Raw genomic sequence first — 70,533 nt, forward strand, 5'->3', positions numbered from 1 at the left:
CCTCCTGCCAAAAGCCTCACAAGCGGGCCATGTTTGAAGTGGGCCCTTCTGTCGAGTCAGGCCTTCAGCTGACTGCAGTACTGGCTGACGATTTGACTGACACCTCAGAGGAGACCCTGAGTCAAAGCCACCCAGCTAAGCTGGATTTACCATGGTGGTCACTTCGTTAGGTATATAAATGTTGAACAACTATGGTGTACCCCTGAAACGAATAAAGAGGGGTGCCAAAAAAACGTATACACATTTTAAGACAGGATAAAACTGTATTAAAATTGAATTACAATGAATGACGCTAGAATTCATTTGATTAACGCCATCTTTTGAGCGAACGTCATAGAACGCATTGCTACTGTAATTCAATTCAACTTTGAAAAGTAATACACAGATAACATCTCTTAAAATGTGTACATTTTGGGGGCACCCCCAGAAATATTGCATGTTAGCTATATTTTTAATAAGAATCTTTAAAAAAAAAACCCAAAAAACAAAAACCACCTGGCTAAGCTGCTCCCATATTCCTGACCTTCGGAAGTGGAGACAATTAAGATTTGTTTTAAGCTGCTAAGTCTGGGGGTAATTTGTAATACAGTAATAGATAACTAATACATGCAATTTATTTTTCTCTGGAGGTAATTGTACTGTCCTGGTGTCTAGTTATTTCAGCGCTGAGCTCGTATTCCCCTGATGTGAGCAGCTGTGATGGCTGGTAAAATGTACTGAGGGAAGCTGAAGGCCACTTCACTGCTCAATCACCTGGACTTCTAGGGATCTGGGGGTATGTGGGGAGATGAGCCGGAGGCTTGACAGTCCCAGGCACCACAAAAGCAGAGCTCTCACTCCCATCTGCTACCACAGCACCTCACAATTCCTCTGGCAGGGGTTTCACCTTTAAACCCTCAGAGGAAGCCATCTCCCTAAGTGTCACCACCAGCCCTGGTGTCTGGAGGAAGAGGTGGAGGAGTGGCTGCCTCTGAGTACACATTTCCTCTCCTCAGCAGGGTGCTTGGTGACCTGAGGCTAGCCCCCCAGACACCTGTCCCAGTGGTTGGGATGATTTCTGCAAGTGATGGGACAGACAAGGGTCTTCCCGGGGCAACATGGGGGAGAGGTAAGAGCCGGAACTTAAATCTCTAACCTGTCCTGTATTTGCTGCCACCAGCCATCCTCCACTCAAAACACTGGCCAGTTAAAGATTCCATTTCCCCATAGGTCTTCTTAGCTGTGCTGCAGTTTCTGGAACTTATGTTTCCCTCTGTGGTTTCTCCAGGGTTCCTTTTAGGCAAGGGAATTGGTGGCTTGTGCTGTTTGCCATCTTGGCAGGAACACGAAGCCCCAGCCAAGCACCCGCGGGGACTAATACAGGTTTCTGCCTTCCAGGGTATCTCAGCCTCCTAGTCACAGGAAGGACCCCTCTATCCCTCAGACACCCCAAGCCACCAATCACAGAATTGGCTCGTCTGGCCCCTCAACTATATGAGCTCATAATCACAGAATGTGCCCAGAGGGCACATTACATAAGCATGTTACCAGAGTTGGCAACTGACAAAGTGGGTACATATCAGGCCCTCAGAGGACCATATACCCCCATATGTTGGGTGGCTCTTGGTGTGGGCAATGCCTGAGCCCCTTATGCATAATTATTAGACCCACAGTCTTGAGGTACCCCTGACACAGAGTGGTCTTGTCCTGTTCTTCCTGTGACTGAGCCTTCCTCTGAGGAATGGTCAGCTTTCCCAATACTGGGGGTGATGGGAGCCTTTTAAGGGTTCTATCCAGTTTTATATGGCAGTCCCGGGGGAGACAGATGAAAGGATGGCTGCCCTGGTGCCCCCCACGTCTGTCAGCATTGCCTCATGTAGCAACTTCAGGCCAGAGGCTGGCATGGTGAGGCAACGACCTGTAGGACCCGTGCGACTTCACCCATTGTCTGCCACGTCCTGGTGGCAGGGCAGCACCTGGCCTGTGAGAGCATCTGCTTTCTGAGAACCTAAGTGGGAAAGGGACTTTCTTTTGATCATTAACCTCCAAATAAATAGGGGACTTCTTTGAGGGCCTGAGCTTTATCACGGTTTGATTGGTTTGTTCACAGTAGTGGGAGGGAGACGGCAAATAAAAGGTGTCTACTGGGAAAATGGTTAAGACAGGGACCCACGAGCTAGAAACCCAGTTTACAGCTTAGAGCCCTTGGCATGGCAAGGCCATAGTCCCTCAAGCCGGCCCCAAAGCCAGTGACAAGAATAGGAGCCTCAGGCCCCTGCCCAGGACTGCCCGCATTCGTGCAGAAGACTCACAGGGAAGGGTCTGGGTCCCAGAACGGGTGACACGTGGAAGGCTAGAGGTGGGTGGCCCAGTGGCCCATCCTTCCCAATCTTTGTAATGAATCTTGCCCTTTTTGAGTCAGGAACTCTCCCTCATCCCTTAGTCAGGGGCCTGTCCTGGAGACATACATTCCCAGCCATACTCGAAACCCTCAGAGGCAGACCGACCACACAACGGCCTCAGGCCTTCCTCAAGCAGTCCTGGAGCTGCGCTCACCTTCCACAACCAATTCTCAGCATCCAATCTCTGGCCACTGGGGAAGCAGGAGCCACCCTACACCAAGAGAAGGAGTTCAGCTCTGTCAGGGAAAGAGCCCCCGGGGGACTCTATCTACAACAAAAACCAGGAAGAGGGCAGAGAAATGAACAGATCACAGTGACCTTCATGTGTGCAAAGTACAGTTGTTAAAAACAAAGCGACCAAAACAGAAAAGAGGCCATGGCCTCCAAGAGACAGTGCCGAAGCAGAGCCCCGTACTCTCAGACCGGCAGAGAGAGGGCCCCACGCTCCGACAGGGCGAGGGCTGGCAGGCAGGGACGTAGGGTCTCACGTGGAGGCCCTCGTGAAGAAGGGAGATCCGGAGGGGCGGAGGGTGGGCTGCAGAGCGCCTGATTAAGAGGGGGCTGTGGCCTCGGCCCCCTCCTCTGAATCCCACACCTCTGACTGCAGGTAATCAGCAAAGAGAGCCTTGGCCCGGCGCAGGACGCGGCCCAGGTGATGTTTTCGCACGAGGCGGTCAAAGTGCATGGCCAGCTCGTTGTAATCCAGCCCATTGCGCATGATGTGGTCGCGGTGCTCCAGCAGGATGGCAAGGCAGAGGAAGAGCATGAATGGGTTTCCCCGGCCAAACTCCTGGGGCGGGGGCAGGCCCAGTGGGTGTGGGGGCGGCAGGGACTTCCCGGGGTCTTTCCGGGAGCCCACCTCTGGCATCAAGAGGGATCCTGCAGCCACGTCACCAGCCAGAGAGGCCTCCTGGGAGGAGGGCGGGGAGGAGGAGGATGGGGAATCTGGGTGGGAAGAGGAGGAGAGCAGGGTGTCTGAGGAGGTGAGCAAGGGCTCGGAGAGGGATTTGGAGCTGATGAGGGCAGCTGGATGGTGCACCTGGACCAGAGGGTCCCTCCTGGGGCCAATGTTATCCCTGAGTTGCTGGAGTTCATCCAGACTGGCTTGTCTCAGGAGACGTCCCCCGCCACCAGGCCCCTGGCTGGTCATAGCCAAGTGGTCAACCGTGTCTTCCAAAGCACTGCTTCCCCCACCTGCAGGCCTCAACATGTGCCTCTGGCGCATGGGCCGCCCTCTGTGACCACCGAAGCCAGTGTCTGCCACTTGGCTAGGGGGTCCGACGAGCTCTACCTCATGTTCTGGAGGATCGGGGGGCAGTGAACTCCAGGTGACCTCCAGCATGCGGAGGGCGTCGTCAAAGGCGAACTCGCGCTTGAGCTCGAGCAGCAGCCAGCGGTAACAGAAGAAGAGATCATCCGCCCCGGCTTCTTGCAGGTATTGGTAGAAGTCAGGGTCAGCGTGTCGCAGCAGCAGCTTGAGGTGGGCGAACTTGGTGGCCATGGCACAGCCATCAGGATGGAAGTTCGCAGCCAGGCGCTTCATGATGCCACAAAAGCAGACGAAGGCATGGCCTTCGTGGTCCATCACGGCGAGGATGGGCGAGGCAAGGTCACTCATGCCCTGGCAGTAGGACACCTGCGGGTGGGTCACGGCATAGGTGGTGAGCAGGTCGTGCAGTGCGCGCAGGTGTGGGCCGTCCTCAGGCCCCGCGTAGTAGGGGTGGGCCCGGTCGGTACGCAGCACGTCCTTGAGGACCGTGCTGCGAATGAATTCCAGGTCCTCGGGACTCGCTCGCTGGGCCCACTCGCTCTTGAGCTGCTCATACTCACGACTCTTGCGTTTCATGTAGTCCATCCGCTCACAGCCTGTCAACCCGTCAGGGTACACATTCAGCAGGTACCGCCACACCACCTGGCCGGGGCAAAGCAGAGGAGGCTGAGGCTCCACAGGTGAGCCGCCCTGCCCCAGGGCGTAGCCATCACCACCCACCCACCTGCCTGGGGCCTCGGTCCTCCTTCCGAATGTCTGCCTTCCCACTTTTGACTCCTAGCCCCTCATGAAGGAGAGCCCGCTGCCCTGGATCGTCTCCACGCCACCCCACGCCAGTGGGGTCTGCGGCACGTGTCTCACGAGCTATTCACGACAGCAGGAGCGACGGATCCAAGGAAGGGCTGAGGAGGCTCACCTTTCGCAGGGAGGGCTCGACGCCACCGTGATAGATTCGCAGGCGCAACTCCTCAGGCCGGGAGAGCTGGCCTTCGTGGTTCAGATACGTGTGGAACTCGGCATCGCTCAGGGGGGGCTTGAAGGGCTTGACATCCTCCCCATAGGACCAGCTCAGCACCTGCTGGACCTTAGACAAGGTGCGGCCCACCTGTGAAGGAAGGAAGGAGGGGGGCCACCGGTCAGTGGGGAGGCTCGGGGCAGGTGCCAAGCAGCATGCTCAGAATTGGGGGAACCAGGTAGGCCCTGCCTTCCAACCACAGCTGGGCTGCAGGGTCCCTGAAACCACCTGAGAGAGGATGGACTGTGTGAAGGGCAGGGCAGCTGTTGTCAGCGATGACCGTTTCTCAGCCAGCAGCACGTCAGAGCCAATGACATCCTTGGGGCTGATGATGTCCCAGTCTTCCAGCAGCGGGCCTGGGCAAACAGAGTGAAGTGACATGAGCGCGGGGATGAGAACCCCAGACCTCAGGGCCAGCTTCCTCTCCTGTCAAAGCCAGGCCACCAAAGGGCAATGAGCGACTCCCGCTCTCTCTTCTCATGTCATCCTAGTCATGCAAAGCACAGAGCCATGAATAAGTCCTTTCTATTAGAATAACTGTCTTTTATGTTTGGTAACTGTCTCACAAAATGCCTGGGCAGGCTCTCATAGCAATATTTTAATGACATAAAGTGGTATTTATTGAGCACTTACTATGTGCCAGGCACTGTGACAAGGGCTTAACTTTAAGAAAAGTAATAAGAACTTGAGACAACATTTCCCTAGTGTGAAGTGCCAGGAAGTGTTCTGAGCCCTTTGCAAATATTAGCTCATTTACTATTCACATCCATTCTATACGGGAGGCACTATTATTAATGCCACTCTTTCTATGAGGAAACAGGCACATTCAGGATAAGATAGTTGCCCAAGGCCCCAACAGCTAGTGAGCGAAAGAACCAAAATCTTAAGTCCAGGCCCAAAGCTGGAGAGCCCAAACTCTCAATCTTATATTCATATAACACGAGTTCTCCTCCCACAATCAGTACCGATGACCATGATCGTTCTCATTTTACCGATGATGAAAAGGTTGGCACAATTCGTAAGTGGCCAAGATTCTACAGCTAGGAAATGGCAGGGCTGGCATCTTAACCTCCTTTGCCTCACTCCAGAGTCCAGATAGGTTTAGAGAAAGTATGTGTAGAATAGGTATGTCAGGTGTGTTAGACAGAGGCAACAATGCTGTGCTTGACTCTCTCCAGTTCTGGCCCTGGGAACATCAGCAGAAGTCTGTCCCTCCTCTGGTCTTCTTCACAGCCCCTCACATTCGTTCTTCCTGCCTCAAATGTGATGTGCTGGCTGAAGTAGCAGTGGCCACCTGAAGGTAAGTTGGAGAGATTTAGGAGATGTCAGCCCTGGCGCCAAAGAGCTGCTAAGTTGACAACAGCAATGTCCAGGGGTTTTCAAACTCAATTATATGAAACAAATCAACTTCAAGTCGTTTAAGCCATTGTCATCTGCAGGCAAGTACTGTCCCTCAGCGGAACTGCCATGGAGTTCATTGTCCTTTACCCCACAGAGCTGAGGGGGAAGCAAACCCCAGGCTGCGTGTGGATGTCACGGCCTCTCCTTGGATGTGTCACAGGGCACAGCAAACCTCAGAGGCCCCAAAGGGGAGCCTGAGAGCCACTGGAGACACGACCTCCTCAGGTGCTTCAGCCAGAAACCTGAGAGACGTCCTTGCCGCCTCCCACTCTCTCAGCTCCCAGGGCCAAACTGTGGCTAAGCCCCATGGCTGCTGCCTGCAGAATGTACTTCAATGCCACCTCTTCTCTCATCTCCACCTTGTCACCCTGTCTGAGCCACCACGTTTCTCACCTGAAACGGCCTCCTAACCAGTCCCTGCTTCCTTTCTGTCACTCTCCACTCTCACCCAACAGCTGCCACAGTGGTCCTTCTAAAACATTAATCAGAGCATTAAAACACGTAGCAGGTAAAATGGAGAAGGTCAAAGTAATAGTCTAAAAGACCAAAGAGAAGAATACTTTCCAGGCACAGAGCTAAAGCTTGATCATTTGAGTGAAAAAGTATAGAGATCGGGAAGGCAAGTCCAGGAGACCTAATATGCAAATACTAGGAAATGTGGGGGGAGAAAAGGGATCAGGTGGAGACAGTATAATCACACAGACACGAAGGAGAACGTCCCTGAGATGAAATGGCTCACCAAGTCTTAGATAGAATTACTTAACAAACAGTAGATACGACAGCCTTCCCCCGACTCTATTTAGATTCTGGTGAAATATCCAAATTTCAAGAAGGAAGCAAAACTCCTGCCAGCTTCCAAAGACAAGGGACAGACTGCTTACAACAGAAAGAAGGTCAGAATGGTGATGGACTTCTGTTCTACAACTCTGGAAGCAAGAAGACAGTGGCTTGTGGCACCTATGGAGCACTGAGAAAGACCTAAGATTCAAGGGCTTCACATCCAGCCAAGACAGTACATATCTACAGCGGCCCAAGGAAGACGTTTTTGGTTATTAGAGTACATGCAACCCACACCCCTATTGGAGATGAACAAATAAGTTCTCTAAGCAAATAACTACTGAATAAAGGTGAGGATAGCAAAGGAAGGGTAAATGGTGATGGGCCACAGATTTCCAATATATAAAGTTAAACATAAAATGAAAAAGATACTGTGATTGAGAGTTTGTAATCTTAAGGCTTGCTTTAGGATTCCTGAAACATAAGTGACTTACTATCAAGAAAAGATGATACTCTGGAATTTAAAAAGAAACGAAAATTACCATCTCAGGAAAACCCAGAAGTTAAGAGTTAGGGATCAAAGGAAGAATAAGAATTAGAAGTGTTCCAAAGCTTCCATTTCAAGGGCCGGGGAGTCTGGGAGAGACTGGAGGGGAAAAGTGGTCTAAAGATTTCACTGTTAATTGAGTAAAAAAGCATAAATCCAGCAGCGGGATTTTTATAACACATACCTAAAACTAGGTAACAAAGAAAAGATGAAAATTAAAGACACCTAAAGGTATGCTTAGCAAACACAAACAGAAAGCAAGAGCAGTGATGTGAATGTCAGGGAAAGCACTGCTCAAGGCCAAAAACATTACAAGAATAAAGAGACATTCTATATTGAGTTTAAAAAGAAAAAAACCCATTAATGAAACGGGTAAAGGATTTCTACAAGCACAAACTCAGCTAGTGGCAAAACCTGATCTGAACTGACATGAGACCATATGTAGTCTTTATATAACCCACTAAGTGTGAATATGCACACATTTCCCTGAAGAAACACCCAAGTGTTCCATTATGGGGTGCTGTCCCAAGCCCTGCTTGTGATATTACATAATATATGCTACACATACTACATTTCCTCATCATAAAATTTATCAAAATTCCCAAACCCTAAATTAACATATAAATGCTGTGCAATGCCAATCAGAAATCTAATGGGGCTTTTCCTGGAACTAGAAAATTGTTGTAAGATTCATATGAAAGAATTCACATTTAAGAATAGTTAAGAAAAAAAGCCAAGAAAAATAAATAGTGGGAAAATGATAATGCTTGCCTTATTAAAATTTACCACAAAACCACTGTGATGAAAATATGGTGTTAACATAGCAATAGACAAATAGAGCCAATTGATGGAATGCAATAGGAAGCCCAGAAATAAATCCAAGTACACCTGGGAACACAGTATATGACAAAAGTGGCATTTCTAATCAGTGTAGAGAAGGCAGTTATTTAAAAAAATGATGCTGGTGTAATTGACTACTTATCTGGAATTTTTTTAAAAAAAGCTAGGTCTACTTATCACAATGTTGACAGAGTAGATATTTATATATAGAAAGAAAATAATAAGCATATTAGAAGAGAATGTAGAATACTTGTATAAGCTTGTAGATGGAAAAATGTTCCAGAGTAAGAGGAGAAACTCAGAAATCATAAAGGAAAAGACAGATATATGTGTAAGACTGTATACAAATTTTTATTTTTAATAGGACAAAAAAGACACCATAAACAAAGCCATAAAAAAAAAGGTAAGTACAACATAGGGAATAGAGTCAATGGAATTGTAATAGCTATTATAGATATGATGTCAGAGGGGTAGTAGATTGGGGAAGGGGGGTTATCCCTTTGTGAGGGGTGTCAATGTCTAACTATTATATGGTTTTGCACACCTGAAACTAATAAAAAAGGTAAGCTGGGAAAAAATATTTGCAATACATCTGATAGAAAGAGGATTCATATCACAAATATATACAAATTGGTCAAAGGTCTAGGCTTGGTAATCTGATCGTAGAGGTGACAGAAACTGACTTCTTCCCAGAAAGAGGGACTGGGCCATCCAAGTGGTCACAACATGCCTGTTGCTTTCACAGTCATGAACACAATTACAAGAATGCCATTACTAATATTTATAGTAACAGCTCCATCTATTGGGCACTTATTAAGTATAGTATGATCCATTTATGTTAAATACATACCATTTGTGTATATATACAAATATGAATATACTTATGTATCCCTATATGTGGATAACTTTGTGTGTATTTGTGTGCGCGCGTGCACGTGTATAGAGGATCTGCAAAGTTACCTACTACACCGATCAAAGTGGTTCCTGCAGGGCAAAAGGGTAGGAGACTGAGATTAGGCATAGTGGTTCCAGGAGACTTCAGCATTTTTTGAAATGCCTTCATTTTTAATAAGGAGAATGTGTTTACTGGGTAATTAAAATTTTGTTTCTTTAAAAAATGCAACTCCAATCAAATTTCCCATCAGGATTTTAATGAAAAGATAAGCTAATTCTATTAAATGAAAAGAACAGTAAGTGAACAAGAATATTCAATAATTTTTTCTAAAATAAATTTTATTGGGGAATATTAGGAAACACTGTGTTTCTCCAGGGCCCATCAACTCCAAGTAGTTGTCCTTCAATCTAGTTGTGGAGGGCACAGCTCACTGGCCCATGTGGGAATCGAACCAGCAAACCCATTGTTAAGAGCTTGCGCTCTAACCAACTGAGCCATCTGGCAGCCCAATAAAATTTTTAAAGAGGAAAACATTAAAACATATCATAAAGCTATGTGATTAAAAGAACAAGGAACTGACTAAGCATTTAACAAAGATCAATGTTAAACACTTGTAGATGCAGGAATTCAGTAAGACAACAGGAAGAAAAGAAAGGGCTCCTTAATAACTGGAAAGTTGATTCTCTTTAAAAAGATAACTTTTAAATATCTTTCTGCCAAACTGATGGGTGTCTGTCTCCCTGCTTTATTTGCCTGTCTCTCAGTTCTTATGCAATTGGGGTTTTCTCCATATGTTTATTAGCTGAGCAGTTTTGATTTCTTTACTGAAATAGCACTACTGTGTCTGTTTTACAGGTGAGGAAAGCGAGGCTTGGGGAATTAGTTAAGTGACTGGCTTAAGCACATAGGGCTACTCAGTGGCAGCGGTTCCTGTGTCTCTTGCTACCTGTCTTTTTCCATTTGTTTCTCTGCCCATCTGTCACCATTTTTCTCTCTAACTCTTGTTTCTCTCTCTCTACAATTACCATATCCAGGAAATTTAACACTGATACGATACTATTATGTAATACAATGTATAGTAATATATATAGTATATATAATATACATTATAATATAATAGTATAGTAATACTATTATAATATAATGTATGGTCCATAATCAAATTTTTGGGACCATGCCTTCCTTAATTTATCTGTGTGCTCCGAGGGACCAGCACAGGCAAGAGTGGGGTAACAAATATGAGAAGAGAGAAAGTAGCTGAGAGATCAAGAGAACACATGAACAAGTGAGCAAAAGTGCAAACAAATGAGTATGAGTGCAGGAAGAGTGAATTAATAAATACAACTACCATTATTATCATCAGCATTGGTATATCCCATATTATTATAATTGAAACGTACAATACTATAGCTCTATTTTTATATTACATTATATAATTATATACTACTAGATTATATACTATAATAGCAAATTTAACATGATAATTATTGTTATTACAGCTAGTACTTTTTGAGCATTCACTGCAACCATGCACCATTTCAGGCATTTTCCATGAATTTTCCTGTTTAATCCTCCCGAGAGCCCTAAGATACCATTATCTCTACAGGTGAATAACTGACGCCTAGTGGGCAAGCCGGGATTGAACTTAGGCTACCTAACTCTCTAGCTCACTGTGAATAACTGTATTGCAAGGGGTGGAATCATCCTATGGGGACAGAATAGGTCCCACAGCTGTGTTCCCCAAGGCACTGGGTACTCACTGTCCTCAGTGGGCCGGATATCTACACGCAGCTGCAGGTAAGGTTTGGAGGCAGTAGCGAAGGCTGTGCTGAGGTCCCAGTCAGACAGGAGTGAGAGGTAAGCTTCCTGGCCCAGCCGATCTTGGCCCAGGTAGCTGATGCCAAAGTTCTTCTTCCTGGACAAAGAAGGTACAGACGCTCTCAGTGCCCCAGTGCCCTGGAGGCCTCAGGGACAGTTACAGGGGAAGATAGACGGTGTTGACAACAACTTCCTAATACATGTTGGGTACTGTGCTAAGGATTGTGGTCAACCTGAGATTAGATCATTCATCTTTACTTTGTTACACAAACATAGAAACAGATACACACCTGCTTGCATCTCGAGGGCGCATTGGAAACTAGTAAAATGTTGGTCCCCTCTAGGGAGGGTAACAGGGTAGTTGAGGGATAGAAGTGGAAAGAAAGCAGCCTTCTTACTGCATTAAAAAAAAAGCAATCTGTATGACTGTCACTTTTCACAACAAAAGGTGCTTATGCAAAAAAGCCAAATAACAACTAAGAATTTATTCTTCAGATACACTTGTGCAACTATGCAAAGAAATATGTTGTGTGATAACTATTATCACCATGGAAACATCCTAACTACCCATCACTTTTGTACTCTTTGTGTTTGTTACCATGTGCATGTATTTCTCAAAAATAATCACAACAACAAAACAACCATCATACCTGCCCCCGAGAGACATCATTTTTCATTCATCAGGTTGGCAAATTTTCTAATGTTTTATTTTATGTGCTGCTGGTGAGACTGTAAATTGGTAAAACCTGTCTGGAGAGCATTTTGGAACCATCCATTGAAATTTTAAAAAGCATGTACCCTTTAACCCAGCACAAGCACTCCTAGGAATTTATTCTATGCCTAGATTTTGCCAAATATTCCAAGAGACACGAATGTGGCTGTTCACAGTGGGGTTACTTATAATAATAAAACAAACAAATACCCTACCGAACAAGAACAATGAAAAAGCCAAACAATCGCTGTTGAGGTGAGTGGATCACTGGTTGCCAGCATCCTGTTACTCACCCGTTCAGGTCAAACGCTCGGATGAGGATGTGCTGCAACACATCGAGGGAGGTGATCTGGGGGTCAACAGCGAAAGAGCGGAACTCAGGTGGCAAGAAGCTCTCACATTTCTGGGGAGAGAAGACATGGGGTAGGCCATCAGGGGCCACATCACCACGCTGAAGCAGAGGGAGCAGTAGGAGAAGAGGTCAGAGAAGTGGTGGGCATTCTGGACCATGGTGAGGACTTTGGCTTTTGCTGTGAGTGAGCGGAGAGCACTAGAAGGGTTCTGAGCAGAGGATGGATGTGGTCTGAGTTATGTTTATAGGATCCTTCTGGCTGCTCTGCTTAGAACAGACTATGGGGGGTAAGGGAGAAAGCAGTGCTCTAGTGAGGAAGAGGCTACGCAATAGTCCAGGCACCCAATCCTCCTTCTATGTCTCCTCAATGATGGGTGCCGGGATCATCATGTCCACTCTGGCCTCTATTAACAATGCATCCTCCATGCTGCAACCAGTCTAGCACACAGATCTACATACAACACTGTCCTACTTAACCCTCTTCAAAGGCAACCCCAGGGTCCCCAGCAGGTGAGCACAGACAGTCTCTCTCTCCAGTCAGCTTTTTTGAACTTTACACTCTGGTACTACCAAACTTCTGGAAGTTACTTTGAACACATCCTGCCTTCAGGCCTTTGCTTATGCTGATCCCCGACTGGAACGTCCTTCCTACTTTCTTCCACTGGCTCACTCATAGCTCAGGCATCATCTCTTTTCTGAACTCCCAAACCTCTACCTTAGAGCGTCCTCTAGTACACTGAAGTGACCCGTTACTTCTCTCCAGAATCTATCCTCTATCCTCTTGCACCAACCCGCTCCAAGTCACATCACTACTTGCCGGAACTAGTGCAACAGCAAAGGCCCTTTGGTATGTACAATCTGCCCCTCTCTCACTTTTCTGATTCATCTTCATTCACTCTTCCCCTCACTCTCTAGGCTCCAGAAATATGGAAACCTAAGGGCACGTGCCAAGCTCATCTCCCAGCCTTTGGCCTTGGTGTTCCCTCTGCCTAGAACACTCTTCCCCGCTGAGAGGCACATAGGTGACTCCTTTTAATTTGGGGCTCTGTTCCTTCAATACCTCTCTGGGGATTTCCCTGTACAACCTTGGCTAAAGTAACACCCTAGTTCAAAACTTTTGTGTTATTTCCTCGTGACATTCACCAGTGTCGAAAGCCTCTCATTTATTGAGCTGTTTGTCTCCCTGACAAGCATGTCAGCTCATCCAGGGTGGCGACTTACACAAAAGTGCACTCTCAACACATGTTAACTGACTTCAGCGCCTCCTTTTCAGATAGCAGCAGCCTCCCTCATTCCTTAGGGCCCTACTTCTCAACTATTAGGCCCCTCCTCTCTACCCACAATCTCCACCCATCCATTCCGTAGGCCCCTACCCTTCCATTTTCATTCTTCATGCCCTTCTGCCATGCCCCCGCATTCCCACGTCCAGCCTCCCTCATCCCTTGCCACTGTCACTCGGCCTTCAAGCCTCGCCCCTCAGGTAACACCCCAAATCTCAGGTACCGCCCTCCATCCTGGGACAGCCCCCACCTTCTTTTCCCCTGGGAGCCTTGGGCGGGCTGGATGACGGCCGCCAACCTCACCTTGACTCGGACCCGTACCACCTCTCGCTCCTCCTCCTCAGCTGCGGCCGCCTGGACTTCCCCGCCAGGCGGGGGCGCTCCGGAGCCGGCAAAGTCCGAGGACCCAGAGGCGGTCGCCATCCCGCCGCCACCCGCCTCAGGGTGACGGGTGACGGTTGCCCCCTACCCCTTACGCGCACTCCAGAATGCGGGAACCCGCAGCCCCACCTCGCGCCCGGACGCAGGCGCAGAGGGCGCTGCACGACCCTGGCCTCCCCCCCCGCCCCTCCCACCTGGCAGAGTGGAGTCGCCTTTGCGCATGCGCATAGACTGCTGTCACAAGGAACTCCGCCTCCCAAAGCAGGGCATTTTTGCCTCACTTCAGCCAGTGCGCAGGCGCCAACTGAGGCCCCGCCTCCCCTCGTCCGCGGTTTGGTGGTTTGGACAGTTTACTTCCGGATTCACCTAGTTAGTGTTAAAGTGATGACCTATTCCAGCGAGAGAAGTGGGCGGGGGAAAGGAAGCTGCAGCGCGATGACATCAAGGCTCCACACCCCTCTCCAAGTCGCCTCGCGCGTCTGCTTACAGATTACGTCACCATCTATTTCAAATGCTTGTGGCCTTCTCCAAATGAATCCACAAAACAGAAAAATAATCCTTCTTTCAGAATCTTTTAAAAATAGTTTACACGTGAAAATTTATGGAGCTGTACATTTTTGATTCTTCTAGTGTGTTCGCATGTTATACTTCAATAAATAATTTACCCCCCAAAAAGCCAGTTTTATGCTCTCCAGAGGTTTAAAGTTTGCCTTCGTTTTTTTTTTTTTAATTTATTGGGGTGACAATTGTTAGTGAAATTACATAGATTTCAGGTGTACAATTCTGTATTACATCATCTATAAATCCCATTGTGTGTTCACCACCCAGAGTCAGTTCTCCTTCCATCACCACCTTCGTTTTATTTAATCCTCACAACACGTTGAGGTCAGTCCTGTTATGAAACGGTGTGTGTCAATAAAACATGGGCTGAATTAGACTCTTGAGAAACTATATGTAGGGCAAAAGGCATTCTCCTTACTTCATTGCATACCATCCATCTGGTTTGGACAAAATACAGAGTGCCCTCACGAATGTAATTTCTAACAAAGGAGTCCTGTAAGATTCCTGGACTTCAGCTGTGGTTGCCGTGTTGTATGGATGCTACTCTTAACATTAACTTTTTAGAGACGTCTGAAATTCTATTTTGGTATCTATTAAAATAATTTGTTTTCTTGGTATTGATATTAAATTGACATCTGTTTTCTGGAAGGTATAAATAATGAGGACTTTTTTTGAAAGCCAGAAGAGGGTTACTGGCACATTTCTCTTGTCCGACGGGCTGGAGTCAAAACCACTTATGGTACTACTGGATTTTTTGTTGGAAACAAATGAGTTTGAGAATCTGTGTCTCATTAGAATTTTCATAGTGTGGGATGAGCAAAACATTAGCCTGGAGCTTGGAGTTTATCCTGAAGGCACTGGAGTACATGTTTTAGATGGGGGTATGATGTGGCCAGATGCCTATCTTGGTTGTGGAGAGAGCCTTGGATGAAAAGATAATGGAAGAAAGGAGATAGAAAACGTGGTCCTTACCATGGTCCTGGGGAGAACTTTTTCTTTCATTTATTTATTCCTCCATTCAACAAATACAAATTGTATGCCAGAAAGTCTACATATACCGTGTTTCCCTGAAAATAAGACCTAGCTGGACAATCAGCTCTAATGCGTCTTTTGGAGCAAAAATTAATATAAGACGGTCTTAATTCGTTTAATCTGCATAAAAAACCCTATGAGGTAAGTACTATTATTACTAGCATTTTACAGATGAGAGCACTGAAGGTCAGAGAGAAACATGTTCAAGGTCCAAGTGATAGTAAGTGGCACAGAGAATAGACAGTGCAATGGATGGAAGGTGGGGCTGTGCCCCGTGTGTTTGAGGAAGAGTAAGGCCAGCACGCCTTACATGATGATGAGGTAAGTGATGGATATGAGGTGAGGAAGTGACTCACAGCTATGGCCTTCACAGTGAGGCATTTCTCAAAAGCTACACTGTAGGCTCAAGCACAACCAGGATTGGAACTGAAGTCCTGCTCTGCACAGGTCACCTGCAGCCAGCCTACAGGCACCTGCAGTTTTATTATTCGTTCTTTGTCATCTCAAAATTCCTCAAGTACCCATTTGTTTTATGACTGAAGGTCTCACCTGTAGAATGAGGGGTATCCGTGGGGTGGATGGGAATCTGTGGGGTGACAGGATGTGGGGGTGTGATGGAAGATCTGCGGGTTAACTGGAGATCTGTGGAGTGTAATAGGGATATGAGGTAAGTGATGAATTCTGCAGTTATAGGGAGTATATAGGGTGAGTGATGGCGTATCTGTAGGGGGTGACGAGTGGCCCCTACAGATGGCGAGTGGTAAATGATAGGGGGTCTGTGATACATGATGAGGGGTTTATGGGGTGAATTATGGGGTTGTTTGGTATGTGATGGGAGGTTTATTGGGGCAAGTGATGGAGGTGAGATGAGTGATGGGTGATCTAAAGAGTAAATGAAAACTATGTGTAGGGTGATGGGTGTCTTAAGGGTTAATGATGGGGTATGTGGAGTGATGAGGTCTGTGGGGTGAGTTTTGTGGGGTCTCGGGTGAGTGATGAGGATCTTTAGGGTAGTGATGGGTGAGTCTGTAGGGTCAGTGATGGGGGTCTTTGGAGTGAGTAATCAGGTGTCTATGAGGTACCTGATCAGGAGACAAGAGGCTGAGTCAATTGAAGAACTTGAAGATTTAGAAAATTCTCATCCTGTCCATATTGCAAAAAAATGAGAAAGTATGTTCTGGAGAGAACACCAAGGGTGTGGGTGGAAGACCACTCCTCAAGAGATTATGGGTGTGACTCATGAATCTAATCAGCCATCACTGTAATCTGTGGGGTTAGTGATGGGGCTTCGTGAGGTCATAGATTGAAGGTCTATGTGATGAGGATGGTGGTCTCTGGAATGAGTGAGTGATGGAGGGGCCTGTGGAGTCAGTTATGGAGCATCTCTGGGGTCAGTAATGAAAGATCTCTGTGTTAGGGTCAAGACCTTTTATTTCCCGATTTTAAAAATTGCCACCCCCATGGACCTCCAAGGTTCTCTTGGACCTTTGTTCCAACAGCTCCTTTCTTTTCCATTTCTAGCCCTTTCGGTGCCCACCCATCAGCCTGACTCTGACAGATCTATTCGCTTTGTATCTCCCACCTGTGGGACCAAAGATTGGACTCTTCTGGTAGATAGAGAGTTTGTCATCAGCCAGTGTTCAAGCCCAGTCCATCACTCATTAGCTCTTCTTGCTCTTGGCTTTTGTAGCTTTGGTGTCCAGCAGGCTCTGAGCATGGGTGAGCTGCTTCACAGAATCGAGCACAAGGATTCCAGGCAGCACCAGCCACAGGGCGTTCATGAAGACAAAGTAAAACCAGAAGTAGAGTGGGTGGCCCAGCTCCCCATGCTGGAATCCATCTCGGTACTCAATGAGGAAGTAGAGCACATCCCCGTAGATCTGACCTGTGGGAGGCAGAAGGGGAAGGGGGGGGGAACCCTGTGAGGAGAAGGAGCTATTCCAAGACATTCTCCAAGTTACCATTCAAGGTCTCAGTGCTCAGGATTCCCAAATTCAGAGAGCTAAGAATTCTGAAATTATACAGCTGAAAAACTGAGAAATCAGAAAAGTGAGAATTCCAGAAATCAGAAGCTGAGAATTTCAGAACCCAGGAGAATTCATATCTCCAAAATTTAAGGAAGATCAAAATCCTTTAATTTAAGATAGCTGAGGATTCCAGGACTAAAAAGAACTCACATTTCTAGAACTAAAGCAAGCTAACAATGTAAGAACACAAAAGGACTAAATCTCAGATGAAGGGGGCTCAAAATCCTGAGCATGAAGAACCCAGGGGCTTCCCAACATCATGGGCCACCTCATGTAACCTGCACTAGAGACTTTGTGATGGAGGAGAAATGAACACTCCCTGTTTGAGAACATAGGCCAAGAGGGGTATGGCTGTTCCAGAACCTCAGGGAGTTTGTCATTCAGTCTGACTCAGCCCTGGGTGGGCACAATTGAGAGATCCCACCCACACAGATGGCCCCTGTGTCTGTGGATCCCACATCATCCCCTCCAGCACCCAGTGTGGGCCTTTTTCTCACCCACAGAGACCACGAGCTGTAGGACAAAGCGGAGGGGCTGCTGGTAGAGAAAGGCGACCACCACCCAAATGCTGAGTGGTCCCCACAGGCAAGCAGTGATGGTCTCCATGCATATCACGAAGTTGTCATTCCTGCGGGAGAAAGGATAGGGAGACACTGGCATCACTGGGCTCTACCCACAGGGCACCCCATTAGTGCTCCCTGACTCACCACCACCACAAACCAATGCAGGTCTCCCGTGACAGTGGCAAACACTTACAGGATGTATCGGCTGTCTCCCTTGGCATACTCTTTCCCTGAAGAAGACAAGAGACACACATGAAAAGTAAAGGCAGGAAAAGGAACTCAGACTTTTGAGAGCTGAGGGCCCATGTAATAAGGCAGGCTTTATAACCCCTCCATGCCTGTTTCCACATCTGAAATGGGGTAGCTGTTTGGATTCTAGAGTTAATACTGTGTTTCCCTGAAAATAAGACCTAACTGGAAAATAAGCCCTAGCATGATTTTTCAGGATGACATACCCTGAACATAAGCCCTAATGTGTGTTTTGGAGCAAACCTTAATATAAGACCCGGTCTTATTTTCATATATGTACACAAGATAATGTGTGCAAACCTGACATAGAACAGTAAGTGTTGCTGGGATTCTCTGGTACTGGAGAAATATTTGTAGAATAAATGTAGACAGGTGTAGATGATGGAGTGAGTGAAGTGGCTAATGAGAGAGAGAGAGAAAGAGAGAATGTGAACAGAGGAGTGAATGAAAGAGTGAGCAGAGTCAATAAGAAAAAAGCAGATCACACAATGTGAAGATAGGTAGGGGATTGGAATAGGTTCTTTATTAAAGAAAATTTCCAAATGATCAATATACACATGAAAGATGCTCAAACTTACATTAATCATTAAGGAAAAGCAAATTAAAACCCCATAATGAGATATCACTCACATCCACTAGAAGGACTAAAATTTAAGAAACACCTGACCATAGAAAGTTTCAGTGAGGATGTGGAAAAACTAGGACTCTCATATACTGATGGTGGGAATATAAAAAATGGTGCAGCCATTTTTGAAAACAATTTGGCAGTTTTTCATAAAGTTAAACACACATCTACCATACGACCCAGTCATTCCACTCCTCTATATTTACCAAGAGAAATGAAAGCAGATCTCCACACAAAGACTTGTTTAACAATGTTCATAGCAGCTTTATTCATGAGGCCAAAAGGAGTATTGCTTATAACAGCAAAAGACTGGGGGAAATGCCCATCAATACTGGACAAGTCAAATAATTCTGTAACATCTATGCTTTGAAAGCTCTTTATGAACTGATGAGTGACCTTGTTAAAAAAAAAAAAAGCAAAGTTAAGGAGTGTTTATAACATGTTACCATTTGTTTACACAAAAAGGAAAAACAAAGACAATGATGATGACAATAAAGTTATATGGCATCTACTGTCTGCCAAATAATAATAATAAATAATTATATGGCATCCACTGTCTGCCAAACACTGTTCTAAATGCCTTATATATATATATTTGGGTATTACTATTATCCTTCTTTTACAATTGAGCAAACTGAGGTTTACGTATTTAAGTGTAAATAAACCCTGGAAGGAAACAAACAATTATTAACAGTGGTTAATAACTGCGGACACTTGGTGGACAAAAGGTAGATTTTCACTGCATACCTCTTTAAATGGTTTGTTTTTCGACCCATGTGAATATATATGCGAGAAAAAAGTTAAATAAGATTTTAAAATAAATTAATAGAAGAAGAGTTGGTGGGTGGGTAACCATCTAAGCCAATCCCTGCCTGGAAAATTCCCTCCCACAGCACATGAAAGAACTCAGGACTCACAGAGTTGGGATAAGAAAGCTTGGTCTCCAAGAATGTCCTCGTGGTACAGGCTGAACCAACCCTCAATCACCATGTGAATGAATCCACACACTGTGAACCAGCACAGGGACAGTCGACGCCAGGTCCCCAGTGGGATGACTGCAGCACGTCCTGACAACAGCCATGTGGTCACAACTAAGACTCCAGAGACAGAGAAGAGGCCAGCCAGGATATGCCAGGTAGGGCAGTCATTAGGCACAAAGTTGTCCAGTCTCAGGTGCCGAGGCCAGTATGGGTGCAAGGGGATAGCGTTGGTGGCCATGTATTTGTAGGCAGATAGCTGTGTGTGGATAAGTACAAAGGAGAAAAAAGAAGAGAAAAACCTGAACAAATAGAAAGTACAGAATGACATCATAAAATCAAATCCAAATGGTTAGTTATCACAAGAAATGCAAACGGACTAAATTCATCAGTTAACAGACTTGTAAAACTGGAAAAAAACCAATCCAATTATATAGTTTTAAAAACCTAACTGTAAGGCCACAGAAAGACTGAAAGCTTGTTTGTTCCAGCTCTCTAAGAGCCATGTAATGTGGTAAACACAGGAGCCAGACCAGGTCCTTGCCTACAGGGGTCAGGGTCAGCTGAGAAAGACATAGGAATGATGCATGGTCCCTGCCCTCATTGGTCACCCTTTTGTGAGGGAGACAAGGGAACCAGGTCTCGTCCCCGCCCTCAGGGCTCATAGTCCGCTGGGGTAGACGCAACGAGTAGGTTGGGTTCCACTGCAGGGGTCAATGTCTTGCATCATTCAACGGAGAGCTATTCCCTCCCTGTAGTCCTGGAAACTTCGGGACAGAAAAGAGAAAACTAATGAGAACTACAACTCTCAGGTTCAGTATGTGGAAAGCCAGACGCTTCCCGCAATAGCGCAAACTTACCTCCTAAATGCAAGAGGAAAAGAAAGTAGAAAGCAAGGGTCTCGCGCGCGCGGCGCTTAAAAGGAAAAAGGAGGGTCAAATACAGAGACCACCAATCAAAACTAGTCCAGCTGACCAATGAGAAGGAGGATCTTTTGTTGTCCGGGCGACCACGCCGTAGCTGGGGGTCTGGCGCAGGCGCGTGATGGGGAGGTGGAAGGGGTGGCAGGATGCAGGGAGAAGGGTTTCGCGCAGGCGCGCAGAGGGCTGGCTGTTTAGCAGCGAAGAGCTAGGGGATGGAGTGGCAAGCCGGGCGGAGGGCACTCACCCAACGGCGCGGTCGCGGCGGCTTCTCCCACAGGGTCTTGACTTTCTTGAGGCTGGCCTGCTGGCTCCGAAACTGCCCTAGTTCAGACCCATCCTCTCAGTTTCGTCGTTTTACGGAGTTGGCCAATGGAGGGGCTGGGAAGGCGGCCGGTGCCGCTCCCAACCAATAAGAGCTCTTTATGTGCCGCCGGCCCCGCCCTCACGCGTGGTGCCATTTTCGCTGTTGGCTGAGCCTGAGTCAGGAGGTGCTTGAAGGCTGGGACTGCCAAAGCTGGTGGGCGTTTTCGGCCCGAAGCCAACCTGCAGAGAGTCTTAGCTCATATCCCCTTATCAGTCAGTCATGTCGTAAATAGGATATAAGTCCTCGTCTGCTGTTGAAAGAGCATTGCGTCGCGTCCTCTCATCTTTGCTCTAGTTTTCTAAGCAGAGCGATTAATCAGTTCCCAGACCAACCTTCAATTCTAATGCCTGAATGCACAAGGACACTTAATACTAAGATCACATCTTGTATACTGTGCCTTCACCCTCTCTGCCTCAGCACTCAGAACTTCTCAGTGAGCATCCTCACCTCTCCTGACTTGAAGTCAGAAGAACCAATCAAAACCCAGGCCCCTTAGTCTTGCTGCCCAATTGGCATGCAGACTGTCTCCCTGTGCCAACTCTAAAGAACCAACCAATCAGAACTCCTTAATTCTAAGGCACTGGGCACCCCAACCGCAAATTCAGAACACAGACCCATCCCAGACCTCATATCTAATTCTTAATACAACTTACAACCTTTAGTCCTAAGGACCAGTGTGCATCAACTCTTCCTTTCCCTCCTCTCTGCCTCACTCAGAGCAACCACTCAGAACGGAGATCCCTCAGTTTCCCAGCTAGTTAGTATCAGGCCTTCTCTACATTCAACTATCCAATCTGTCCTGGCCCCACTCAAATTAAGCAGTGCCATCCTCGAGCTCATCTCCAATCATGAATAATAAATTAACATGACCCAACTACAAGCTGCTCCCTCTTCATTGTTTCTAGCTTCCAATTCTTTATCCATGCTGTGCCCCCTTCCTCACTCACTTCTATTCCCCACTAAGCAGTGACGAAAGAGCCTTTTGTATATTTCCTACTTTTATTTGGCAATAATAAACTGTATATAAAAAGGGAGAAAGAAGGCAGGGAGGCCCTGGATCTCCCCCTCTCTGCTTCCCCCAAGCATCCACCACCCCTAGGCCCCAGCAGGGACCATTCCTTCCTGCCTTGAGGTGGGGTGGGGATTGACAGGCATGGAAAATGGTGTGTGTGTGTGTGTGTGTGTGTGTGTACGGGTGTTGGAGCAAGGATGGAGAGGGGTCAAGAATTAGAGGGACTTCCCTCATCCTCCATCAGAGCTGGCACCCTGAGGAGGGGTCTTGAGGGAGCTGTTAGGGTCCACAGATGTGCCTCAGCCTATGAGACGGTAGAAGATCCAGCATCCAAAAGTGATCCAGTGACTGGCCCAGCTGAGCTCTGACCACTTGTGGACAGTGTATGCCATGCCATAGCCCTGTGGGAGAGAAAGAAGTGATGGTCCCACTCAGGAAGAACAAAGAAGTGCTCAGGAAAACCCATCTTTTGCTCAAAGCCATTTCTGTGACTCCATGGTAACCCTAGGTAAGGCCCCATAGAAGTGACTGGGTACACATAAAAGGTAAGCAGATTTAGGGTTTTTTTCTATTGTGTTTTCTTCTTTAAAAATCATTTTAAAAATAAGACAAGACAACCCACTTTCTAACCTGTACTCTGCCTTATAAATAAAGAGCTCCTAGAATTGATTTCTTAAAAAGACAAAAATTGGCAAAGGAAGCGAGTAGGCTGTTCTCTGTAAAGGAAAAAACAAACAAATAGCTCTGAAATGTATGGCCTCACACATAATCTTCCTCCTCTCAAACTTGCAAACACATCCAGGAAGTCTGAGAGGCACTCGGTGGGGTGACAGGCACATTCACACACTGCTGGTGAAAGGGCAAAAAAGGTAACTTCTCCATTTTGACTATCAAGAGTAGATCCTACAGTTCTGTCTGCATCTGTGTAAATCCACAGGAGGGTGAGGGCATTACTTGCTGCAGCGTCATTTGCATATAGGAAAGATAGGAAATCACCTGGGTGTCCAACGATAAAGGACAAACTACACTGTGTCATACCCTCACAATGGAAAAAATGAGTGAAGACACTCTATATACTAATGTGGAAGATTTTCAAGGATTATTACGTGATAAAAGCAACACGTGGAACAGTGTCATTCATGAGTTACCCTTAGGGTAAAAACCAGGAGGAGGGAAGCTTTATATTTGCTCCTTATGCTTAAATTTTAGAAGGATATTTTAATCAAATAAATGAAAGTGGTTACCTGTAAGAGGGCAGTGGGTAGATGGTAAATGGTAGGAGCAAGACTTTCCCCTGAGTATCTTCAATACAGGTTTGTTTTTGAATCATGGCCTATACGTTAACTGTTTTTAAATGTTTTAATTAAATGAGATAAAAAATTATTTAAAAAGTAGCAAAACCCAGAATCTGTACACTCAACCTGAATAAAAATTAAAAATTGTTTTTAATGATGAAAATAATATAAAGTTTTATTTTTAATTAAAAAAATTAAAAGAGAAGCAAAACCTAGGTCCTGTAAGAGCCATATGAATAAACATTATTTTTAAAATTGTTTTTCACTTGAAAAGGAGTAAAATCTGGAATGTGCATATTTCACATGAATAAAAATAGTATATACATTTTAATATACATTTTAAAGTCGAATCCAGAATTTATACACTCAACCTGAATAAAAGTATTTTTTTACAAAATTAAATAAGAAAGAAACCTTGCAAATTCTACCTAAACAAAAATATGAGATGATTAATTTTAAAAAAGTAAAGCCTGGATTTTGTATTCCATCTCTATAAAATAAATTTTATAAGTAAAATATTTTGCACACTTCACCCAAATAAAAGACCCAACAATGTGAATCAACGAGAGGGACAAAGGGAAAGGCCAGAGGAGCATTGGCTGCACAAGCTACAGACATGGTTCCCATGAGCTGGTGGCACATCCCCCAGCCCAGGACCCCACCTCACCTGCTCCTCTGTGATATCATCCACGTCGACATCGAACAGGGAACCCAGGTAAGCCAGGTGGAAGACGGTCAGGGCCCCAAAGAGCAGGTTTAAGCCTCGCACCCTCAGGCCCTGAGGGGGACAGATGGATATACTTGCTAGCTGGACCTACTCACTGTCTTCCAGCCTCACCTGGGCAAGGGAGCCCAGGGAGACACTCCAAGTGCAGTGGGTCCCAGGAATGAGGTTGTCCAAGGCACCCCCGGGGTAGAAAAGAGATGGTTCAGATCCTCGTATGGAAGCGCCCGGGGTATCCAGGGATGAGGGCACTAGTAGCACTGAGGGCATTCAGGTGGGGGAGATTTGAGTATTCAGGCAGAGGAGGAAGAATAGTGGGGCTCCGCGTGGGTGGTTTCTGGTGATAAACATCAGTTGTCAGATGGGTGGCAAACCTGAGGTTGTTCTTACTTCTTATTGCAACAAAATACAAACAAACAAAAGCGGGATCTGCAGGACCCACCACCCTCCCCCTTGCTCACTCGCTCAAGCCACACTGGCCTCCTCGCTGTTGCTCAAATATTCCAGGCCCTCTCCCATCTCAGGGCCTTTACACTGGTCTTCCCTTGGCCGGAAATGCTTCCGTCCCTTACCTCCTTCAGATAAAGAACTCCAAAGGTACCTCCCTGTTCAAAATGGAACCCATTCACCCCCTAATACTTCCCTTCACCTTTCCCTTATGTATTCCTCCTTGGCACTAATCACAATCTAACAAACTACTACACTTCACTGGCTTGGTTGCATTTACTGTCTCCCCTGTTAAAATGTTTGTCCCAGAAGGCTGGGATTTTGGTCTGTTTTGTTCACCACTGTGTCTCCAGCACCTGAAACAGTGCCTGGTACCAGCAGGTGCCCAATAAATGTTTACTGGAAACATGAATGCCAGGTGTATATACAACAGGTCCTTGATAAATGTTTGTTAGAGAGATGGATGCCAGTGAATAGAGGTGAGGTTACAGGGGTGGCTCAGGCACCATCTGAGGAAGCTGGGTACCATGAGACAGACAGAAGATGGAGACAGAATGACGTATTTGAGGGGGAGCGTAGGGTGCGAGGTTACCCAGGCTGAACCCTCACCAAGCGATGCTGGTGTGAACAGTCTGGTGGGCAGCGTTTCGACAAGACGCAGGCACTGAGGATCCGAGCCAGGCGCTTCCGGAGGACTAGGGCAGATGGGGGGCGGTATGGGGGTACGGTTAGCTTCAGGAGACAGTGGTTCCAGTCCCCACCACCAACCTTCCATCCAGTCTGCTGAGCTGGGCTCTCCACTCACCGTGCTCCACATAAGTGATAAATGCCAGGGTCAGCAGCACTGCAGCCAGGTGGAAGCTGAAGCCCTGGGTAGGTGGGGGAGGCAATGAGGTAAGTGAAGAGGAGGCCCTGGCTCCACCTCCCCCCAGCTTCTTCCCTGGCCCCGCTCCGCCCTGCTCACATGCAGGAGAGCACTGGCTGCATAGGTGACCAGCACAGCTGAGAAGGTCCCCAGGCGGAGAGCATTCTTGAAAACATCTGGAGGGGGGAGATGTGAGTTAAGAGTCCTGAGATTGCCCTCTGCCCTTCCTGGGGGGGCCACAGAGCAGGGTGAGGATACCCACAACCTGTTGGAACCCCCAGGATAAAGCCTTTTTTTTAATTAGTTTCAGGTGTACAAAACAACATAGTGATTAGACATTTACACACCTCACAAAATGATAACCCCAACAAGTCTACTGCCCATCTGATACCGTACATAGCTATGGACAAAGTCTTTATAATGGCCTCAAACTTCCTATGTTTAAAATTTAGCTCCTGAATTTCCTTTCCAACCTGCTTCTCCCACAGTCTCCCTAAGTTCAGTCAATGTCAACTCTACCCTTCCAGTTCCTCAGGGCAAAAACCTCAGAATCACCCTTGATCCGCCCTTCCCCTACTCCCACAGTCAAACTCAGCAAGTCCTGTCAGTTCCACCATCAGAATTTATCCAGAATCCACCTCTCTTTTCCACATCCACTGCCACTGTCACCATTGCTGGCCTGGACTATGCAATGGCCTCCTCACTGCTTCCGCCCGTGCCCTCTCCCCATCTCCTCACAGCAGCCAGAAGGTCTTGTTACAACCCAAGTCAGCCCAAGACCCTCTTCTGCTCAGATCCCTGCTGTGGCTCTAGCTTCCAGAGAAAAGGCCAAAGTCCTCCCAGTGGCCAATGTGGGCCTACAGGACAAGGCCCCTGATACCTCTCTGACCTCACCTCCTGCCACTGGCCCCCTCGCTCTCTCTACTCCTGCAGAACTGGTCTCCTCAAACTTGCCAGGCATACTCCTGCCTCAGGGCCTTTGCATTGGCTGTTCCCTCCATGTGTCATACTCCTTCCCTACAAATTCACATTGCTTTTTCTTTCACTTTCTTCAAGTCTGCTCAAAATATCACCTCCATGGGACTTGCTCTGACTAATCTATTTAAAATTGCAACCTCCCACCCTTACTGCCAATACTCCCAGATCATCTTTTCCTCTATTATTATTATTTTTTTTTACCATAGCACTTATTACCACCTAAACTATTGTGTATTTTTTCTCTTTTTATCTGCTCCTCTCTACAAAGATGCCAGCCTCACCAGGGCAGGGATTTGGCGTTGTTTTTTTTTTTTTCCTTGAAGTATCTTCAGTGCCTAGCACACAGTAGGTTCTAGGTTCTCAGTAAATGTTTACTGTATGAATATATGAAAGGGCCTGGGGTGAGTACTCTCAACTCTTGGAGTGGTGACTTGGTGACTCACAGTTATTTAGCCAATAAGACATGGGCAGGTTCCAGCTTGTGACAACTTCCACCATGGACCGAGGCAGCTCCACGTACAGTGGCTTAGACACCGTCAGGTCCCTGTGGGCAAATTCATCTTAGATCTCTACCCAACTGACTGCCACACTTTTGTCTTAGCTGTTTCCTCCCCAGGGAGCAACCTCCCTCCCCCCCACATCTCCTCTAGGCAGCACCCGGTGGGAGAGGGGGGCCCCAGCCCTCCCCACCATTCCATGTGATCCTTCTCCTCGGTGAAGCCGGCCCCCGCCAATGTGGCCGTGGCCTCGGACAGGAAGCCCACAAAATAGTTGCTGAAGTGGAAGGAGACAGCACTCTCATAGGCTCGCAGCCACCTGGTGAGAAAGGAGTAGGCAGGAGAGGCATCATGTGCAGGGGCCAGTACGACACCCCACCTTGTGTCAGCATCCCTAGCCCCACTCTGTAGACTCACCTTACCATGGTGCCCCTAAGGCCCCGGGGGTCAGGAAGGCAGCAGAGAAGAAAAGAAAGAGTCAGAGAGGCCCAGGAGGCTGGCCTGAGTTGTTCAGACAAGACAGAAACATGGTGGCAAAAAGGTGCAGTGTGATGGTCACACACATACATGTACTGTCAGTAAGTTAGTTTCATGGGACTCAAACGGATGTGTGAGTTGCTCTATAATATGACACGGTCCCGCAGTCTTCCATGGCCAGCCATCCAGACCCAGCCACCATCAGAGGCTGATCTCACAGCCCTACACCCTTACAGCCATGAGGCCAGATACAAATACTGTCAGACTCCCAGCCTGGCAGCTCTCTAACCTGACTCAGTGACCATAAGACATAGAGAAATCCTTTAATTAGGCACAGAGACCATCAAGCACCCTGCTATGCCCTCACAAACAAGTCTACACTCAAGATAGTCATCCCGTCAGTCATATAATAGACAGTCAAAAACAGGCAGAGTCCCACATTGGAAAAAGCGTTGGTTCTGGAATCAGGCCTGGGATTAACGCCTGGCTGCTTAGCTGGATAACACTGGGCAAGTCACTCCACCCTCCTGTGCCTCATTCAGCATCCGTCACTGGCCACTGAGTGACGGGAGGCCACTGAGTGGAGGAGGGGGTCAGTGGCCAATCAGTGGCCACTGAGTAGGGGAGAGGGTCATACAATCAAGTAGCCAGAAGAAATCCTATAGTCACACGAGAGGCCAATGGTTGGTCCTGTAGACAGGCACAGGCACACAGTTGGTCACGACCCCTCAGATAGAGAACACCACACAACCAGAGAAGTCCGAGCCACAGGCAGAATCCATCACAGACAGGAATATAACACACTACAGTCAGACACGTACTCAGCCAGAGTTATAGACAAGCCAGCCTTCCCTTACCCAATGACAGCCACATACCCCATTGTTGACAATATAGACAGCCAGAACTCCAGTCCCACACAGGGAGTCAGTGGCTGATAGGCAAACAACCCATACACATCCCTCGTCAGAGTCACAGACAGGTCAGCGTCACCAACCAACACATACTTGTCACTCTCTGCTGTAGTCACGTAACTTGCTTGTCATGGTGAAACAGCAGAACAGATGCAGAGCTACGCACGGATGTGTCCGAGTCTCAGTCACAAGCAGCGTCACAGCCAATCAATCTGGGCCAAACAGCAGCCACAGACAGACACTCAGTCTCTGTCTAGTCATGGGCTAGATGGTCTCAGACTTCACAGAACCAATCAGTCAGACGGTACACCCACGCCCCAGTTAGCCCACTTGCCCTCACCACCTGCCTTCATTTACCTGGCTTTGCGTTTCTTGCTGTAGTAACAGAAGACAGACAGAAGCGTTAAGAGACAGGCTCAGAGCTGGGGAGGCCCCAGGTCCCTACCCAACCCCCTCACGGCTGGGCAGAGGCCTCGAAGGTCATGCTCACTTGCGAAGGAGGCGGTCACCATCAAGGGGGATGAAGTATGGGAAGAGGTAAGGACCCACACAGGTGGACAGCACAAGGCACAACAGGGCCAGCGCCAGGCTCCGGGCCACCTTCTGCAGCCACCGGCGGCTCTGTGGGGATCAAGGCTCCATGAACACTGCCCTGTGGTGGCTCCCACAGTCCCTGCCCACCTGTTCACCCCAGACCTCACCAGCGGGCGGCCTTGGACAGTCTGTAGGTAGCTGTGGAAGGATATCCAGGGCCCAAAGACGATGGTGCCCACGAAGTAGAGGTAGCCCATGAACTCCACAGGCGAGGGCACCGCACCCACCTCGCCCCGGTCCAGGTCGAAGCCCAGAGACACTGCCTTCATGGCCACGATCATCTGGGCGCCTATGTGTGGTGCCCATGGTCAAGTGGATGGGCAGAGAGCAGGTCAGCATGCGGGGACGGGGAGCACTGGGTGAGGGGTGGTATGAAAAGAGGAGTACAAAGATGAACAGGTGGGCACGGAGTCAGACAGGCAGGCGAGCAGGTGAGCCCAGAACTGGCAGATGCCCTTATTCAAGTCAGGCAGGTACATGAGACGGGAAAGATAGGGGTGTGGGGGAAGGCATGATAGAGAGAGACACCAACGTAAAGGGAATCTGAGGCCTGCACGTCCAGTGGCGTGGGCAGAAGAGGGAGAAAAGTGGGGAAGGAAAGACAGGGTTGGGGGAGTTAGGAGACGTGGAGGGGGCAGGAGGGCTGAGGCTGGTCAGAGGGCCAGGGGTGCCTACCTCGCATCTTGTGCCATGTCACGGTATCCACCATGTGCATCTCACTGAGGAAAAAGGGTGGCATAATTCTCCAGGACTCCCTCCTCCAGGGGGAGCCCAAGCTCAGCCTGTCCTGTATAGCCTTCAGAGAGAACAAGTTTCCCACATGCCCTCCTCCGGGAATACCTCCCACCCTCCCTGTCCTGAACGACCTCAGGAGGAGCAGCCCCGGGGCCCACCCGCCCTTCTGCTGACAGTGTGGGGATGAGAGCTCACACCCTTACCCCATAAGCAGGTAGATGAGGATGGTGACGGAGAGGAAGACACCTCGATGAGAGGAATGTCGGCAGAGGAACAGCACGAGGTAGCACAGGAGGCTGAGCAGCACGACCCAAACCATGTGCAGCTGGAAGAAGTGGTAGAGGCTGAAGAACCCGCCTGCAACGGTGCTTGCGTGCTTCAGGTAGGATGGCAACCCTTCAGGTGAGAGGAAGAGAGGACAAAGAGGGAAGTTGGGTGGGCTGGCAGGAAGGAAGGGCAACCTGGGCAGAGGGCATAGCCTAGGCAAAAGCTTAAGAGGTTGGACTATGGGTGGGATTGCAGGAGGTTCAAAGCAGGTGTCGGGGGCTGGAGAGGTGGCGGCCTGGGTTTAAAGAAAAGAAACATCTATAAAGGAAATTTGCAGAACCCTGGAGGAAATTTGAGTATCAACTGTATTGTATAATATTATTGCATCCAGATTAAGTTTCGTAAGTGGTGATGGTTGAGGCTGTGGCTGTTGGGGGAAGGTATTCTTGGGGGGGGCACACACTGAAGGATTTGGAGTGAAGTGTCAGCAGGTTATTCAAGTGATTCAGGAAGATAGATAGATAGATAGATAGATAGATAGATAGATAGATAGATAGATAGATATAGCAGGCTAATGTGGGAAGATGTTAACAGTTGGAGAAACTGGTAATGCATATATGGGTGCTCATTGTACTATTCTTCAACCTTTTGGTAACTGAAATATTTCAACATGATAAACCTAGGAGAAAATAAAACATCAATTTAAAATAAAATAAAAAAAGTGTAGAACCTTTGAATTTGAGATTTCCAAAATTCTCAGCATCCTGTAGGGACCTTGGGAACTTGTAATCTTATCGTTTGGATATGGGCTTGCCATGATTGCAGAAACATTCCGGAATCCTAAAATCCAAAAATCTTATCATGCCCTGATTCTAGAAATCTGGAATGCCAGCATTTTAGAAGTCTAGAATGTGAGTATTTCAACTTGTCAGAATTCCCAAACTCTGTAATGTGGTACTTTGGGATTTCATAACCCTTTGATACCAACATTCCAAAAACTTATAACCTTGGGATGTAGACATTTCAGGATCCCAAGATCCAAGAATCTCATCGTTCCAGAACCCAAGAATATTGAAAGGCATGGCTTGGCATGGCTGGACATAGTAGGACGTGCCGTAGTGAAATGGTGCTTAGACTGGTGGGATGTGGTGGGTTGACCATGTTGGCACCTGGCTTGGCATGGCAATACGCAAGTTGTGCAGGATAAAATGTGGCTTGGTGTGGATGAACGTGGCAGGTGTAATATGGCCTGGTATGGTGGCACATAGTGTCGCAAGCACTTACCGAGCCTCCAGAGGAGGCGGCAGGCAAGGCAGATGGCAAGGAGCAGCCAGATCTGGTCAAGGCCCTGCTGGGCAGTAGGTAGGAGACATCCCTGCAGCAGCTGCTGGAAAAATTCCTGGCGGCTGAAGGTGGCCATTGCAGCCCCCCACAGATGGATGGACAGACCTGCCAGAATGGGGACACAGAGATGGGATGTCCATGGGGAAGACCATACTCAAGGAATGGACTCAAGCACTGAGATTTCGGTTTCGGACTGTCCAACCCATGTAGAGACGCGGTACTGGGGGGGGGGCTGGGGGAGGGTGTGAGTGTCAGGTACATCAGACTGAGCCGCCAACTGTGTATATGGGATGTCCTGGGTGCACACACAGAGCCCACGACCTGTGGTAAATGAAGGAGCTGTGTCTCTTGTATGCTATGACAAGTCTTGGCCCAATAGTGATTGAATGGTGTACATTCTAGTCCCGTATATCAAATGGGGGGCCTCTCTGGTTTCCAAGGTAGAATCACTCTGTGTGGATGGCAGAGAGGAAGATCCTATGACATTTGGGGGCCGTGTGCATCTCTCCATGTACGGATGTGGGGGGTGTCCTGTATCCCCTGCCTTCCCCATCTCACCCCTACCCGGCCTCTCCCGGCCACCAACAAAGCCCTGCCAAGGCCCCGGGGTTTCAGGGAGATGGTGGTGATGGTTGGGGGTAGAGTAGGAGGGGAGTCTGAAAGGTGATGGAGAGGAGACCCTAGGACACGCGCTGCAGACCCGTGCCGGGAGGCCGGCTCAGGATGGGAGTGGAGGAGCCGCGTGCGCACTCCTGCGACCTACCTGGCAGGAAGGAAGCCGCGGTCCCGGGGGCCGGGGATGTACCGCCGCCGCCACTGCCGCCGCCTCCTCCGGGCAGCCTCCCCCGCAGGCCGCAAGGCCGGGACCAGCTGCGGCTCCCAGGACAGCGCGGCGAGCGGGCCCTTTAAATCCCGGGGAGGCCCAGCCGGTCAACTCAGCCAATGAGAGGGCAGGAGCGGGGCGGGGCTGGTGGAGGAGGAGGGGAGCGGGAGGATCGAGGGAAGGAGGAGCGGGAGATTGAGAAGAGCGAGGCGCTGGGGGTGTGGGGGGGACGTCTGTGCGCACCACGCTCGCGCCCGCATCTTTCTGGCCCTGGGTGTTGCAGCAACTAAATGTTCGCGTCCAGACGTCTCTGGCCATCCAAGATCAAACTTTCGAATCATCAGATTCCTAACCTTTGGAAGCTGAGATGGGAAAGATGGGGGAGGGCAGAGGGAAAGCCCGCTCCCCCCAACTGCTCACCCTCGCACGTCCTCCCAACACTGTTGTGCCCCCATTCCACAGATGGGAAAAATACTACCGAGGTCTCTCCTTCCATATCTTTTGAGGGAACTAAAGGAATTTCCAACCCTCCCCACCCCCAGGGACCGGCCAGAAATATTTGTAGGTATTGATGTAAGGATTGTATCACCGAGGAGTACCAATGAGGTGCCTGTGCTTCTCCTAAAGACTCCTTCTGAGCTCTTGGCTTGTTGAGAACTGATTTGCCTGCTTAGTTACCCATCCCTTAATTACTCACCCTGCTTTGAGGGAGACCCCAACAACAAGTGAGTGTTCCCTGTGAACCAGGAGGCTAGTACGGAGCACGGATCAATCGGGAGCATTTATGAAGTTCTTAACAGTGTCCCCAACCGCGGTTTGTATTGGGCTCTATCTGCACCATCACAGCGTATTTATACTACACTAGCTGTCCGCCTGCCCTAGGGCGCTCCACTCTGTCCCTAGGCTGGTGAAGAGCCTATTTTTCCAAAAGATCATTCATTGCGCTATGATGTGGAAGAGAGAAGGAAGCACCGTGACCTGAGGAGCCAAGGAAAACAGGTTCTAACCAGATTAGTGCCTGCCTGTGGAGCTGGGCAACTCATGCCCACTCACCTGGCTTCAGTGTCCCTTTCTGTTGAACAAAAGAATGGGATTAGTAGCGCTTAGCTTGGAAATACCAATGGCAATTGAAGAGAAATGTATAAGTCTCCTCTCTTAAAAAAACAATGTCAACATGAAGTTAAATGGAGCTTTAATTCATAAATTAACATTCATGTATTACAAACAAAAAATATCGAACCCAGTAAGAATATATATAATGAATAAATTACATAGGCCAGATGCATAAATAATTTCTTTCCTTAACAGCAGAATACAGGCCATGCATTTTATGAATTAGACTTCATTCTAATTTTTTCTCTGTTTTCAAACTACTCAAGTAGAGTCAACAATGACCCACAGCACATGCCAGAAATATTTCCTTAGTTGCAAGACCTGGCATTTAAAACTGAAAGATCCTTACTACACGCCACACTCAGCTTCACAGACTTGATTGTTTACATCTAGTCTTTTGATGTGTGTGATAAGGAACTGGTATCTAGATTCTAGGACATATAAAGGGCATCTATAAATCAATAAGAAAAGGACAAACAATATACCGGGAAATGGACAGTGGACATGAATAGGTAATTCACAGCAGAAGACACCTGAAATGGCCAGTATGTATAACCTATGAAAAGATACTCCAATCTCTTTAGTTATCAGGGGAAATGCAAAATTAAAAGGACAATTAGATACATTTCACATCTACTAGGTGTTGTGTTTCATATTTTATGTGCTTAGAGAGTGGGCACTCAATAAATATCTGTCAGATATTATAGCCTTTGTGGTCATTCTGTGTTATGGTTTCTGGGGCATTTTAAATGGCCTCCCCATAATTAAAAAGATGCAAATTCAAACAGATCACACTTTTCACTTATTACATTGGCAAAAAAAATGCCAAGCCTCATAATAACTTTTAATCTATTTATCTATCTATCTATCTATCATCTATCTATGTATCTACCTATCTATATATCTATTTTTTCTGAACTATTTGATAGTAATTACAGACATCATGCCCTTTCATCAACTAAATAGTTAAGTATGAATTTCCTAAGAAAAAGGACATTTTCTTACGTTCCAACCAGCAGCGTGAGAGGCTTCCAATATCTCTGCATCCTCATCGACCCTTGTTATCTTTTTGATTCTAGCCATCCTAGTGGGTGTGCCAATAATGTCCCTCTATAGGAAAAGGAAATCCTGGGTCATGAGATGCATTGTTATCAGGTCTTTTCAAGTCTCCCTCAATCTGAACAGTGTCTCAGTCTTTCCTTAACTTGCATGATCTTGATGTTTTCGAAGAGCCACAGGCCAGTTATTTGGAAGAATGTTCTTCAATTTGGGTTTATCTGATATTTCCTCAGGGTCAGATCTAGATTCTGCCTTTTTGGCAGGAATTCCACAGAAGTGACCTGTGTTCTTCTTAGCGTACCCAGGGGCACAAGGTATTGGTTAATTCCCAAATTGTTATTAGCTTTGATCATGTGATTAAGGTGGCATCTTCCAGGTTTTTCCACTGTAAATGTACTATTTCCCTTTGTAATTAATAAGTATCTCATAGGGACTATGCAACTCTCTTATTTTTCTTCAAATTTCCACTCACTAATTTAGCACCCCTTGGTGATTCTTGCCTGAAGTAATTACTACTATGATGGTGGCCAAATGATGATTTTCTTTTACATGTATAGCTGGAATTTTACTGTAAGGAAGAGCTTTCCTTTTTTCCCCATGCATTTATTTATGTATTTGCTTATTTGTGAGACTCATTGATTTTTCTTTTAATTCACAGGTTACAATCAGTTACTATATTTATTTATAAAAGTAGCTTAATTGAGATATCATTTACATACCATAAAATTCACCTGTGTTAGTTGTAGAGTGCAGTGGTAATTAGTATATTTATAGACTTCAGTAAAAATCATCACAATCTAATTTTAGGACATTTTAATCACCCCCAAAAGAAACCTTGTGCTCATTAGCAGTCACTCCCCATTTACCCCTGAAAGCCCTAGGCAATAACTAATCTGTGTCTCTATAGATTGGTTATTCTGGACATTTCGTATGAATGAAATCATACAATATGTCATCTTTTGTGTCTTGTTTCTTTCACTGAGCATAATGTTTTCTAAACTGTGTTAAAATGCACATAGCAGTAAATTTACCATCTTAACCATTTTTAAGTGTACAGTTAGTTCAGTAGCGTTAAGTATATTTGCATTGTCATGCAGCCAACACCACCATCCATCTCCAGAACGTTCTTTATCTTCCCAAACTTAAACTCCATACCCATTAAACACCAACTTCCCATTCCCCCCTTTCCCCACCCCCAGACAACTATCATTCTACTTTGTTTCTATGAATTTGACTACTCTAAGAACCTCATATAAATGGAATCATACAGTATTTTCCCTTTTGTGACTGGCTTATTTCACTTACTAGTATATATCTAATTTTTTTTAAAGAAATGTCTATTCAAGTCCTTTGCCCATTTTAAAATGAGATTGTTTGTTTTTTGTTGTTGTTGAGTTGTAGGGGTTCTTTATGTATTCTGGACATTAGCCCCTTATCAGATAAACGATTTGTAAATATTCTCTCTCATTCTGTGGATTGCCTTTTTGGTCTGTTGATTGTATCCTTTGATGCTCAGAATTTTTAATTTTGACATTAACCAACTTATCTATTTTTTCTTTCATTGCCTGTGCTTTTGATGTCATATCCAAGAAATCATTACCAAATCCAATGTGATGAAGATTTCCCCTATGTTTTCTTCTAAGAGTTTTATAGTTTTAGGCCTTAACATTTAGATGTTTGATCCATTTTTATTTAATTTTTGTATATGGGTGTGAGGTAAGTGTCCAGCTTCATTCTTTTGCATTTGGATATCCACTTTTCTTAGCACTGTTTGTTGAAAAGAACTATCATTATTTAATACTCAAAATATTCTAGGGGGTGGCCGGTTAGCTCAGTTGATTAGAGCGGGTTGCTGATAACACCAAGATTGCCGGTTCGATCCCCGCATGGGCCACTGTGAGCTGCGCTCTCCTTTAAAAAAAAAAAAATTCTAGATGTGACCAGTGGGAGTCACCTCAAGCTGGTTCCTGTGAGATTTCGACATATCTCCATCATTTGTTGAGCACATCTTTCCTTTAGATTACATCAGGATGTTTCAGGCTCATCTTGTACTTTCCCAGTCCTGGTCCTGGAGTCAGTCATTTACCCCCAAGATGCCTTGTTTTCTTTTAGTGGAGAATGGCATTTAGGAAAACAAGATCTGAGCACTAGAAGTACTCATTGCTTCTGTAGTATGGCTGATTCTAGAACCTCTCAGTGGATAGAGTTAGGAATATATATGTATATATATATATATATATATATATATATATATATATATGTATGTATGTATGTATGTATGTATATGTATATGTATATACGTATATACACACACACACACATATATATACATACATATATATATATTCCATATCCACATATGTATATAAATACATATGCACATCTATCTTATTATATACCTACTTATATATTAAAATCCATGAGTTCTTATTGCCATCTATAATATCAATCCCACACCAGAGTGTTCATCCTAGCCTTTCCCTTTTCTATATTTGTAACTCCCTCCTTCAACAGTGAGAAGCCTGATTCTCATTATCCATAAGAAATTTACTTATTTGCTCAATACTACCTAGGATACACATTCAGTAGTTTCAGATTCACTAACCGATACTGTGTTTCTCCGAAAATAAGACCGGGTCTTATATTAAATTTTGCTCCAAAAGACGCATTAGGGCTTATGTTCAGGGGATCTCATCCTGAAAAATCATGGTAGGGCTTATTTTCTGGTTAGGTCTTATTTTCAGGGAAACAGGGTTTCACTGTGGAAGACAAGTCTACCAACTAGACGTCAATATTTGTTACAGTCCTTTTTGTCTTTAGTCTGATGGACACCATGCTCAAAAATTACTTGGGTTAGTTCTTCCTACTCCTCTTCAGTGAGCTGTGTTTGAAACACAATTAGGGGGGCCGGCCCGGTGGCTCAGGCGGTTGGAGCTCCATGCTCCTAACTCCTAAGGCTGCCGGTTCGATTCCCACATGGGCCAGCGGGCTCTCAACAAAAAAAGGCAAAACAAACAAAAAGAAAAAAGAAATACAATTAGGGTTCATCTGTTTCTGATTGTATTCTGTTTTAGGATATTCCCCTATCCTTGTTAATTTTATTTATTTTTTTCCCTTATTTATTTATTTTTATTATTTATTTATTTATTTATTTTATATATATTTTAATTAGTTTCAGGTGCACAGAACAAAGTAATACTTAGACGTTTATCATTTATATCCCTCACACTGTGGACCCCCCTCCCCCCATCCATTATCTCTCTGACATGGCACCGAGCCATCACATTTTCACTGTCTCCACTCCCAATGCTGTACTCTGCCTCTTATAAGTATATACATACATATGTATACATATATATATATATATATATATATAAAATTATAGTCGGCATTCATTATTGTTCAGCTTCAGGTGTACATTGCAGTGATCAGGCATCTACATCTTCCCTGAGGTGGTCTCCCAAATGGGAGACGTGTCCATCGAATACCCTACAAAATCTTTACAACATTATTGATTACGTTCCCCAAATTAATTTTCAAAACCCCGTGGCCATCTTGTGGTTACCGACTGTTTTCTAATCCCCTCACCTTCCCCCTTATCCCCACCCCCATGGCCGTCTAGCAACCCTCAGTTTTTCCTCTTTGTCTCCAAAACTGTTTCTGATTAGTTCACTCACTTATCCTCTTCTTTAGATTCTGCATATAAGTGAGATCATATGGTATTTGTCTTTCTGTGTCTGACTTATTTCACTTAACATAATGTTCTCTAGGTCCATCCATGTTGTTGCAAATGGTAAGATTTCTTTCTTCTTTATGGCTGCGTAATACTCCATTGCATAAATGTGCTACAGTTTCCTAATCCAATCATCTACCAATGGGCATTTCGGTTGTTTCCATGTCTTGGCTATTGTGTATAGTGCTGCAATAAACACAGGAGTGCATAAAGATTTTTGAATTGGAGTTTTGGGTTTCTCCAGATAGATACCTAGGAGTGGAATTACTGGATCATAGGGTAGTTCCATTTTCAGATTTTTGAGATAACTCCATACTGTTTTCCATAGTGGCTGCACCAATCTGCAATCCCACCAACAGTGCACAAGCGTTCCCTTTTCTCCACATCCGAGCCAGCACTTGTTGTTTGTTGGTTTATTGAGGATAGCCATTTTGACTGGGGTGAGGTGGTATCTCATTGTTGTTTTTATTTGCATTTCTCTGATGGTTAGTGAGGTTGAGCATTTCTTCATATGTCTGTTTGCCATCTGTATGTCCTTTTTAGAAAAATGTCTCTTCAAGTCCTCTGCCCATTTTTTAATTGGGTTGTTTGTTTTTTTGGAGTTGAGTTGAGTGAGTTTTTTATAGATTTGTGATATTAACCCCTTATCAGATGTATCATTGGCAAATATCTTTTCCCATTCAGTAATATCCTTTTTTGTTTTATTGATGGTTTCCTTTGCTGTGAAAAAACTTTTTAGTTTGATGGAATCCCACGCGTTTATTTTTTCTCTTACTTCCCTCACACGAGGGGATATATCAGTAAAAATCTTACTCCCGGTAATGTCTGTGAAGTTTCTTCCTATATTTTCTTTTAGGTATTTTATGGTTTCAGATCTTACATTTAAGTCTTTAAGCCATTTTGAATTTATTTTTGTATATGGTGTAAGGAGGTGGTCCAACTTCATTTTTTTGCATGTGTCTGTCCAGGTTTCCCAGCACCATTTATTGAATAGATTGTCTTTACCCCATCGTACATTCTTACTTCCATTGTCATAGATTAAATGGCCATATAGGCATGGATTTATTTCTGGACTCTCTATTCTGTTCCATTGATCTATGTGTCTGTTTTTATGCCAGTACCATGCTGTTTTGATTACTGTAGCCTTGTAGTATAATTTGAAGTCAGGTATTGTTATACCTCCCACTTTGTTCTTATTTCTCAAGATTGCTGAGGCTATCTGGGGTCTTTAATGCTCCCGTATAAATTTTAGGATTATATGTTCTATTTCTGTGAAAAACGTCATTGGTAGTTTGATAAGAATTGCGTTGAATATGTATATTGCCTTAGGCAGTATGGACATTTTAACTATATTAATTCTTCCTATCCACGAACATGATATGTGTTTCCATCTATTTATATCTTCTTTCATTTCTTTCTTCAGTGTCTTATAATTTTCTGAGTACAGATCTTTTACTTCTTTGGTTAAATTTATTCCCAGGTATTTTATAGTCTTTGGAGCAATTGTAAATGGGATTGCTTTGTTAATTTCTCCTTCTGATGTTTTCTTATTGGTATATACAAATGCAACTGATTTCTGAATATTAATTTTGTATCCTGCTACTTTACTAAATTCATCTATCAGCTCTAATACTTTCTTGGTGGAGTCTTTAGGGTTCTCTATATATAGTATCATATCATCTGCATATAATGATAATTTTACTTCCTCCTTACCAATTTGGATGCCTTTTATTTCTTTTTCTTGTCTGATTGCTGTGGCTAGAACTTCCAGCACTACGTTGAATAGAAGTGGAGATAGTGGGCAACCTTGCCTTCTTCCTGATCTTAGGGGGAATGGTTTTAGCTTTTCCCCATTGAGTATGATGTTAGCTGTGGGTTTGTCATATATGGCCTTTATTATGTTGAGATATGATCCCTCTATTCCCACTTTCTTAAGGGTTTTTATCATAAATGGCTGCTGGATTTTATCAAATGCTTTTTCTGCATCTATTGATAGGATCATGTGATTTTTATTTTTCCTTTTGTTAATGTGGTGTATCACATTAATTGATTTGCGGATGTTGAACCACCCCTGCATACCAGGGATGAATCCCACTTGATCATCGTGTATGATCTTTTTAATGTATTGCTGAATTCTGTTCGCTAATATTTTTGTTGAGGGTTTTTGCATCTATGTTCATTAGAGATATCGGCCTGTAGTTTTCTTTTTTTGTGATGTCTTTGTCTGATTTTGGGATCAGGGTGATAGTGGCTTCGTAAAAAGTGTTTGGGAGTCTTCCCTCCTTCTGGATTTTTTGGAAGAGCTTGAGGAGAATAGGTGATAATTCATTTTTTTTAAAATTTATTTATTTATTAGTTTCAGGTGTACAAAACAAGGTAATACTTAGACGTTCATCATTTATATCCCTCATACTGTGAACCCCCCTCCCCCCGGTGATAATTCTTTTTTGAACGTTTTGTAAATTTCGCCTGTAAAGCCATCTGGTCCAGGGCTTTTGTTTGTTGGGAGATGGTTGATTACTGATTCAATTTCCCTGATGGTAATCAGTCTATTCAGGTTTTCTGTTTCCTCTTGAGTTAGCCTTGGAAGGTTGTACGCCTCTAGAAAATTGTCCATTTCTTCCAGATTGTCAAATTTGTTGGCATATAGTTGCTCATAGTAATTTCTTAAAATTTTTTGTATTTCTGCGGTGTCTGTTGTCACTTCTCCTCTTTCATTTCTGATTTTATTAATTTGGGTCCTCTCTTTTGTTTTAATGAGTCTGGTTAAAGGTTTGTCGATTTTGTTTATCTTCTCTAAGAACCAACTCTTGGATTCATTGATCTTTTGTATTGTTTTTCTGGTTTCTATTTCATTTATTTCTGGTCTGATCTTTATTATCTCCTTCCTTGTGCTCCCTTTGGGCTTATTTTGCTGTTCTTTTTCCAGATCCCTTCAGTGTGAAGATAAACTGTTGATTAGTGATGTTTCTTGTTTCTTTAGGTAGGCCTGCTATGCTGTGAATTTCCCTCTTAGGACTGCTTTCGTGGCATCCCATAGATTTTGGGTCATCGTGTTTTCATTTTCGTTTGTCTCGAGATATCTTTTGATTTCTTCCTTGATCTCCTGCTTGACCCATTCAATATTTAGTAATACGTTATTCAGCCTCCATGAATTGGTGTGTCTTCCAGTTATTTTTCCTGTAGTTCATTTCTAATTTCATAGCACTGTGATCAGAGAAGACAATTGGTATGATTTCAACTTTTAAAATTTATCAAGACTTGTTTTGTGGCCTAAGGGTCTATTTTGGAAAATGTTCCATGTGCCCTTGAGAAAAACGTGTATTTTGCAGCAGTGGGGTGAAATGCTCTGAAAATATCAATTAAATCCAAGTGGTCCAATGTATCATTTAAGGCTGCTGTTTCCATATTGATTTTCTGTCTGGAAGACCTGTCCCTTGTTGTCAGAGGTGTGTTGAAGTCCCCTACTATGATAGTGTTACTGTTGATCTCTGTCTTTATGTCAGTCAGTAACTGTTTTATATATTTAGGTGCTCCTATGTTGGGTGCATAGATGTTTACTAGGGTTATGTCCTCTTGTTGGATTGATCCCTTTATTATTATATAATGCCCATCTTTATCTTTTAATATGTTCTTCATTTTAAAGTCTATTTTGTCAGATATAAGTATTGCAACTCCAGATTTTTTCTCATTTCCATTTGCATGAAATATCTTACTCCAACCCTTCACTTTCAGCCTGTGTGTGTCTTTTGATCTGAGGTGAGTCTCTTGTATACAGCATATACAAGGGTCTTGCTTCCTTATCCACTCAGCCACCCTACGTCTCTTGATTGGAACATTTAATCCGTTTACATTTAAAGTGATTATTGATAGGTACATAGTTATTGCCATTTTTAAAATTTGTAGTTAGATTGTTTTCATCTTTCTTCTGTTTACAGAAGTCCTTTTAGTATTTGTTGCAATGCTGGCTTGGTGGTAATAAATTCCTTCAGTTTATTCTTTTCTGGGAAGCTCTTTATCTCTCCATCAACTTTAAATGATAGCCTTGCTGGATAAAGCTACCTAGGTTGTAGGCCTTTATTTTCCATCACTTTGAGTATCTCCTACCACTCCCTCCTGGCCTTCAATGTTTCTGTAGAAAAGTCATTTGATAGCCTTATGGGAGTTCTCTTGTATGTAACCCTCTGTCTTTCTCTTGCTGCTTTTAGGATTCTCTCTTTGTCTTTAAGCTTTGCCATTTTAACTGTAATGTGTCTTGGTGTGGACGTGTTTGTGTTTATCCTGTTTGGAACTCTCTGCACTTCCTGGGCTTGTATGTTGGTTTCCTTCGTCAGGTTAGGGAAGTTTTCGGACATTATTACTTCAAATATGTTCTCAATCCCTTGCTTCCTCTCTTCACCCTCTGGTATTCCTATGATGCGCATGTTGTTGCACTTGATGTTATCCCAGAGGTCTCTTAAACCATCTTCATTGTTTTTCATTCTTTTTTCTTTCTGTTGTTCTGTTTGGGTGATCTCTGCTAACTTATCTTCTAAGTCGCTGATTTGATCCTCTGCTTCATCTAACCTGCTGGTAATTCCTTCAAGTGAGTTCTTAATTTCGGTAATTGTGTTCTTTACTTCTAACTGGTTGTTCGTTATGATTTTTACATCCTTCTTTATGTCTTCTCTAAGCTCCTTAAACATTCTTATCACCAGTGTTCTGAACTCTGTCTCTGATAGGTTGGTTACCTCAGCTTCATTTGGTTCCAGTTGTGGAGGTTTCTTCTGTTCTTTTATTTGGGACATGTTTCTTTGTTTCCCCATTCTGGCTGACTCTCTGTGTTTGCTTTGATGTATTAGGTAGATCCCCTAGAGTTCTTAGTTCTTGCTGGGTTGTCTTATTTAGTATGTGTCCTTTATATCTGACTTGCACTACTTCGTTTTTCTCCTCTGCGTGTGCTCCAAAGGTGACTCTTGTGTTGTGTATATTGTCCTGTTAAAGAAGATCTTTAATTGCTTTTTGCTTTTGAGTAGGTGGGGTTAACTCCTAGGCTGACTAGTTGGGAGACTTGGCTCTGCCCACCGCAGGGTGTTCTGCTGCATAAGGATTGACCATTTAAATATAGTTTGGCCTCTGTTGGCTCTTGTGCCTGCAGAGAATTCCCTCTGGGTGTGTGACTTGTAGGTCAAACCCAGTAGTACTCTGGTTTGGCCCGGAGTTGGCCTCTGGATATGTTGAATCTTGTGCCTCCTAAGCTGGGCCCTGGTAGGGCAATTTCAGAACAAAGCAAATCACCAAGCACAACAACAACAAGAAAGAAAAAAAATACATTCACATGAAAAAACACCTGATAACCCCCACTCAACACAGGCAAGGATATCAAAGATATAAAGACAAAACAAAGCAAAACAAAAAGCAGCGCCAGTCTTGGCTTAAACCCACCAAGTAATCTCCAGGTTGTCCTCTGCTGTACCAGAGAGTCCCCTGCCTATTGTGCTGGCAGAACCGGTCACCTGGTTCCCAGAGTGACTTTGGGACTGTAGATTTAAATGCGTGGGGCTGGGGGGTCTGGATGATAGTTTTTACAAAGTCAGTGCAGTTTCTGCCCTTGCCTGCACATATGCACACTAAGAGTAGCAACACCAGCCCTGTGTCCAGTACTCCTGAATCTTAGGGCACTTCTTTCGTGTGTGTGTGGGGGGCTGGCGGGAGATTTCTAAGCTGCTGAAAGCCAGTAGCTGCGTCTGCCGCTTATTGCTGATCTATGGGAGTGCCTCCAGAGTTGTATTTGCCCTGCCCTAGGCAGGCCAGAAAGGGTGGGGGCTGGGGATGGAGGGGTCTTCTCTCTCCCAGCCCAGCTGCGTCACACTCTTCCCACAGGCCAAAAAACATGGTGGCTGGAGGGTGGAGGAGTCTCTTCTCTTTTAGTCCAGCCAAAATCACTCTTCCCAGCCTCTTCCCTGGGTCAGAGCTGCCTGCCAGTCTTCCCAGAGCCTGAGCACTATGGCTCCTCTGTAATCTGACACTACTCCTCAGTTCAGGGGCCAGTTTAAGTCTCTGGAAGGGCGGGGGTAAGATTGGAGGAGGGGGGGGAGGGCGGTGAGGGCCCAGGTATGGAGTCTGTGTTCTTTGTCCGACCTAGGGCCCACCAAACTGCCCCCCTGGCGGGAGTGATCAGCTGTGGGACTCAGGGAAAGAGCCCACCTCCTGGCTTTTGTGTTCTCTGTTCCGCCCTGCAGACCCCTGTGTCTTTAGAGCTGCGGGTTACCGCTGCCACCGCAGCCACTGCAGCCACCACCACAGTCGCCGCTGGCGGCGATTCCACCGCGGGACCGCGCGTTTCCACTCCGCTCCCTTCCTTCTTCCACTGCTCGCCCAATTTGCGCACCTTCAAGTAATCCTTCCACGAGTCTCTTAGGAGTCTTTTAGCTGTTCTGCGTGATGAACAAAGAGTTATTTGATGGGTTATATGTCCCATTTGTAATAAGATCTGGAGGAGAACTCAGAAAGTGCACATGGCTGCCGCCATTCCTATCTATTATCTCTCTATTTATTTTTTTAAGTATGTGATACATTAACATGGTTTCAAAAGTCAGAACTGTTCCAACAAGTATACTCAGAAAAGTGTCACTTCTCTATTCAGTCCTGCTAGTGTACTCCCATCCAGCCCCTCTAGGCAACCAGTCTCAATAGTGGCTGATTTATCCTTCCTATGTTTCTTTTTGTAAAGATAAGGAAATACACATATGTTTTCTTTTTTGTTTTTTTTTTTTTGTTTTCTTATATCATCTTGTTTCTTACATGAAGGCTTGCATACTATAGATACTTTTGTGCACTTCTTTCATTTAACAGTATGTCCTGGATACCACTCTTCATCAGTTCATAGCTTTCTTCCTCAGTCTTCTTAAAGCTGCATAGTACTCCATTGTGTGAATGTGCCACAGTTTATCCAACCACTGCCTGTGTATAAGAACTGACATTATTGTCAACATTTTTAAAATTATCAACCATGCTGCAATGAATAACCTTGTGCACACGTTTTCACATTGTTGGTGGTGTATCGTTAGGACAAATTACTGGAAGTGGGATTGCTGGGGCAAAAAAGAAACACATACATTTTTTAAAAAAGATTTTTATTGGGGAAGGGGAACAGGATTTTATTGAGGAACAGTGTGTACTTCCAGGACTATTTTCCAAGTCAAGTTGTTGTCCTTTGAATCTTAGTTGTGGAGGGTGCCGTTCAGCTTCAAGTTGTTGTCTTTTCAGTCTTAGTTGTGGAGGGCACAGCTCAACTCCAGGTCCCGTTGCTAGTTGCAGGGGTGCAGCCCACCATCCCTGGCGGGAGTTGAGGAATCGAACCGGCAACCTTGTGTTTGAGAGGACGCGCTCCAACCAACTGAGCGATCTGGAAGCTCAGCGGCAGCTCAGCTCAAGATACCGTGTTCAATGTTAGTTTCAGGGAGCGCTGCCCACCATCCCTTGTGGGACTGGAGGAATCCAACTGGCAACCTTGTGGTTGAGAGCCCTCGCTCCAACCAACTGACCCATCCGTGAGGCAGCTCAGCTCAAGGTGCCGTGTTCAATCTTAGTTGCAGGGGACGGAGCCCACCATCCCTTGTGGGACTCGAGCTATTGAACCGGCAACCTTGTGGTTGAGCCCACTGGCCCATGTGGGAATAGAACCGGCAGCCTTTGGAGTTAGGAGCACCAGAGATCCAACTGCCTGAGCCACCGGGCTGGCCCGAAACACATACATTTTTGTTAGATGCCAAATTCCCCTCCATTGGGGTTGTATAAAGGACGTTTAAAAAAGCACAAGAAAAGCTGCTATTCACAAGAGAAACCAAATAGTCTTTATTGCTGCCATTCAATAGTCCATGTTGATTTTAAGATTGAGGGATTGAATTTCACAAAGACTGGTTTTACAGAGTGATTAAATGTCACCAACATTGTCAGTGCCCCTGGCGGGTGGTTATGCCCCACCGTTACAACCTGATGCTGCCACGGGAGTTGCCCATTTCACAGAGACAACAACTGAGGTCACGTGATGATAAGCCACATGAAGGGCCATCTATGGACAGGTAGCGGTGATTCAAAGCCTGTTTGTCAGCTACAGGCGATTTCAGAGGTTAAGCATTTGTTTCTTTGTGGGATCCCAGGTGTGGGGACAGCCAGGAGTGCAGTTTCCAGGCTCTCGGCCTCACGTGGAAAGGTGCTCACTCGGTTAGTAAAGGGCCATCAACTGTGATTGGATGGCCATCACCTGTGACTAGTTGGTCATCCACTGTAACCAGTGAGCCATTGGCCACTAATATAACTGCCATGGCTACGCTAGCAGCAAATAGTGGCTAGCAAGAAGATGATGGCTGAACTAGCAAGCGTGGATTGCAGTTAGCACGGAGGACTGCAGCTAGTAAGTGGGGTTGGTTGGCAGAGAGAAGTGGACGGCAGGTTGCGGATCGTGTGGCTCCTGCTTCCTGTGTCTCCAACCCAGCCACCAGTGAGAATATAGTGGTGTGACTCCACTATCTATGGCTCCGTGGGTGTTCCTTTTTGGCCTCAGCATATTTTGCATTCTTATGTCAGGAGTGGGACCAAAGACCCTGCATGACACCCCTCATGACACCAGGTCTCCCAGAAAATCTGATCAAAGTCCTCTCCTTACTGAGAAAGAGAGAAGCAGCCCCCACCTGCACGAGCTGGCCTTGCACTCACAGCCAGACCTTAGACCTTAGTGTCCTCCTGTTGAACGTGAACCATTTAACAGACCATCAACTTCTGATCAGGCCACTCTGGCTGGGATAGATGGAGACCAAAACAAGCCCACTTCATAATATTGTCTGAACACAGGTAGAACACGAGCATCGTCCAAGCCACACAAATGACCAAAGAGTCCCCTAATCTGGGTAATCTGCTGCTCTTTACCAGTTACAACTTTAGCCTCACTCTTGTCTTCCATCTTTCTAGATAAGATTTATTAAGATACCCAATCATAGAATCACTCTACTTCCAATCCAGAGCAAAGTCCCGCTTCCGTAAACCGTCCCCCAAATCACCTAACACCAGCCCAAGTCCTAGAAGTTCTTTCTAACACCTACTTACTGAGACACCCCATGGTGCCCCACGGGTGTGCAACTCTCTCTTGTTGCCATTAGCAATCAACTTAACCTGTTCAATTATTGGTGTATTCCTGGAGGTCTGTGGCTAGAGGCCTTTGATAGCATTTAAAGAGTTTGCTGCAAGTTCAAGGGCTCTTTGAAACCTCTAGTCCATAGACTCTTAATTAAGTGGCCTTGAACCTACAGCATCAGTAACACCATTAAACAGATGGAGAAACTGAGGTCTAGACAGATGAAGTGCCTTCCTTAGAATTAAACTCTGAGCTGATAGCTGGAGGGAACTGGAAAACATGGTGGCTGACCCCAAAGTGAGGTAGGTCTGACAGACACAGGACCTGTCCTCAAGCCCATTTTGACCCAGCCAAGCCAGTACAGGAGGGAGACAATGTTCCCCCTGCAAAGGCCACAGAACTGCCCGGCAGGAGTCACACGTACTTCTCTCTGAAGGATGGCTTCTTTCCCTCCCTGCCTTAGCTTTCTTTTGGTGGAACGGAGCAGTAAGACCCCACGTTGAGGTGAAGGATAAGGTAACCCTCACCTCTGGGTTGTCCTCAATGAGGTTCAGGTGGTGAGGTCTCATCCCAAAGCTTCTCTGTTTCTGAGTCTGGTCCCTCAGACACCATGTCATAAGGAGCATGCCTCATTCCCATCTCTGTTTCTCTTTGCATACCTCTCTGCCTTTGTCCAGGCCCTGTCCTCTGCCTGGAATGCCCTTCCTCCATTTCTCATCCTTGAGCTTTTGTAATTTCTCTTTAAGATGCAGCTTGGAATCACCTGCAATGTGGGGAAAACCTTTCACCCTTCCTGCCTCTAGGAAGCCCACACCCTGGACAGACCCTCTCTTCATTAGCCTTATTAAACAGAAGTGCCTGTCTTCCCACTAGGCAGGGCCTGCACCTCCATCCTGTCTGGGCCCCCAGTGCCTGCACTGGGTTGGGCTGCACTTCTAGGCAATGTCCAGTAAGTGTTGACTATTTACTGGACCGGATAGCGTGGGTGAGGGAAGGGTGGGTGCTGCTGCCCTCTGCCTGCCTGGAAAGCGCTTGGGATAGGGCCACGAAGAAGACTGTCTGGAGTTGGGGGGACATGGAGGCCCCTCCTCACTCTGCATGCTGCTGTACCCCCTTCCTTCCAGAGCCAGCTTGGGGCTCTCCATAGCTCCTAGCGCTCCAGGGCCTCCTGACACACTGTTCCCTGCCCCAGGTATCCTGTGGTGCCCTGAGATCTGACTGCACTGAGCTCGGGTGGAGCTGTTAAAGCTGTGGGCTTTTCCTGACTAGGCCTGAAACCTGGAAGGCTGCAGCATGGGGTTTGTTTAGCCACTGAGCCCCGTATCCTGCCAGGGATATCGTCCCTAGGGCATACCCTCGACTGTCCTCCTGGCTCTTGCTTCCTGTGAAACATAGTGCCATCCTACAGAGCCAATGGCATCCAGTGCTCCTGACAAGAGGCCTAGGTTGGTTTCTTAGATAAAAATTCAGCTACACTCAGGAAAATTCAGAAGCTTCTTCCCTCCGAGAAATTCTTAGAGTCCCAGCTCCCAGCATCCTCCACTTTCCGGTTGGAGATGCTCAACAGTGCAACTGCCCCAACCATGGCCTTCCCTCCTCTTCCCTTGGCAATGTGGCTACTGTCCCGCGATCTCCTCAGCCCTTTAGAGCCTGGAACAAGGGCAGCACCCACCTGCTGCCCTTGCACATGCTTACTGCCCCTGAGCACATCGGATCCCTGACACGTGCCCCACAGCACGTAGCAAGAACCAGACTTGATAGTTGCATCTGTACCCTAACCAGCCATCTCGGCACCCATTCGTCCATCTCAGGGACAGTGCCCAGAAAGGCATCCTTCCTGAGATTTGGAGTCTTTTTGTTTCTTTGAATTGCAGCCTGGGGTTGGCACACCTGTCTTCTCGGGGTCTGGAGCAAGAGCGGGCTGGCTACACCCAGGTCTCTGGCCATACCTTCTAGGTGCTCAGGGTCCCTGTTCAGCTTTCCAGGGGTAACTTCTGCCTTGGCCCTCCATCCACCCTAGGCTTCAACCACACTCATTTCTCTTACACCTCCCAGAATTCACCCACACTGTTCCCAATTCCAGGAATGCCCTTCCTCCTCCTTTCTCTTGGTAAGCACCAACCGATCTGTCAACACTCAGCTAAAATGTCTCTCCTAATTAAATGCTCCTTGGGGTTTTCCTTGGGGTCTCCACAGCATTGGTCACAGCACCATGCCGTGAAGTATGCCTGTGGATGTCTCTCCAGCTATACTTGGAGGACCTTAAAGGGAATTCATCTCTGTACTCCCAATGCATGGCACACACTCATCCACAGAGGTCACCAGTTGTGTGGGTGGGTGGATGGATGGATGGATGGGTAGGTGGGTGGGTGGATGGATGGATGGGTAGGTGGGTTGGTGGGTGGATGGATGGTAGGTGGGTGGGTGGGTGGATGGGTGGGTGGTTGGGTAGGTGTGTGGATGGGTGGGTGGATAAATGAACAGATAAATGGATAGGTGGGTAGTTAGGTGACTGATGGGTGAATGAATGGATGCAAGGCTCAGAGAGTGGCTGGGTGATGCATATGTGGGTGGATGGACGAAGAGTGGGTGATGACTATTCCAATCTTCTAACCTGTCTTCTCTGCTTCCTGGAGACTCCCTCGGACCCTCCCACACACAATTTATCTGTAATCATCCAGAAGACTAGACCTCCCTCTTTAGAAATATTCTTCCTCAGTGTTAGAAATTGATGCTGGAGGAATACACACCTACACAACAGCTTTGTAGCAGAGCTGCAGTGATAGGCTGACAGCTGGACAGACAGTTCCCAGAGGAAGGGAACAGAAGAGCCTGGAGCTCTGACATGCCTGGGAGGGCCATCTGCCTTGAATGGAGACCTAAGATGGGAAGGAGATTTTTCTTTCCTCCTGGGCTGCCTTTGTGCTGCTAGGTCCCCTGCATATTTGGAAGTCTCCCCAGAGATCTCCCCCATCCTTTTGTCACACTACCCTAAATTGTACCATTAGATTAATTTCACCACTTCCAGTGAGGCTTTGCTTTCTTCCACAAACATGTTCAACCGCTTTTGGGAGACATTTACATTTTACTACACTGTTTCCCCGAAAATAAGACCTAGCTGGACAATCAGCTCTAATGTGTCTTTTGGAGCTAAAATTAATATAAGACCCAGTATTATATTACATTACACCCTGTCTTATTTTACTAATATAATAATATAATATAATACCAGGTCTTATATTAATTTTTGCTCCAAAAGACACATTAGAGCTGATGGTCCATCTAGGTCTTGTTTTCGGGGAAACACGGTATAAATAAACTACCTTTTAATCTGTCACAGGAGGTAGAATTTCTGACGGCTGAGAGAGATGAGGTAACTTTATTTATTTTTTATTTTTAAAGATTTTATTGGGGAACGGGAACAGGACTTTATTGGGGAACAGTGTGTACTTCCAGGCCTTTTTGTTTTTTTTTTCCAAGTCAAGTTGTTGTCCTTTCAGTGTTAGTTGTGGAGGGCGCAGCTCAGCTCCAGGTCCAGTTGCCATTTTTCTAGTTGCAGGGGGCGCTGCCCACCATCCCTTGAGGGACTCGAGGAATCGAACTGACAACCTTGTGGTTGAGAGCCCACTGGCCCATGCGGGAATCGGCAGCCTTCGGAGCTAAGAGCATGGAGCTCCAACCGCCTGAGCCACCGGGCTGGCCCGAGATGAGGTAACTTTAGTGCATAAACCTGAGGACCTCCAAACGGCAGACAGAGAAGGACCAAGGCTGCCAGTGATTTCATTTAAGGATTCAGCAGTAGGCAGACATACCTTTTGTCAACTCAACACCCCTCCCTCTTCTATTAAGCACCACCCTCCATTTTCTTTTAGCCACATACCTTACCCCACCCTAGTGCATGTAGTTTTTATGGCGGTAACTCCCCCCAGCCTGGCCCATAGCTCCAGGAGTGGATTCATGACTAGCATGGCCCATCAGAGCAATCTGTCATCCTGTCCACAGGGTCAGGAATGGGTATATGATCCAAGCGCGACCACACAACCTAAAGCTAGGACTGTAGGGAAAGAGGTGTCTCTGTACCTTGGGGCTCCTAGCTGTTCAGGTGGAGGTGAGACAGCCACCACGTGAGGGGCAGCTATCACATGAGAGCCCACTGAGGGCAAAGTTGTCAAAGAAAAAGCAGAGCTCACTCCCAGTGAGACGTAGAGTCCTTAGATGTGGGGGTACATGCCCCATGCTCACTCTGTTTAGATCTCTTCAGTTATCTAAGTCCCTTTTCCTTCAGCTGGTTTGATTTGTGTTTCTGTAATTTACAACCCCCAGGTCCTTGAAGAATACATTCAACTTCCCTCCTTCTTGTGCCCTGCTGGGGTTATCTACTAATTTTTAAGGTTCGTTCTCTGAGGTCAGATCAATGCTAAAACCAAGAGTCAGGTCCAAGTGTTAGAAGAGACCCCTAAGGCTGCTGAGTCCATCCGCTGACTTCTACAAGTTTCTCAGGCAGGCCTCCGGATTGATCTGGACCAAAATCTTTTCCTCCCTAGCCAAGAAACTTGGGCACCTGGTCTCTTGGCTAATTCTGCTTCTCAACCTACTAGGTGACTTCCTATGGTATGGAGGGAAGTGCCTTTCTCCTTGTCTGCTGTGCTTTGCCTCCAGAAGCAAGGCCTGGTCCGGGGAAGCTTCAGCTTCTAGCTGTTATGTTCTTGGGAGACCATCTGTTCTTCCCTAAAGAGTGGCTACAAAGGTCCTTAGCAATTCCCAGCTGCAAAGTATCCACTGGGCAGATGGACAAACCAAGACCCTAAGAGATGGCTTTCCCCAGGGCACCTCACAGTTACCTGTAAGGAATTCACCTTTCCTTATGCTCATTCCTCTTTGTCTTTCTGGTCCTAGGATCCCCTGGATCGGAGCATGGGGATGCCAGAGAGAAGAGATCAGGCATGTCATTGCTGGACAGGGATTTGACTCACTGGTCCATCATCCAGGGAGCGCTTGCTAAGTGTCTTAGCCAAAAATGGAGCAGCTGGGTCCTGCTAGGCCAGCATCTGGAAGGGGTCCCAAGCATCCTTTCCAAAATGTCTGCCACTACAGATTCTGCAAAGCAAACAGATCTAGTGACTGACAGCTGAAATATATTGAGCACTTACTCTATACTGGGCTATTTAAAGAACTTCATGAAGTCCACTGTCTCATTTAATCTTCTCCACACCACTGTGAGGCAGGAACCATAATTACCTGCATTTTATCCATAAGGAAACTCAGGAGGCCCAGCAGTTGATGAGACAGGTTAGTTAGCATGTTTTTAGGCAGACAGGACAGTCCATGGTGGAATAAACAAAAGACAGCCATTTCCTAAAACTCCAGGTTCTGAAGTAACTCATTCACTCCAGGACAAACGGAGCGGATCTGATAGATAAGAATGGGTTATTTTGTTAATCCCTTCAGGATGGGAAACAGAGCAAAACCTGGTAGACGAATTCCATTAGAAGGTGTCAGTTCCCTTCTTTAAAACGGGCAAGAGAAGATGTAAGAATAAGAGCCTTTGCCCCATGCTGGGTGTCCCATTCGGGAACCCCCTCCAGCTCGAGAGCTACATTTCTTTGCTTTTTAATAAACTATCCTCTTTTACAACTCCTCGCCTCTCCTTGGTCCGTGTTTCCATTCTTCGGTTTCACGAGACACGATCCCGGCACTCACAGAAAAATATTTCCTACATCATTTGGGGGCTTGTGTCTGGGATTAAAGGAGAGGTAAATATTATCTGTGCCTTTCTACTTGCCCACTTATGGGCCCTCATCATTTTTTTGTCTCTTTCTCCTGTCACACAAATAGTGGGCCTCTGTCAGCCACTTAAATGCGAATAGCGTGGCTGCCACTCTTAAGCCACGGAGGAAAAGGCTTTGCTGAAGGGCTGGGATCAATCCCCCTCCAGCACTGAGCCGGGGGAATGTTGGCTCCAGTCCAACTGTCTTCTCTTGTAAGGAGGGGAGCCCGAGAATGGCGGGAGGTTGGTGTGAATGATCCTCAGGAGCAACTGAGGTGCTCTGGCCGTAGCTACTCTATGGCAAGTTTCCAAAGGCTCCCTCGGTCTTCCCCCAGCCCGACTGCCCTGAAGGGTGCCATTTGGAGGCTCTCCCTCCCCCTCTCTGCGACTTTCTCCAATTCCTCTGCTGCCTTTTCTCTTTCTGCGAGGAGGCTGAATGCTGGCACGTGGCCAAGATAGTGGGCCTTTGCAGACAACTGAGGGACGCTGGTTGTGGCTACTCTGTAGTGGGTCCTAAAGGTCTCTCGGGTCCCTTTTCAGCCCGACCACCCATAAGGCTGCCAGTGGGATGACTCTTCCATCTATACTGTTCCCTTCATCCTGTCACCTTCTCTCCTCAGCCCTTGAAACTGTGGTCCAGGGTCTCTTCCCTGTGAGACCTCCTCAACACCCCGACCTCAAGACATCTTAAGGTGAGGACATGGACCTCTGCCTTTATAGGATGTCCCTTGTTACTCAGGATAAGGTTTACCAGCATTTAACATTCCCTTACTTACCATCCTCTCGGGATCTCCTTTAAGCTTTAAAGCTCAGATGGAGGTATCTGGGCATTGTCAACAATCCCAAACATCTCTGTTGTTTTTGTGACCTTCCCACTTGTTACAACTTTTCCAGCAGCTGTTTGGCTGCCCAAGTCCACATGGGACATTACCCCTGGGTCCCCGAATATCTCTCTGCTTTCCTCCTACACCTTTGTTTTTGCCAGCCATCAGGCAAAGTCCTTGGAGAAAGCTGATGTGTTCCAGGATCACTTTTTCTTAAAGAAGCTGCTTTGTTTGAAACCTTTTGGGGCTTCTGTTTTCTCCCCTCCTCTTACTTACTTACCGGGCATCAGGTAAACATACTCCTCCCTCTCACCTGGACCGTATGCCTTCCCTACAAGCTTTAAGTATGTACTCCCTCCTTTACTACCTTTAGTCAGAAGGCTGGCATTATTTGGATCGCGCCATCAATTTTCAGGATACCCAAAGTCGAGCCATACATCCCTCCACTTTAAAGCACCTCATTATCGGCCACAACCTTTATCGGCCTGTGGGTCAGTGACAAACAACCAAGCGGGGTCACCCACGGATTTGGGTAGGCTCCCACCAGAGGAATGGGCTGGGCAGCTCAGGTAAGCACGGCTAACCCTGGCGTGCCGTGTCTCCCCACATGCCCTGGAACTGGTCGTGCGGTCTCCATGGCCCAAGTTTCTAGGGGACGCCCTAGACCAAATAGTGGGAGATGAATTGCAAAGGGACACTTTTCTGTTCCTCTTCCCTTTCAGATGGGCAATCAGCCCTCATGCACCTTCACCTCCCTGAATTGCATCTTGAAACACTGGGACAAATTTGACCCTCAGACTTTGAAGAAGAGGGGGATGGTTTTCTTTTGTTCTGAAGTTTGGCCCAAATACAAGTTATAAGATGGGGAAACTTGGCCTTCGGAGGGAAGTATTAACTACAATACTGTCATACAGCTAGATCTGTTTTGCAGACGGGAAGACAAATGGTCAGAAATTCCATATGAGCAGGCTTCTTTTGCCCTGAGAGACAACCCAGACCTCTGTCAAAAGTGTAAGATGGATCCAGATCTTTTGTCCATGGTCTCTTGTCTCCCTCCTCCAAAGGAGACTCCTTCAAAGAAACCTCCCACGAGACCTCCCCCTCTAGAGGGGGTCCCCTCAGCAGACCCCCAGTCAGAAAACCCGAACTCTGTACCCTACCCTCCCTGCTGAGCCGTCTCCTGCCCTCGCTCCCTCTAGTTGTCCCCTGTATCCAGGACCTCCTGTACAAAAATGCCCTCAGCTAGGGGCAAATCTCCTTCCCTTACAGGAGATGCCTGGAGAATTTGGGCCTGCCAGAGTTCAAGTCCCTTTCTCCCTATAGGACCTCAGACAAATAAAGGGAGACCTAGGGAAGTTTTCAGATGATCCTGATAAATATACAAAAGCCTTCCAGAACCCAGATCTTTGACCTCTCTTGGAAGGATGTCATGCTAATTTTAAATCAGACTCGCACAAGTTCTGAAAAACAAGTAGCCTTACAAGCTGCCGAAAAGTTTGGAGATGAACAGTTCTTCATATATAATGAGAACAGGACAGGACTCCATTCAGGAGCCGTTCCCTACAGGGAAACAAGCAGTACCCACTGCAGATCCACAGTGGGAACCTGGTACAGCCATGGGACACTGGCAGAGAAGACACTTTCTGGCATGCATTTGAGGGGGACTGAGGAGAACTAGGGACAAGCCCATCAATTATTCAAAACTGTCTACTATTAGCCAGAATTTGGAAGAAAATCCCTCAGCCTTTTTAGAAAGACGCTTTTTAGAAAGGCCTTAATTAAATACACTCCTGTAGGGCCAGACACCCTCAAAGGAAAAATTCTTTTGAAAGACAAATTTATAATCCAGGCTGCCCCAGATATCCACAGGAAGTTACAAAAATTGGCTGTTGGTCCCAAAGTCACCTTGGACCAGTTACTCAAGGTGACTAACACTGTCTTTTACAATTCGGACCAGGAGGAAGCCCAGGATAAGGAGAGGAAAATAAGAAAGAAGACAGAAGTATTGGTGGCTGCCTTACAGGGTGCCCAGGGAAAGTCCAACTGCCACCGATGTGGACAGTCTGGTCACTGGCGAAGGGAATGCCCACGGCAACCGGAGCCGACCCGGAGACCTCTGTGGCCCTGTCCCATCTGTGAAGGGGATCACTGGGAGTCAGACTGTCCCCGGAGGCCTCCATCCCCGAAGCCAGCCTCGTTCAGCCAGACTCCCACTCAGGACTGAAGGGGCCCGGGGCTTCTACCAGTGGCTCCCTTGTCCCATCTAACCATCGGGACTCCCCAGCCCCAGGTAACCCTAGAAGTGGAAGGAAAATCGATTGATTTCCTTCTGAACACAAGAGCCACATTCTCTGTCCTCCTCTCCAATCCAGGGACCCTCTCCAATCAACAAGTTACTGTCCACGGAGTAATGGGCAAGCCAGTTACTAAATATTTTTTCCAGCCTTTAGGCTGCATATGGGGTGACCTAATGTTCTCCCATTCATTCTTAATCATGCCAAAAATCCCTACCCCACTATTAGGAAGAGACATTATGACTGAAACGGAAACTATTATTCTCTTAGCCCCTGGAAGTCCTCCTAGTTGCCTCCTGGGAGTAGAAGCCGACATCAACCCCGATATTTGGGCCTCACAGGGGGTAGTTGGCTGTGCCTTAACGGCCACTCCTGTCCACATCCATCTTAAAGACCCCACTCTATTTCCTTGCCGGAAACAATACCTTCTAAAACCCAAGGCCCGGAAAGGACTAATACCTGTCATTAACAATCTCAAATGACAAGGACTTCTTAGAGAATGCAGTAGTCCTTGCAATACTCCCATTTTAGGAATTACCAAACCAAAGGGGGAATGGAGGCTAGTTCAAGACCTCCGGGCCATCAGCGAGGCTTTTATTCCTAGACACCCTGTTGTTCCAAATACTTACATGCTCTTAGCCCCAATACCTGAAACTGCCAGATGGTTCACAGTTTTAGACTTAAAAGATGCCTTCTTCTGCATACCTGTACACCCTGACTCACAATATCTCTTTGCCTTTGAGAACCCTGAAAGCCAGACTTCACATCTCACCGGGATGGTCCTCCCCCCAAGGGTTTAGAGATAATCCCCACCTCTTTGGCCAGGCCCTCTCGAAGGACCTGTCAGACTTTTCTTATGACAACTGTACTCTTTTACAATATGTTGATGATCTCCTACTGTGTGCTTCATCTGAAGACTTCATCAGCTGAGGCACCACTACTCTTTTGAGTTTTCTGGCCTCTAAGGGCTACAAGGTTTCCAAGGCCAAGGCCCAAAGGTGTCAGACTTCTGTCAAATATCTTGGACTTATTATCTCCGAAGGGACTAGGGCCCGAGGAGAAGACAAGATCCGTCCCATCTCCACATATCTCCTACCTAAAATCCTTAACCAGCTAAGGGCCTTCCTAGGCGTTCCTGGCTCCTGCCGCCTTTGGATCCTGGGATACGGAGAAATGGCCCGCCCTCTCCATCAATTAATCAAAGACACTCAAAGTACAAATACCCACCTGTTACTTTGGAACTCAGAGACAGAACAGGCTTTCAGTGCCCTTTTTAAGTGCCCCAGCTTTAAACCTTCTCACAGGAAAATCCTTTCATGTATATGTAACAGAATGGCTTTAGGAGTCCTAACACAGCCCAGGGGACCCTCACAATAACCAGTGGGCTATCTAAGTAAGGAGCTGGACCTCACAGCACACAGCTGGCTAGCCTGTCTCTGGGCAGTAGCTGCAGGTGCTCTTCTAGTTCCTTCAAAGTGACAATGGACCCTATTTCAAGTCCTCAGTCACTGAGGATGTATCCAAAGCCCTGGGGATAAACTGTCACCTCCATTGTGCTTGGAGGCCATAATCCTCAGACAAAGTAGAAAAGACCAATGACATCAAGAGACATCTTCGAAAGCTGTCACAGGAAACTAGTCAAAATTGGATAGGTCTGCTCCTCATAGCTCTCACATTCGAAATACTCCAATTAAGTGTGACCTAAGCCCTTTTGAAATGTTACATGGTAGACCTTTTCTAACAAATGGCCTCCTACTCCATCTTGAGGGTATAGAACTAACTCAACATAGAACCTCCCTGGCACAATTTCAGCAAGCTATTCAACAATTATCAGAAGCTCAACCCCGAGCAGATCAGAAACTCCTGTTTAACCCTGGGGATAAAGTTCTCATTAAATCTCTCCCCTCTCTGTCTCCAACGCTAGATACAGTGTGGAAAGGACCCTACACTGTAATTCTCTCTACTCCTACCACAGTAAAAGTCCCTGAATTTGACTCTTGGATTTGACTCAAGCCCTGGATAGGCACTCCCTCACAGATTAAAAGAAAAAGTCAAAGAGCCTGAATATTCCAGTCAGCCTCTAGAGGACCTGAAACTTCTTTTATGTCATACAGATAAGTACTCAGATGCTGGAGTCCAATTTTAAAAGAAATATATTAGGAGGCTTCATTTTCCTTACCATTGTTTTTGTTCTTTTCACTGCATCCCTTACTTGTGCCATCCTAGACTCAGCTCCTCCTTCTTGTCATTACTCACACTGGGCAGTTCCAGCAACAGGAATATTTTGTGTTGTCTTCCTGGGCTATATTTTAATTGGCCTTTGGACACTTTCTGACATCTAATACGTAATGTTTTCCTACCAAGTTTTTCACAAAGGGACTCCAGGGAGCCCCATACCATTTCGGAGAAATGAAAATGTATGGGTTTATCTAGCCAAACATATAATGAATGTATCAGACTTTTGTCTTAAAGGAGGAACCTTTTGTTTGAAAGCAAACTTTCACCTCCTGTCTAGTTGGAGTCTGCCACTCCTTGAATCAGATAAAAAAAACCACACCATCTTTCAATTTATTGATAAGCCTATATCTTATTCTGACATCTACAATTGGGGACCCATCACCACCCAAAAGGACACGAGCATGTTCTCTCTCCAGGTTAGAACTGTAACTCCAGCTGATCAATGTGTTATTTTCACAGGCTGCCCCCCCACCGGTGTTTTAATCTTTCAGTCAGTAACAGCCTAAACTGTAACACTACCACCCCTATGAGTTATGCTAATGCACATGTCAAATTGCCGGCTGGATGGTTTCTCATTTGTGGAGAAACTGCCTATTCTCATGTCCCAGCTTATAGCACAGGAGGACCCTGCTCTCTTGGAAGATTAACTGTCTTTTTACCCCAAAAGCCTTATCAGGTCAGATATCGCCAAGAGCTTACTTTGGATTCCAGCTGTAACAGCGATACACATTTATTCAGCCTGGCTGAATATGTTTCTTTGTCTCTTTCTGTAGTCCCTGCTCTGACCATTGCCTTAAATGTGGAGATTAGTCACATAGCTTGCCCTATGGCAAAAGTCCTAAATGCTGCCTCACAGGCTATTCATGCCATGGGACCAGAGTTAGGACAGGTCAGAGAAGCAGTTATCGAAAACAACTGCCATAGATTATGTCCTTCTCAAACACAATCAAGGATGTGAGAATTTTAAGGGATTATGTTGTTTCAATCTTTCTGACAATTCTCAGCTCATTGAAAACAAAGTTCAACAAATTCATAATGTAGTTTCCAACATTAAACAATGGACCGGATTCTTTGACTTAGATTTATCCTTCCTTACCTCCTGGCTTCTTAGCTTAATAGGACTTAAAGAAACTTTTCTTATTTTTCTTTTATTCATTGTTGTAGAGATTACCTCCTGCTGTTGCCTGCAATTCCTCTCGGCTTGCAAACCACTCTCTGGCTGGCTGCGATGGCCTCCAACACCCAAATGTCCTCATCTGGACTCGCTCATCCACCGGGGACCCTTAGATAGACCTCTGGACAAGCCCTACCTGCCAGTCTCTCTCTTTCTTCACCCCTCCTCGCCTGAAGTATCCAGAGGGATCATACTCGCCCCTTTTCCCTAATGGCAGTTAGGGTTACGTCTTCAGAGGGGGGATTGAGACAGGTTAGGTAGCATGTTGTTAGGCAGACAGGAAGGTCTCTGGTAGAATAACGAAAGACAGCCATTTCCTAAAACTACAGGTTCTGAAGTAACTCATTCACTCCAAGACAAATGGAGTGGATCTGATAGATAAGAATGGGTTGTTTTGTTAATGCCTTCAGGATGGGGAACAGAGCAAAACCTGGTAGACGAATTCCATTAGAAGGCGTCAGTTCCCTTCTTCAAATGGGCAAGGGAAGATATAAGAATAAGAGTCTTTCAGAAAAACAGACACACAGGCCAATGGAATAGAACTGAGAACCCAGAAATAAACCCACATAAATACGGACAGATAATTTTTGACAAAGAAGCCAAAAACATACAATGGAGGAAAGACAGCCTCTTTAATAAATGGTGCTGGGAGAATTGGAAAGCCACGTGCAAAAGAATGAAACTGGACTGCTATCTGTCACCATGTACCAAAATTAATTCAAAATGGATCAAATACTTAAGCATAAGACCTGACACAATAAGCTGCATAGAAGAAAACAAAGGTACTAAATTTATGGACCTTGGGTTCAAAGAGCATTTTATGAATTTAACTCTAAAGGCAAGGGAAGTAAAAGCGAAAATAAACGAATGGGACTATGTGAAACTTAAAAGCTTCTGCACAGCAAAATAAACCATCGACGAAATAAAGAGGCAACCAACTGAATGGAAGAAGAGTTTTGCAAACAGCGCATCCGATAAGGGGCTAATATCCAAAATATACAAGGAACTCATAAAACTCAACAAAAAAAACACACAAACAATCCAATTGAAAAATGCACAGAGGACCTGAAGAGACATTTCTCCAAAGAGAACATATAAATGGCAAATAGACATATGAAAAAATGCTCAACATCACTAATCATTAGAGAAATGCAAATAAAAACCACAATGAGATATAACCTCACCCCAGTCAGAACGGCTGTCATCAACAAGACAAACAGTAACAAGTGTTGGAGGGGCTGTGGAGAAAAAGGAACCCTCATACACTGTTGGTGGGAATGCAGACTGGTGCAGCCCCTATGGAAGGCAGTGTGGAGGTTCCTCAAAAAATTATGAATAGAATTACCATATGACCCAGCAATCCCTCTCCTGGGTATCTACCCAAAAATTTGAAAACATTTATACATAAAGACACATGTGCTCCAATGTTCATTACAGCTTTGTTTACGGTGGCCAAGACATGGAAACAACCCAAATGTCCTTCAATAGATGAATGGATAAAGAAGTTTGGTATATATACACAATGGAATACTATTCGGCAGTAAGAAAAGACGAAAAAGGACCATTTGTGACAACATGGATGGATCTTGAGATTATAATGCTAAGCGAAATAAGTCAGCTAGAAAAAGTCGAGAACTATATGATTTTACTGATATGTGGTACATAAAACTGAAAACAACGAAAGGACAAGACAAACAAATGAAGGAACAAAACTCATAGACACAGACAATCGTTTAGGGGTTACCAGAGGGTAAGGGGGAAGGGGGTTTTAGAAGAGGGTAAATGGGGTCTAATATATGGTGATGGAAAAGGAACTAACTCTGGGTGGTGAACACACAATGTAAGATACAGATAATGTATTACAGAGTTGTACACCTGAAATCTATGTAACGTTACTAACAATTGTCACACCAATGAACTTTAATTAAAAAAAAAGAATAAGAGCCTTTGCCCCACACTGGGTATCCCATTCAGGAACCCCCTCCCACTCGGGAGCTGCATTTCTTTGCTTTTTAATAAACTATCCTCCTTTACAACTCCTCACCTCTCCTGGGTCTGTGCTTCCATTCTTTGGTTTCACGAGACACGATCCCGGCACTCACAGAGAAATATTTCCTACATCGTTGAAACAGCCCACCCGAGAATAAAGCCCTTCCTGCAGGTGTCACCAGCACAGTGCCCAGGATGGCAATGGGGCACTTCAGCACCTGCGTGTCCTGAATAAACCTCACCCAAACTGCCAAACTTCCTCCGGATGGCCTGAGGGTGGGGAGCTGGCTGTTTCTTGGATCTGAATCAGTGCACAGCACAGAGGGTGGGAGCTGACAAGGAGCCCTCACTCCAGAGGGTCATTCCACAGCCTCAGAGTGGGGCTGTGTCACAGCCCCCTGCTCCACACCCTGTGCAAAACACAACCCTCTCCCTCCAGGAGCTGGACAGAGCCCAGAATGGCCTGGATTCAGCTCTGTCTCCCAGTCCCAGCCCGTGAGATTACCTTGAAATGAGTCCCCCTCCCCCTCAGTGACCTCAGCTGTACTATGAGCTGGTAGATGCAGTTAAAGGCTAATTTCCAGAATGGTAATATCACTACTTCTACAAATATAAAATGCACACGCATCAAAAATCTTACTTAGTTCTTTTATGAATGAGAGAACTGGTAAGATGTTACCAATTCTCAAAGGAGGATCCGCAGAACAGACATATATAAGCGATCAGCATACTGAAATGAATTTGCCAATAGATGCACTAGAATATTTGTAATCATATTTTCTACAGGGGAAAAATCAGTTGTATCTCGACAGGACCAAATTCATTTGCATGTGTATGAATGGGAATCAGCAACCCTGCCCATGGTGTGTCACAGCTGCCCATGGTGTGTCACAGCGGCTCAGAGACAAAGATATGGGCTGCTATAGAATCAGATAAGCAGGAAAGGTTGGCAAGACACCAGCATTCCATTGAAAGGACACCTGGGGATAGTTCTATCCATTGAAAAGCCTTTCACAGACTTTTCTGCCAAAGCATAGGGCTGGATTAGACAATGGCTGAGAGGCACAGTGAGCTGAGGCATGCCCAGCCCTCGGGCTGTGTCCGTTTCCTGACTCATCTCCTGAATTTTTTGTCTTTAAAGACCTGGATGCTGAGGGGGGGCCACTTGCTTGCTCACAAAGTGCCTTCGTGAACTTCAGAAAAATATGCTGCTTCCTCTGGAGGCATGCAGCCCTAAGTCAGGACCCAGGTGTGCAAGAGGGGCCCAGGCTGCATTTCTGTCCCCACTCTCTTCATTGGCCAGGCGTTCTTTGTCAGGGCACATCCTGTGAAATTGTGCACAGTGGCCTGCTGTCGCCTGACATTCCACTGTCAGTAGTGGTGACCCTGGGAGGATCTAAAAGAAAGTCACGGGCTGGGGTTGAGGGGTGGGCACAGGAAGGTCCTGACACTGCACCTCAGCGGCTTTTGGTGGGTGAAGCTGGGCAGGGCTGGGGTGCTGAGCCTGGAAGGAGAGACTCCTCTGCCCTCCCCAAACCTGCTCTACATCTGGGCCAGGCTTGGAATTCAGGAGCAGCAGTCACCCCTTGTTCAACCAGAGCTAGGTGGAGGGTTTGTGTCCCTGTGCCACCTCTGCCCTGCCCAGATCGGTTGGTGTGGGACCGGGGCTAGAGGTGAAGGCGCCCCTTCCTAGCCCAGGGTAGTGCCTCCACTAGATCTGGCCTCCCTGTTGCCGATGAGCCAGTGGGCATGGCTTTCCCCAGCCCATTTCCAAGCCTTGTCCCTGGGGGCAGGGTGTGAGGATTCAGAGATGGCAGAGGAGCAGAAGGGTGGCCGTCTTGGGGAGCAGCCACCTGCCTGCTCCCTACTCGTAAGCTACTCTCTCAAGCTAAACGCATGCTTCCCTGGGCCTGGGCTGCAGACAGGCGAGCTGTTTGACAGCAAAGAATACTGAGGCCCAGAAAGGGCAGGCAGCCTAGGCCACACTGTAGCCCATGGGATCCTAAACAGCTTCCTAAGTGTAGGCTGCCTGTTCCAGGGACAGAGAGACAATTCCCCCCGTACACCACCCCTTGTTCATCTCTGGACCCCTCCAAGGCCTGGACACTCGGTCTCTTACAAGCGATGAGAGGCCACATGAAGCTTCCTGACCAAACAAACTGCTCTCCCACTTCCAGGCCTTTGCCTTCTGAGTTTCCCTTGCCTTGACTTCTGTCTCCCTACTTCCATCCCTGCATGTCCAGGCCTCCCCCATTGCTGTGGGCCCCCTTCTCTGCACCTTCCTACACCCCCCTCCAGGAAGCCTTACCTGAGCCTCTTCTCCCTGCTCTGAGCGGCTTCCTGGCACTTCTGCTTCATATCGTGGTGCCTTATAAACGTAGCTCATCTTTCCTGGAGTCTGGCCACATCTTCTCTAGGTTGCGCCAGAGCCCAGCACAGCACTTGAGTCAGGAGCCTGGGGCTGAATGAAGCTCCAGCTTTGTCTCAAGTAACAAAGTTTGAGAAAAGCAAAGTGATCCCGACTTTCACCCCCCTGGCTCTACCGAAACCTGGGTTCCTAGAGAAGGTGCATTCCTTGGTTTTCCTTACAGTCCTAGGTGTAGGTGCAAGTGAAGCTGCACACGTATCTCGCTATCCAGCCACACAGGCATGCACAGCTGCCATACAGGGGCCCCCACGCACAGACACCAAATCCAAGCCCATAGATGGGCACATCTGAACACATGAGCACTCCCATGCACAGGCCCCTGGGGATACACGTACATACGTGCCCTGACCCAGGCCCATGGACACACCTGAAACCATGCACACTCACATGCATGGGCCCCCAGAGTGACAGATGCACAGAATCCGAGGCCCAAGCCCATGTACTCACCTGCACCCATCCACACACACATGCACCTTTCTACAGGGTCCATGTGCACAAACGCCCAGACCCAGGCACATGGACAAATTTGTACCTGTGCGTACACACACATTCATGGGCACGCAGCGGTGCATGTACGCAGATGCCCTGGCCTGAGCCCATGGACACACCTGCACTCACATACACACGCATTCGTGGCTGCCCAGAGGCACATGTGTCCAGACACCACAGTCCAGGCTCCTGAGTGCTTGTGCATTCATGCACACACGTGTGCATTCATGAGCCTCCCAGGGGACATGAGTACAGACATCCAGGCCCAACCCCATGGAAATACCTATAGCCATGCCACACACAGACTCCCAGGGGTACACGTGTACTGATATCAGGGCCCAGCCCCATGTGTGCACCTGTTCACTCACACTTGCACATGTATGGGCACCCAGGGTATACGTGAACAGACACAACACACACAAGCTCGACAATCTTATTGGTTTACCGAACCCTCCCTGTACCTCTGTAAATGGTCCGTTCATTAATGGCTCTTCAAAATTCCCCTTCATGTGCCTTGTGTACCCCCCGCAGGGCCCTGGCTGACTCAACAAGTAGATATATAACACAGTAGTCCCCCCTTATCTGAGGGGGGTATGTTCTAAGACCCCCCATGGATGCTTGAAACTGTGGATAGTATTGAACCCTATACATACTATATATACTATGTTTTTTCCTAAACTTACATACCTATTATAAAGTTTAATTGATAAACTAGGCACAGTAAGAGATTAACAATAACAGCTAATAATAAAATAGAACAATTATAACAATATGCTGTAATAAAAGTTATGCGAATGTGATCTCTGTCTTTCTTAGAAACTAGCACAAATTTCTTTTTCCTTCTTAACAATTTCCCAGATAGAAGATTTGTTCTTACTGTAGATCTTAGCAACGTCAGCATACATTTTTTTCTCCTCTCTTTATTAAGTAGAGAACTTTCACCTTTCACTTAAAGGAGGCCCTTTACAGCTTCTCTTTGGCATATCCTAATTGCCAGCACTACTACTCTCACTCTTCGGGGTCAGTATTAAGTAAAATATGGGTGACTTGAACACAAGCACTGCGATCCTGTGACAGTGGAACAGATGACCAAGAAGGTTGCCAAGTGAGTAATACGTGGGGAGAGTATATAGCCCGGATGCGATGGACACAGGAATGAGTCACGTCTCGGGTGGGACAGAGCAAGGTGATGTGATAGTTTATCACAGTACTCAGAATGGCACGAAATGTTAAAATTTATGTATTGTTTATTTCTGGAATTTTTTATTTAATATTTTCAGACTGAAGTTGACTGTGGGTAACTGAAATCACAGAAAGCAAAACTGTGGATAAAGGGGGGACTATCATTATATGCTATTAGGAAGCACGCTATGAAGAAAAACAAAGTAAGATGCAGGGGTAGAGAGGGATGGGGTGCTATTTTAGATAGGGAAGGCTTCCTGAGGAGATGATCTTTAAGCAAAGAAAAGAAGAAAAAGAAAGGGACAACCATGTAACTGTGAACTACCGTTATGTACGTACATATCTTGGGAAGAATATCCAAACAGAGAGGGAACAGCAAGTGCAAAGGCCCCGAGGTGGGTTAATGCTTGGTGTGTTTGAGGATCATTAAGAAGACTGGTATGGGCCGGCCCAGTGGCTCAGGTGGTTGGAGCGCTGTTCTCCTAATGCGGAGGTCACAGGTTCAATTCCCACATGGGCCAGTGAGCTGCGCCCTCTACAGCTAAGATTGTGAACAACGGCTCTCCCTGGAGCTGGGCTGCTGTCAGCAGCCGGAGGTCTGTGTGGGCTGGCGTGGGCTGCTATGTGCTGCTGTGGGCTAAAGGGCAGGGGGAAGACTGGTATGATTGGAGAGATAATACACAAGTAGAGATATTGGAGAGATTGACAGGGTAGGAATTATTATATTCACCTGCCAAAAGGGGAACCCAAGGCCCAGGGCCCAGGGGAAAGGCAGGGCTGGTCTGAGGTCATCTTCACACATTCCCACGGCTTCTTGTCAACATATGCTATGTTTCTGGGGGACAGGAGAAGGGCTGCCATATGCTCCCAGAGAGAATGCACAGGCCTGTCAAACAGTTGTGGTGTCGGCCCTGGGGGCCCCTGCCTTCCGTGGTTCAGCCTGGTCTCAGCCTGGTCTGATCTGATCTGACTCAGGGACTTCAGTCTGTCCTCACAGCAGCCAGAGGGTCCTGTTACAATCCAAGTCAGCCCAAGGCCCTCCTCTGCTCACACCCCTGCTGTGGCTCCCTCTCTCTCAGATAAGAAGCCAAAGTCCTCCCTGTGGCCCATGAGACCCTATAGGACCAGGCTCCTGTCACCTTTCCTATCTCACCTCCTGCCACTGACCCCCTCGTTCACTCTGATCCCACCACACTGGTGTTTTCACTGTTGCTCAGACGTGCCAGGCACACTCCCACCTCAGGGCCTTTGCAGAGGCTGTTCCCTTTGTCTGGATCACTCTTTCTCCGGACACAACCCTTCCTGGGGTCACATGGACTGGTGTACGGATCTTCCCAGGGTAACTGTCTGTGGTGTGGACACTCCTTTGATCAAACAGATAAGGGTGTAGACACCAATGAGGTCACTAGGTTTGGGCGTAAGCCGTCCTGGGGTCACACTGATTGGGGTGTTATGCTCTTGGAGTCACAGAAGCTAGGTTTGGACACTCCTGGGGTCGCACACCTGGGTGTGGAGGCTCTAGGGGTCATACAGACTGGGATGTGGACATGGCTGAGTCACACGATGGCATATGGCCACTCTTGAAGTGTCACAGACTGGGATGTGTTCTCTTAGGGTCCTGTATGTTGGTGTGCGGACACTCCCGGCGTCACATAGACTTTGATGTGGTGCCAACTGATTTAACACAGGCTCAACTTTGGACACCCTCAGGGTCACGAATTCTGGAGTCTGGCCACTCCTGGAGTCACACAGACAGGGACAAGGACATGGCTGAGGACACATTAAACTGGAGTAGATGCCACTGCAGTAAAATGACTGTGGCGTGGATGCTTCTGGGTTAGCAAGGGCTCGGCCATGGACACCCTTTAGTCACACTGCTTGTGGTGTAGACTCTCGTGGAGTCACCTCAACTGGAGCAGAGACGCCTCTCAGGATATGCAGACACGGGTGGGCCCTCCTATGGTTACACAGAATTTGGTGTGGGGACTCCTCTAGTCACACTGGATGGGGGATTGATGCCCCTGTGGTCACAGACACCAGGGTGTGGAGACTCCTTTGGCCACACAAATGGGGGGTACCCTCCCCTGGATCTCCTGGACATGCCAGGAGGCACAGGCATGAGAATTTCACACTGCTGTGGTCACACTGACAGGGCACACTTTCCTGAGGCCGCAGAGACTGGCATGTACACACACTGTACCAGAGACCGTGGGGTCTGGACCCCACCGGGGTCACGTACATTCAGGATTGGACATTGCTTCTGTCACAAACACTTAGATGTGGACATTCCTGGGGCCACGGAGACTGGGGAGTGGACACTCTTGAGGGGGCTGGACTGGGGCGAAACCAGTCCTGGGAGGTCACAAGCTGAGCTGTGGACCCCTGTGGGCTCACCCAGACTGGAGTGTGGACATCTCTGTGGTCACATCGTTTGAGATGCAGACACTCGTGGTGCCACTGAAACTGTAGTGGGGAAACTCCTGCGGTCACACACACTAAGCTGTTGCCACTTGTGGAGTCACACTGACGGTGAGGCAGACACTCCTGGGGTCACACGGGCTGGGCTGTGGACATTGCTGCAGCCAAACTTTGTGATGTGGACACAGACAGGGTAAAATCTGCAGGACCCATTCGGGTACATAGAGACATGGGGGAGGACACATTTGTGGTCACATGTACTGGAGTGTAGACGCCCCTTTATTCACATTGTTTGGGATATGGACACCCCTGGCATCATGCAGACTGAAGTTTGGCTCCTCCTAGGGTCACACAGACTGGGGAATGGACACTCCTGTAGTCACATAGACAATGTAGTGAACGAGCCTGGGGCCACTGACACTAAGTGTGGTCACTCTTTGGTCCCACATCAGCTGGAAACTTCTGGAGTTGTAGACTGGGGAGTGATACCCTGGTGGTCACAGAGCCTGGGGCATGGAGACCACTTTGATGATACAACCTGTGGGGAAGTCACACAGCCAAGGGTGCGCTACTCTGGGGACACACAGACAGGAAGGTGGCCATTCTTGTGGTCACACAGAAAGTTGATCATTCTGGGGTTATGCAGACTATTGTGTGGATTTTTCTGGAGAAACACAGGTTGGCTGTGGGTCCTCCTGGTGTTTCATGGTCTGAGGAATGCTCACTCCTAGGGGACACTGACCGAAAGGTGTAAAGCCCACAGTGGCAGACTGGGGTGAGAACAATTCTGCAGTCACACAGACTTCAGGTGTGCTCTCCTGAGGACATGCATCAGAATCTGGAGACTCCTGGGGTCACAGAGAGAGAGAGAGTGGGGACTCCTGTGGTGACAAAGGCTGACATATGGCCACTGGTAAGGTCACCCAGACTGGGGTGTGGGCACTACTGTGGACTGACATTCTTGGCAGTGGGCACCCCTGGGGTCAAATAGAGTTTTCACAACTCTGTGGTCACAAGCTTTAGGACATGGACACTTATGGGGTCACCAGACTATGTTTTGAATATTCCAGGTGTCACACAGACACCACAGCTCTTGTGGTGACACAGACTGTTGTAGACACCTGTGTCGGTGACAGGAACTGAGGTGTGGTAACCCCTGGGGTCACACAGACTGGGGAATGGACACCCATTGTTATCACACACTTTAAGGAATTGACACAGCTGTAATCACAGCTGACTGGGGCATGTACACTTTTGGGGTGACAAAAAGTGTGTGGGTTCCTGGCATCACACACACTGGAGAAGAAACATTCTTGTCATCAGAGACTGGGGTGGAAACACTCCAGGAGTCACTCAGACTAAAGTAAATCCTCCACTGGGGACACACGGTCTGGGAATACGTACCTCTGTGGACAAACTGACTTTGGTGTGGTAAGTTCTGGAATCACACAGAGGGGTGTGGACACTGCTGGAGTCACCAGACTAAGACGTCCACACTCAGGGCCAGACAGGTGGAGACGAGCACTCCCAAAGTCAGTGACGGACTGGGCCAGGCTGGTCCTTCTTGGGCACACACTCGGGGGTGTAGCACCACTGGGTCACACAGATGCTCCTGTCACAGCAACTTGCTTGTGTATTTCTGATGTCACACAGATGGGGGTGGACACAACTAGGGATACACAAACCTGACGTGAGTACATTCCCGGGCTCCCAAAGTCTCTGTGTTTATACTCCTGGAGATTTAGATGTGTACACTGCTGGGGTGACAGACTGGGGCGTGCACATTCTTGGGGCCTTACAGATTGTAGTGTGGACACTACTGAATTCTCATGTGATGGGCATGGATACTCCCGTGGTAACAGACTGGTGTGTGGACACTTCTGTCATACATTTCTGTGGTGCGCTGTCTTGGGTAGGAAGATTCCTGGCTTAACACGCTGTGGTGTGCTCCTCTGCCCCTGGGGGTTGCAGATACTTGGTATGGACACGCTTAGGGTGACACAGTCAGGTGCAGAAACACCTAGGATCACAGACTGGGATGTGGGGAGTTTTGAGATCACTGGAGTGGGGTGGGGACAGAGAATGTCAGTTTCTAAAGATATGGGAGTCAGCTGCAGAAACCGGTTCTGCCCAGGTAGCTGATGAGTTTGCCCATTTGCTAAGCAGTAGAAATTCAGGACTGTAGTCATGGCAGACTTTTTGACTTTTCTTGAAGAGAAGGGTTTTTAACATAAAATAATTGTTCTGTGGGCCCTTTCACAGAGTGTTTTTAAAAAGCACACTCACACGCATATGCACACTCCAATACAGAGGAAACCAATTAAACAGTACAGTTCTTCAAAAAGTTAAATAGAAATACTATATGATCCAGCAATTCCACTTCTGGGTATTCATCTGAAGATGAAATCACTATCTCAGAGATACCTGCACCCCCATGTTCATAGCAGCATTATTCACAATAGACAAGATATGAAAACAATCTAAGTGTCGACGAATGGAGAAAATGTGGTGTATGCATACAACATAATATTAAAGCTGCATGTATGCCAATTCCACTCCTAAGAAATGAGTACTAGAATGTACAGCCATAAAAAGATCACCTGTGCCATTTGAGACATGGATGGATCTTGACGGCATCTGCTGAGTGACATAAGTCAGACAAAGACAAATACCGTATGATCTCACTTACATGTGGAATCTGAAAAAAATGAACTCAGAGAAACAGAGACCAGATTGGTAGTTGCCATAGGTGGG

The 70,533-nt window shown here is 46.6% G+C and overlaps 3 protein-coding genes across 5 annotated transcripts; all 3 read right to left on the minus strand.

Moving 5' to 3' along the window:
* Nucleotides 1-253: 253 nt before the first annotated feature.
* Nucleotides 254-13,891, minus strand: TBC1D25 (TBC1 domain family member 25). The gene is made up of 6 exons (XM_081042787.1): nt 13,592-13,891; nt 11,950-12,059; nt 10,887-11,041; nt 4,895-5,022; nt 4,568-4,756; nt 254-4,293 (listed from the first exon to the last, which is right to left on the minus strand). Exons 1-6 carry the CDS (start codon nt 13,709-13,711, stop codon nt 2,932-2,934), a joined length of 2,064 nt encoding a protein of 687 aa, XP_080898913.1. The 5' UTR covers nt 13,712-13,891; the 3' UTR covers nt 254-2,931.
* A 2,785-nt stretch (nt 13,892-16,676) lies between these two features.
* EBP (EBP cholestenol delta-isomerase) lies at nt 16,677-21,006 on the minus strand. The gene is made up of 5 exons (XM_081042800.1): nt 20,871-21,006; nt 19,644-19,962; nt 18,046-18,082; nt 17,787-17,917; nt 16,677-17,147 (listed from the first exon to the last, which is right to left on the minus strand). The coding sequence occupies exons 2-5, from the start codon at nt 19,942-19,944 to the stop codon at nt 16,924-16,926; spliced, it is 693 nt and encodes a 230-aa protein (XP_080898926.1). The 5' UTR covers nt 19,945-19,962; nt 20,871-21,006; the 3' UTR covers nt 16,677-16,923.
* A 976-nt stretch (nt 21,007-21,982) lies between these two features.
* Nucleotides 21,983-32,059, minus strand: PORCN (porcupine O-acyltransferase). Of its 3 annotated transcripts, XM_081042177.1 has the most exons (15): nt 31,900-32,059; nt 31,077-31,241; nt 29,729-29,921; nt 29,466-29,509; nt 28,898-29,079; nt 28,687-28,817; nt 28,554-28,571; nt 27,226-27,240; nt 27,002-27,127; nt 26,755-26,855; nt 25,433-25,509; nt 25,274-25,337; nt 25,078-25,163; nt 23,965-24,075; nt 21,983-22,403 (listed from the first exon to the last, which is right to left on the minus strand). In XM_081042177.1, the coding sequence occupies exons 2-15, from the start codon at nt 31,210-31,212 to the stop codon at nt 22,302-22,304; spliced, it is 1,386 nt and encodes a 461-aa protein (XP_080898303.1). In that variant the 5' UTR covers nt 31,213-31,241; nt 31,900-32,059; the 3' UTR covers nt 21,983-22,301. The 3 variants fall into 3 exon arrangements, with proteins under 3 accessions (XP_080898303.1, XP_080898305.1, XP_080898304.1); XM_081042179.1 differs by lacking the exon at nt 31,900-32,059 and having other exon boundaries at nt 29,729-29,850; nt 31,077-31,186; XM_081042178.1 differs by lacking the exons at nt 27,226-27,240; nt 28,554-28,571.
* Between the last annotated feature and the right edge of the window lie 38,474 nt (nt 32,060-70,533).

The sequence above is a fragment of the Rhinolophus hipposideros genome (assembly GCF_964194185.1).
Source record: "Rhinolophus hipposideros genome assembly, chromosome: X".
NCBI lineage: Eukaryota > Metazoa > Chordata > Mammalia > Chiroptera > Rhinolophidae > Rhinolophus > Rhinolophus hipposideros.

Excerpts from the sequence above, each read along its gene's own strand:
- PORCN (XM_081042177.1), bottom strand. The coding sequence starts at position 31,212 with ATGGCCACCTTCAGCCGCCAGGAATTTTTCCAGCAGCTGCTGCAGGGA. Across the intron at positions 29,510-29,728 it reads CTCATCTACCTGCTTATGGG|TGAGATGCACATGGTGGATA; the intron begins GTAAGGGTGTGA and ends CTTTTTCCTCAG. Across the intron at positions 25,510-26,754 it reads GTCTTATTGGCTAAATAACT|ATGTTTTCAAGAATGCTCTC; the intron begins GTGAGTCACCAA and ends TCCCCCCTCCAG.
- EBP (XM_081042800.1), bottom strand. The coding sequence starts at position 19,944 with ATGGCCACCAACGCTATCCCCTTGCACCCATACTGGCCTCGGCACCTG. Across the intron at positions 18,083-19,643 it reads AGCTTTCTTATCCCAACTCT|GGAAAGAGTATGCCAAGGGA; the intron begins GTGAGTCCTGAG and ends TGTCTTCTTCAG. Across the intron at positions 17,918-18,045 it reads GGAGACAGCCGATACATCCT|GAATGACAACTTCGTGATAT; the intron begins GTAAGTGTTTGC and ends TTTCTCCCGCAG.
- TBC1D25 (XM_081042787.1), bottom strand. The coding sequence starts at position 13,711 with ATGGCGACCGCCTCTGGGTCCTCGGACTTTGCCGGCTCCGGAGCGCCC. Across the intron at positions 11,042-11,949 it reads CGAGCGTTTGACCTGAACGG|GAAGAAGAACTTTGGCATCA; the intron begins GTGAGTAACAGG and ends TTCTTTGTCCAG. Across the intron at positions 4,757-4,894 it reads CACAGTCCATCCTCTCTCAG|GTGGGCCGCACCTTGTCTAA; the intron begins GTGGTTTCAGGG and ends CTTCCTTCACAG.